Source organism: Rissa tridactyla, chromosome 1 (genome assembly GCF_028500815.1).
Source record: "Rissa tridactyla isolate bRisTri1 chromosome 1, bRisTri1.patW.cur.20221130, whole genome shotgun sequence".
NCBI lineage: Eukaryota > Metazoa > Chordata > Aves > Charadriiformes > Laridae > Rissa > Rissa tridactyla.
Window position 1 is genome coordinate 47,376,857 of NC_071466.1, and position 72,089 is coordinate 47,448,945.

General features: G+C 37.0%; 1 protein-coding gene across 1 annotated transcript; it reads left to right on the plus strand.

The window, feature by feature from the left end:
- Positions 1-984: 984 nt before the first annotated feature.
- Positions 985-55,177, plus strand: LOC128908284 (progesterone-induced-blocking factor 1-like). Its single transcript, XM_054198157.1, has 8 exons — positions 985-1,144; positions 4,467-4,617; positions 11,523-11,613; positions 16,464-16,566; positions 21,858-21,988; positions 30,738-30,822; positions 51,096-51,275; positions 53,564-55,177. Exons 1-8 carry the CDS (start codon positions 989-991, stop codon positions 53,618-53,620), a joined length of 954 nt encoding a protein of 317 aa, XP_054054132.1. The 5' UTR covers positions 985-988; the 3' UTR covers positions 53,621-55,177.
- The last annotated feature ends 16,912 nt before the right edge of the window (positions 55,178-72,089 follow it).

The following is a 72,089-nucleotide window of genomic DNA, read 5'->3' on the forward strand; positions in this document are numbered from 1 at the left end:
TTAAAACTGAGCTGAAGTTTTCATGGATATATCTAGTATAACCAAGATCTCTTTCATGAATGAAAACAGTCAGCTTGGAGGTCATCATTTTATGTATATGGTTAGGGTCATTTTTACCACCTGTGATTTACTTTGCATATATGTCCTTTGAATTTCATATGTTATTTAATGCTAAGATTCATGATGTTTTCTACTGTTCTTCACAACACCCTCATTTTCTACAGTCCAGTAATTTAGTATTCTATGAGCAAACTTTTTGTACCCCTCTTTTTTGAGATCGCCTGTTAAGTATAATGAGTAGAATGAATGAAGTCCACTTCTAAGTGGAATATTACGTATCTGTCACATATAATTACCTTATAGTGATATTCTCAAAAATATACTTCATTTCTACTTGTTGAGAAGGACCTATGGTTCTGAATGACTGTGGAAATTAATGTTTCTGATTAATGTTTCTTCATCTCCTTGGGTATGTGACAAAGCAGTGTAGCTGATATCCATGATATCCCAAAGGATGCGCCATTGATACCAGTGATGTCTAATACCACTTCTCCCTGTTGCATGTAACACATGGTGGTGAAGATGGGAGACAACATCTCCGTAGTGTCTCTCCCATGAAGAGATTTCAGTGCATATATTTGGGTACCAAGAAGGAGATTCACATTGATCTAACATTTTAAAAAAATAAGGTTTACTCTAAGATCATTGTCATTTGATAGTGCATTAATCACATATTCAGAAAAGTCATGGACTGAGGTTTTCACATACTGTGTTTTGTTGTTGTCATTATAGTATTGAATTTTCCTAATGATTTTCAAATACAGTTATAATAGTTACATAGATAACCATACTAATGCTTATTAAACTATTAAAAATACTGTATTAATTTCTGAATTTTATACCTGTAATGAACAGAACTAGCATGTATTCTAAGTTTTATTTTTGAATCATGCAAATTTATTTTTTTTTTTCTTTTAGGTATCGACAAATGCAGCTTGGCACAGAAAGCAAAGTAGCTGAACTTCTTCACCAAAGTAAGTTAAAGACATTTGAAAGTGAACATGTTCAACTCATGCAACAAGAAACAGCTAAGAATCTTTCACAGTGCCAAATGGAATGTGAGAAATACCAGAGGAAGCTGGAGGTATGTTACATAAAGAGACACTTTACAGGGCATTACATAGTTGTTTTCAATTAGAATGGAAAAGCTTGGGGAAAAAGTAGCAAAGAATATACATGGCTGAATTAGTATCTCCGTGAAATTCTGCTGAAGCAGAATCTAATGACACAGCTTATTAAGTTTGACCAGTTCAGTGGAAAACAAGACTTAGGGGAGAGGAAGAAGGCAAAACAATCTCTCATGGAGAGAGGTTAAAAACAGTACCACATTCACGTGAAGTATATATATGCTTGTATTACAAAGCTGTTTATGTCAGTCTATGTGATTATTGTAGGGAAAGATGACAGTTAATACCAGAACAGTTATGGTGAATTCAGTATCATTATTAAAAACTAGGATTTGTAATAACATTGTTACATCATAAAAATAATTTTTATTTTTACACAATTCTGTAACAAATTGTTACGACTAAAGAAGTCAAGGAGAGCATGGCATATACAGCGTTGAGAAGACCTAACATTGCTAATCCTATTGTGGTGGGTTGACCTTGGCCGTCTGCCTGACACCCACCCAGCCGCGCTCTCACTCTGCCTCCTCAAGAGGACAGGGCGGTAAATAAGCTGAAAAAGTTAACGGGTTGATACAAAGATATGGAGATCACTTACCAATTACCATCATGGGCAAAACAAACTTGACCTGGGGAAAATTAATTTCGCTTATTACCAATTGAAATAGATTTGGATAGTGAAAAACAAAGACAAAAGCTAAAGCATCTTTCCCCACCCCTTTCTCTTCTGGGTTTATCTTCCCTCCTTCGTTTCTGACTCCTCTACTTTCCCCTCTCCAAGCAGTGCAGGGAGAGATGGGGAATGGGGTTTGGGGTCAGTCCATAACGGCTCCTCTCTGCTGCTCCTTCCTCCTCACACTTTTACCCTGCTCCAGTGTGGATCCTCCGTGGGCTGCAGCTTCCTTCAGGAGAAAATCTGCTCCTACATGGGCTCCCCACAGGTTGCAGTTCCTTTAGGACATGTCCATCTGCTCCAGCATGGGGTCCTCTATGGTCTGCAGTGTGGGTATCTGCTCTAGCATGATCTTTCATGGTCTGCAGGAAGACAACTGCTTGACCATGGTTTTCTTCATGGGCTGCAAGGGAATCTCTGCTCTGGCACCTGGAGCACCTCCTCCGCTCCTCCTCTCACCTTGGTGTCTGCACCAAGGCTGTTTCTTACACTTTTTTTCCTCGCTCCTCACTGCCATGCAACACTTTTGCCCTTTCTTAAATATATTTTCCCCGAAACGCCACCATTTCAGCTGCAGGGCTGGGCCGTGCCCCGGCCTCTCCTCAGAGAGGCCGCCCTGCAGCCCCTATATTGCCAGCGCCTGGGCACCCGCACCCCATGCATCTATTTACACAGGGTTGAATGACTTGGACCTTTTTATCTCTACAAGCTTAGAATTGATTGTCTTTCAAACATGTACTTTCACAAATGTATCATATACTGTTCACCTATTTTAGTATTGGAAAGGTGTCCAGTATTCAGCAGAGCAAACTTACTTTAAAACAAAATTTCCTCACCTGTGCAAAGTTAGTCCCAAAATTATATCACTGAGTCCAATTTGTGAGATTTAAATGAGATTAGCAGTATATGTCTAAAACAAACTACAGGATACAAACTGGACAGGGCAGAAAAAAACCCCTTTTTTCCAAGTGCTAGCCTTCATTTTTTGGAGGAAGGATGCTGTTCTTCAAGGCCCCGCATTTCTAATGCTGACCCTGCCTAGGGTGGTTATGAAAAGGAACTATGGAGTGAAAACAGAATTGGAGAGTTTTAGATAAAATACGATTTCTTGTTTTTTCTGTACTGGGACATTGAGATCCTGGCTGATGAGGTTAGCTGTGGTCACGAGCACTGGGAGTGCCAGTTCTGCTAGACTTTGAGGTTGCTAAACAGATTTTTAATTGCACAGACGTGTCTAAACTTTCAGAAGACAGTTAAATTTGAGCTGTATTTCCACGGGTTTTTTTGTGGATATTTATTTGATCTGAATAACATCTTGAATATTTGGCATTCAATTCTACTAAAACTTTTGGCACTTCCTCTTCTCTTTAGAGAGACGCTTTGAAACCAGTGCTCTTTCATTAAGAAATGTTCTTGCAGAATTTAAATATTTGATGTCTGAAGCTTTTAGTGTTGTTCCTTTTGACTGAATTCTTAATGTTTTAATTTCCTTTCCTATATATAGTATCAATGTACTCAGGTTTTTTTCTTACCCTTCTTATAGGATATTAATTGTGTAGTCTCTAGTATCTTGTGGCTCAGCTACAGTTGCTTTGTGAACCAGCTTTTGTTTTTATTTGGATTTCAGCATACAGTAGTTTCTCTTTTTATGCACGCTAAAACTAGGAAACAGATGGTTTATATGTTCTTCTGTGACACTAGACCAGTCTTTTTATATTTGAGTGGCTTGTTTCTCTAAGTGTTGTGCATTCTTCAGAGTTTCTGACAGTGATTCTGGTATTACTGCTGTATACAGTATGCGTATATTTCTGTATCTGAATATCTATATTCAATTGTCATCTTGAATGTTTGGGATTTTTATTTGGGAAGTTAGTATTAAATTTAGCTACAGTACTAATTTGTTATTACTTTACTTTTTTGATGGGGTTTCTTTCTGCGAAGCATGTTGATTTACTGCTTTACTTACCAAGGACTTTTTATTCCAGTTGTTTTTATAATATTTATGTTGTCAACGTTGTTTTGTATTTTCAAGCACTATATTAAGCTTTAGTTCTTACACAGACCTTCGTAACTTTTATCTTTGAATATGTGTTTTTTTGTTTAAGCTTAGTGGATTAAGTATTTACATTAGTCCTGAATATTTATGGCACATTACCTTTCACTAATAAGTAAATAATAAGAATCTGGTATATCTTAAATACCAAACTTTGATATTCGTGCATTTACCATTCTGTAAAGGAACCTTCTTTTTTTAGATTGATAACTGAAATCTGAATCCAGCTAAAGCAACAAAATTAAATGCATTTACACTGTTTTGACTGTTGTGTATTAATTTTCGTAACTGGTGCCTTGCTTTTCCTAACTCTCCTTTGAAATTCTTGTGGCTTTTTCAGAGAGAGATTCTTAGAATTATGAAGGCCTTAGGAGCAAGATAATATAGTTGAAAAAAAGAACTGCTTTTTAAAGTATTTTAATTTTTCCTCTGCAAAAGCTACATCAAACATTTAGTATCATACTGTTAAGGATTTTACATGTACTATATTTTGTCTCTTTCATAAGTACCTGTAGCGCCAAATCCCTTATCTTTCCATTATTCATTCTCACAGGTGCTTACTAAGGAATTTTATAGTCTTCAGTCTTCTAGTGAAACACGCATTATTGAACTTCAAACACAGAATTCCGAGTTTCAAGCACGGCTAGATACTTACGAAAAACTTGAAAAAGAGCTTGATGAGATAATATTGCAGACAGCAGAAAGTAAGTTCTGCCACAAATTATATTGTATCCGTAGGTGTTTCTGGCATTCTGGCAAGATGTCTTGTTTCTCGTGGCACTTGGAAAGTGTTACAGTACCTGTCATTCTCCCTTCTTATGCCTGACAATTAAGATGCAGTAATTATTTTGGTAGAAGATCTTAGTGATGGGTTTCTAAAAGATTTTGTAAATATGTATCAAGTAAACGTGAACTTAGAAATATAAATATTAAAAATTATCTCAGTGTTTCTTTTTCCCTCATTTCTCTTTTCCTTATTCTAATTATCCATTGTAATAAGATACGGGGGTTTTAGGCTTATCCTATCTTTTAACTATATTTTGAATACCAGGAAGCCCTCTTTGTTGACAGACAATTATAGGTTTCATAATACAGTACAGTGATTAGTGTGAATTTTTAAATGAATTGAGGGGAGAAAAAGCTCTTCCTTGTGCTGAATTAATAATAATTAGACATTAAGTAGTTGCTTGTGACACATCAGTCTGTTCCAAGTACTTAAGCCTGGATTAAATTCAGGCCTGATTACCCTTGAAAATTTTTGTCTCTGTTTGGCAAAAATAACAATATCTGTTCTCAAACACACCAAAATTTCTGTGAAACGTGTGTTGATTTGATTTGCTGCCTAAATGAATCCAAAAAGCAAGTAATTTCTGTTTTGAAACTAAAGCTCTAATCTTGAAGTCTTTCAGCCTGCGTGTAGAGAGTAGGACATTTTAAGATTTCAAACTAATTCATGTCTTTCTTGTCCTTTTCTCTTTCTTTGCTCTTCCAAAAAATAATTACAATTTATAAATAATGTTTTCCAGGTAGAAGATCATTGCATAATCTTTATATATAAACAGTAGTGTAGAGCAAAGTTTGTATTAGCGCGGGACGCAGTGATGTCTGGGTATCTTTAGTAATTAGACTGTATGTTAATTTTATACACTACAGCTTGTACTTGTTAGAATGGTATGGCTACCCAAAGATTCCAGTCTGACCGTAAGCACGCTTGCTATATACATGCCTATGTTTTAGTCGGTAACATGTTTTTTGAAGTGTATATATATATAAACTTGTCTAAGGAATATTTATGTATTAATACAGAAGTTTTGGACCTTACCTTCATTTTTTCCAAGGAGAAGATGTTTTTTATTTACACTGACTTACATTTTCTTATGCATCTTGGGAGAGCAGTAAAATTTTTTACAGAACTCAATCATTCTTAACCTCTTCCTAAGTATGTATTTTAATTACAATTTTTATTCTATGCTACAGAATATGACTTAAAGAAATGAAAGTTTACAAATGGCCTGCTCTGTTAAAATATGACTTTATTTTCTGATTTTGTTGGAGAAAAAAGGGAGTTCAGTATTATTTCACTATACTTTCTATTTAATAACTAACATTGCTTTTTCTTACTATTATTACAGTGTATTTGAAAGTTAGGATTAATACTAATTAAGACTTGATTCCAGCACCAAGGTGAACTTCTGAGGAAAATCAGAAGAAATAAAAGCATTTATTTTTTAAAAACACTATAAAGTAGAACAGAGACGTACCTCCCCCTGTGTCTCAAATTATGTCCTGGTATTTACATGTCATAAATAGCTAAAGGTAGAAAAATAGTTAAAAGAAAGGAAGTAACATTACTTTTCAAATGTAGTGCATTCTGGAAATACTCCAGTCTATCTTTCAGAGAATATAATTTAGGCTGAAGCATTTTGTGGAAGACAGAATTTTTGATGGACTTCCGTGAGAATAAGATTTTACTCATCAGTCCTGTAGTCACTTCTTTACATTTCAATACCATGTAATATTTTTTTCTTCTCCTAGAGTTATGAAGCCTCTGCTGTTTTACAATATTCGGGGCTGCTGGTGGAGGTTGGGTTCTCTGGACTTTTTAATAAACCGTGTATTTGCACATGTGAGGTAGCTTTTGTCATATAATCATAAAAGCTTTTTATTTTTTCCTTTGGAGAATGTGCATGTGGAAGAGATCACTGAATTGTGACTGTTATTCCCTCATCATTATGCCTCACTTTATTAATATTGAAATAACATGAAACAGCCTATTCATGAAAATAGCAAGAATTTATGTAGCCACTCCTTTCAGCATCTGAGTGGTTTCCACATGAATAACAATAGTAGACTCTCTTGGCAGTTGTCTGTTCTTCCTTTTCAGGGTAAAATCTTCACTTTGTGGTATTTTTGTTGTAGACTAGTAGTTTGATTTTGTTGCTTCCATTGGTTATTATCTTTTTAAAAAAACAGGTTGAACCTATCTGATACCTCACAATGGCACTTTTTTGCGAAGTAGTGTAAAAAACTATCGTTAGTAAGTGTCCCCTAACTTGTAAAATATGTATTTTACACCACAAAGTCAGGTGAAGAGCCTGGAAAGACATAAAACAAGATAAGGGAAGCACACACTGATACAGAACATTACTTTGGCTTGATATCTACAACATTTCCAGGGTTGTTTTGTGTTTGTCTTCACGATCTGACATTTACATGGACACTACTGACAGATATAAATTTATAGGGCAGGATCTTACTGATGTTTTTCTGAGACATACAACACTGAATTTGTAACTAAAAAGAAAGGTTATGACAAATGCAGGTTAAATTATTTTTTCGGTTTTTCTGAACCAGAGGTATTTAAGGCACTGGGGAATTCCCCATCGTAACAAAGACAGCCTTGAAAATCTGAAGTTCTGGTGCCTTTGTACTGCCACATCAGTAAACTTTTTCTGTCACACTTACTGGAATTTCTGTATTGTTTTTTGTGTAACTAGATATGTGACTTTTCACAAGTGCTCTACTAGAGGCTCTTCTCTTTCTAAATGGGTTTTAAGAATCCTTGTTTAAAATAGCATTAAAAGGGTATTAGACAAGTGATGAAAGAAGCCATTGCTTTATGCAAGTTATTGAGAGAACATATTTCTGATTTTGAGGCACTTGAACATTGGCAAAGATGAGTCATATAGGACTGTCATGTCACTTCCTAAATTTGTTCCTCCTGTTCCCAACTACTCAATTCATCAAAGCTGTTGTGTGGTGTCTGGGTTCACTTGTGCTACCTCCCCCTTTCTCTTTGTCTCTCTTTACCCCTCCACTCTATCCCTCTCTCTCTGCCCCTGCCTACCTCCCATTTTATCTTACAGGAGAGAGGAAACCTGAGTTACTCAAGCTGAAATATTAAAATCTGTACAGTTTTAATCTTGCTGCTATAGGGATTTCTTTTCAAAGCAATTCCAATGTGTTTTAAATCCTTAGAAATACGTTTTCAGAAATCAGACATCTTAATTACCTGAATATTTTGACTTTGCATAAGCATAAGTATTTAGCTTACTTTTATCTTTATGTATTTACATTATACAATCTCAATTTGCTTAGAATTTATTGATAAATTAGATTTGCTTTTTTTCAGATGAGGTAATTACCAATAAATATTTAGGACTGTACATAGATGTTCAACTTAGAATACTTAATTATACTATAGCGTAATGTCTTATAAGCAAAGTCTACTTGTAGAGGAAAACTACTTTTTATTTGGTTATCACAAATGACATTAAAGAGGCCAATGGGTAATATTAATTAAGTGGTCAACTATTTTATTTGTATATTCATGAAGAGTTTCAGTTAATATCTGAGGTTTCCAGATTGTAGTAAATGTGGTGTTAGGGGTATGCAAGTAAGATAAGGTCATTGAGCCTTTGACAAACAGTGGCAAAAGTGGAAGCATCTCCACTTCTTTGAAGGTGTTTGTTTAAGCCCTGAGAGAAGCACCTCAGCACAGACAGTTGCTGTCTGATCAGGCATTCCTGGAAGCTGTGTTCAGCAGCAGTTTGCTGCCTCCAAACTACAAGCCTAGTTCAGGATGCGGGAACAGGAACATCGGTCTGAAGAGGTGGCAAAATATTTGGAGTCTCGTTCTAGGAGAGGGACTGGTATTGCAGCAGGGTGCAAGTTTTATACGTGGTAATGGGGAAGATTTAGGGAGTAATGGATCACTGACACAGTTTGCAACTTCCTGATACTACCGCTGAGGACAATATGCACAGCTATTTCCAGGTGTATTACCAAGCCAGTTAAGTTTAAGTCTTGGACTATATTATGAATACTAGAAGTGATAACAAGTTGAAAACTTTCAATCTAGGTTGTACAACAGGTCAGTGAAGTTATATTTCATAGACTACTTGTGCACTCCTATAATGAATTTAATGTTCAAGTAGTTGTATGTGTTGTGTTGGATTTATAATTAGAATTTTAAATTGTTTCATTTTTTTTCAGTTGAAGATTAATATATATTTAGCTAAAATAATTCTTGTTGCAACATATTGATATTTGTAAAATATCAGAATTGGTTTACTGTCTATATGGCAAATTCAGAAGAGAGTCAGCAAATCATAGAATCTTGGATGTCGGAAGAGGCCCCTGGAGGTCATCTAGGCCAACCCTCTGGTCAAAGCAGGTCCAGCAGGTTGCTTAGAAAACTTTTCCAGTCAAGTTTTAAATGTCTCCAAAGATGGAGATTCCACCACCTCTCCAAGCAACCTGTTCCAATATCTGACCACCCTCACAATAAAAGCATTTCTCCTTTTATCCAGTCAGAAATTTCTGTGTTCCAACTTAAGTTCATTGCTTCTTATCCTAATCATTGTACACTTCTTAGAAGAGCCCGTCTCTTGTTTTCATTGTACCCTCCCACTTGATAGTTGGAGACATCAATAATATCTCTCTCTCAGCTTCTCCTTATGTGTCATATGGTCTACCCCCCTCATTGCCTTGGTGATTCTCTGCTGGATTCCCTCCAGTATATCAATGCATTTTTTGCACTGGGGAGCCCAAAACTGAACATAGCACTCTGTATGTGGTCTCACAAGTACTGAATAGATGAGAAGGATCATTTTTCTTGACCAGCTGGCTGCACTCTTGCTAATATAGCCCAGGGTGCAGTTGGCCTTCTTTGCTACAAGTTGATTAGTGGTCAGCTTGTCCACCAGGATCCTCAGATCTTTTTCTGCAAGGCAGCTTTTTAGCCCATTGTCCCCCAGCCTGTACTAGTGCATGGGGTTATTCCATCCCAGATGCAGGGCTCTGCATTTGCTTTGCTTAACTTTGAGGGTCTTGTCAACCCATTTTTCAAGCCTGTTGAGGTCCCTCTGAATAGCAGCCCTTCACCCAGTCTACACTGCTGTCCTCCTACCCCAATCTGGTATCTTCCTCAACTTTGCTGGAGGTGCAAAATATCCCATCATCTGCATTGTTAGTAAAGATGTTGAATGGCATTAACTCCTAAGATATGGCAATAGTAAATTACTGTCAGTCAAACTTTGTATGACTAATTACCACTAATTGAACCCAGAGGTCCATCCAATTTTCCACATACCCACTGTCCGTTTATGCAGTCCATATCTTGCCAGTTTGGCTTTGAGGATACTATGAGAGACTGTGTCAAAGGCTTTATCTTGACACTAGTCAAGGTGTACAAATTAGAATCGTAGAATCATACAGTCTTCATGATTGGAAAGGACCTTTGAGATCATCAAGTCCAATCGTACACACACAAAAAAACCCCTACAATCTCTGCCACTAGAGCATGCCCTGAAGTCCAACATCTAGACGATTCTTAAACACCTCTAGGGATGGTGACTCAACCACCTCCCTGGGCAGGCTGTTCCAGTGCCTGACCACTCTTTCAGTAAAGTAATTCTTCCTAACATCTAATCTAAACCTCCCCTGCCGCAGCTTCAGACCATTTCCTCTGGTCCTGTCGTTACTCACTTGGGAGAAGAGGCCAACACCCACCTCTCTCCAACCTCCTTTCAGGTAGTTGTAGAGGGCAATGAGGTCTCCCCTCAGCCTCGTCTTCTCCAAGCTAAACATGCCCAGCTCCCTCAGCCTCTCCTCATATGACCTGGTCTCCAGACCCCTCCCCAGCCTGGTAGCTCTCCTCTGGACACGCTCCAGCATCTCATTGTCCCTCTTGTACAAGAGGGACATGTGCTGCTCCCTCTTACCAATACCACCAGTCACTTCACTTCAGAAGGCTATCACGTTAGTCAACATGATTTGTTTTTACTAGCTGTTCCTAACCACGTTTTTGTCCATGCTCCCACAGTTCAAGTGCAACTCGTAACAACTCCCGCTGATGGCCATGGCTTGAGCAGGAGCCGGGGGGGGGGAAAAGGGGAGAGCACACCACCACAGGGTGCTTTGCTTCTTAACTTTCCCAGAGACTGATGTGAGGCTGACTGGTTTGTCATTCCCAGAATCTCCTTCTTGCCCTTGTCTGAAGATGGGTATGGCATTTCTTTTCCTCAGGTTGTCAGACATTTCTGATCACCACAGTCTTTCAAAAATGCTAGTGAACAGCCTCACAGTGACATCAGCTCCCTCAGCAACCTCAGATGTGTCCTTTCTTGTCTCATGGGCCCGTTCATGTCCAGTCAGCTTAAGTACTTCCTAATTGTATCTCCTCTACTTCCTCATGTATGCACAGAAAATTAATTCTTTAGAAAAAAAACAAAGCAACCTAACCATGTACTGCCGAATTAAACTTATACTATGAATATGTATTTTGTGACTATACCAATAATATGAATATTCGAGGACACCGAACTCTTTTCCTTTACTTTCATATTGCATAAGTTTTATGTTAGTTATAAAAGTTAAAAGTGAAAAGCCTGCCAGTGTTGCAAGAAATTAATATATGGCACTGTACTAATGCTAATTGTGAAGAAAATTGTTCCGCTGAAGTACAGAACATTATATGAACTGAAAATCTAGCTTCTAGAACAATGTTTGTGCGTGTGTATAATTATAAATAGAATTGCTTAAAAGTTTGTAAGTTCTTGCACTGTAATTGTGTTCTTCAGTAGTACCTTTCTGGAATATTTTTCAGTGGAAAATGAAGTTGAAGCTGAAAGGGTTCTCTTCTCATATGGGTATGGTGCGAATGTTCCTACAACAGCCAAAAGACGACTAAAGCAAAGGTAAAAAAGTGTCTCCTGAATTTACTTGTTCAAGATAAAGAAAATGAAGATGTGTACATTATGCTTGGTCTTAGAATCCAGCCAGTTTGACTAACATAAAGAATTTTTTTTGAAGACTTAGGTATACAGAAATAGAATGAAGACTAGGACCTGCTAATGTGGTTGATGCATCTAAATGAGCATATACATATTTTTCTGGGCCATTTTAGGATCTTTTTTCCTTGTCTTTCAGAAAGATGAATTTTAATTGTATAAAACTAAACAGCTGTAAAAACATTGTTTACATTTATATAACAGGAAATAAGTTTTTAATACCCTAAAAATGATTGTATGTAATTGTAACAAAAACACATCTGCCAGGAAATTAAGGCAGCCAAGGTTTCAGAGCATCTCTATTTCATTTTTACAAATACAGCATCTGATTCCAGTTATATTTCTTCAGTTTGCTCTGATACCATTTGATCAATAGATAAAAATGCGTTGGTTGAATAACATATTTCTTGATCACAGTAATTTTTAAATAATAATTGCATGTTATGCAATGTCTTTAAGAAATAATAGTGACATTTGAATGGCTCATTGTGAGCATAAAGGATACAACTCTCTGTGAAGTATAGGGAATGTGGATTTATTTATAATATTTTTAGACTGTGACCACAGCAAAACTTATTTTGCTGTTCTTCAAAATATGTATAGATAGTATAAAAAGAAAACATAACCTAAGATTGGAATCATGGAATAGTGGGGTGATTTAGGTTGTAGGGAACATCTGGAGGTCAGCAGGGTCTGATACCATGCTCAGAGCAAATCCAATTGTTCAAAAGCTTGTCCAGCTAAGTTTTGATTTTCTTTATGCATAGAGATTCCACATCCTTCACAATATCAGGTCAGAGTAATGTGATTATTTTTGTACAGAGTCCCATCTCCAGCCTGGCAGAGGAGACACACAATTTAGAAGATGGTTCTCCCAGGATCAGACTCATTCCTTGCACTTTGAGTGTGCCTACAATTTGCTCAAATGCAGGAAGGTCAACTGCATCATTTGTGCCAGTGGTAGACTTTGACCTTGCTGTCTTATACCAAAATGAGAAACTCCACCATCATTGGTGGACACACAAAGAAGAGTACAAAGACAGGGCAAACATGTACTATAGCTTCACAGTGTACACTTCTGTCATTCGGGAGCTGGAAGTTCAGTTTTTATCATGTATAGCTGTTTTTTTTCTACAAGTATTAGTTTGTTTAGTTGGTTTTGTCCTCTTACTTCCCACCTTATCCATGATAAAGAATATTTAACATTGAAATTAAGGGATAAGAGAATTAAGGGCAATTCATGGTCTGTTCATGTTTGCACAAAGATTTATGGGCCACATACTATTTCTTCTGTCCTTTATATTTCTTTTTCAAGTGAGTGTTGTCAATACGATTGTCAATCAGATTAGACCTGTTGTGCACTGAGTTACATATTGCTGACAAAAATCATAAAGATTTTATGTAGTACTTAACTTTGGCATGGCTTAATTTGCTCTTTCATGTTTTGAAGACTCTTCAGATTGTAAGATTTCTTTTTATATTGGAAAAACCCAACTCTAACCATCCTATGGTTCTATGAAAATTCAAAAAGAAAAAAATAAAAAGAGGGGGGCAAAAAAACTCCATAACCCTATTGTATGTCTGTTTTAAGAGACTGTTGAGAGTTCTATAGCATCATTTCCTAAAACTTCAGTTCCTTCCTCCTCCGTCAATAGTTCAGGAACTTTTCTGAGTTTCAGCTTAGGTGCTTCTTTTTCCCCACCTTATTAGGTTCAGTTTAGATTATTTATGTATAAAAGAATTCTGCTAAATCACCTTTGAAGGGTGAGTCTGATGACCAATAAGCCAGGATTTCAGATGTGCCTGGAAGACACTTTTCTGAGCTTAGAAGGGTCTCTATCAGAATGCCTCATATACTCCCCTTTTGTTCCAAAAGGCATTGGCAGATAAGGCTGATTTAATCCTTAATAATGATATTGGAGACTTCATAGATTTTCTTTATCTTTTAAAATTAAGAAGATTAAAAAAGGCATAAAAGTCTGTGTATGGTTTACCTGCTGCTGTTCTGACTCAAGGAAAACTGCCATGCAGAAAATATTTGTGATGCCTTTGTCTCCCTAAGTTTTAAAGTCTGTTACACCAACTTCTGTGTTTAGCGCTATTGAAGAAACACAAAGAAGGTTTTTTTTGCTCTCCACGGTTGCTTAAGGAAAGAGAATCTATTACAAATGTGAATAATCTTCTTTCTGGAGTCCACTACCTGCTCTTTAATTCCAGACATACGGGATCCTAAATGAAGAGCTCTTACAAGTTCACAGCATGCGCTTCAGTCTCTGAAACTTTGTACAAAACCAACTATTCAAGTATAGTGCGTTGTGGGGTCTATACCTCTTTGCCTACTTGCCAGAAACAGCTATTTCATTACTTTGAACGTAGGCACCATATGCCCATACTACTAAATTAAACGTGCCTAGGAACATTCTGAAGCATCGAAACCAAATGGCACATAGTAGCCCACTTCCATAAACGAAACTTTCAGTGTAGGTTAGCTGCATGTGAACTACGTATTGGCAATGATTGCGTGCCCATGCTAACTCTTCAGTTATGCCTAGCAACTGCTTGGGAGAGTGTTAATGAATGAATGCCAGAATTCTACCAGAAACACTCTAGTGGTTTGCTAACAATAAATTATCACATTCTTGAGCACTACATAATTTTCTAGTATAGTTGGAATCGAAGTTTTCCGGATTAAGATGTCTTTGCAGATCAGTCCCTTTGTCCCTTTGCTTTGGACTAGTCAAAAAACATATTGACAAGCGTACTTGAAAGACCTACTTGTGTTTATCCTTAAATACTTGCAAATTCAGGTCCAGTTCACTTAATAGTTGTAGCTGGGAAAATTTTGATGGGCTGCATTCCCAAAGTTGGCATGGGAAGGTATCCATGTTTTCCCTTGCTCTCTATTAGCTAATGTATAAGATCCCTAAGTGGAGATATCAGAGAAGTGGTTCATTTCTCTTTTGTACTAGATGGGATCTTAACATCTTAACATCTCATATCTCCTAAATGAAAATCCAAATAACTAGTTTGGAGAATTAACGTATTTTTTTCTCAATTATTGTTTACAGTCAAACACTCCTTGTATGAGGAACTGAGAGAACCAACCTCTTAGTGAGCACTATTGAGAATTTCAGCTACTTCCTCTCATACAAGGCGAAAGTAAAAGATTGTCTGTGTGAAAGGGTAGGTTTATAACACAAGTGAAGAATATTAAGACTTCTGCCAAATTTAAAAGTGTATTCCCTTTTACTGAGGAGAAGGTGGGGGTTATGACTGGCCAAACTTTCAGGGAAAGTTTATACACTCATATATCTTTACACACTCTAAGCCTCAGCTTAAGGGTAAATATAATTTGCCTGTCAGTCTGTTTTAGACCACTTACACTCTTATAGATTCAGTATCATGGTCAAGAACCGGGTAACACTTTGCTGTCCATTATTTGGAGACTAAGTGTCTTACATTTTCAGTTTGTGGCTGGTAAGCATTTAGAGTCTAAGATCTGAACTGGAGTGACTTTTCCCTTTCTTCAATATACGAGTTTCTGAAAAACAGCACACATTTGACTGGAGGGCTAGATTGTTATGGAGAGCCATTAGTCCAGTGGTTAAGGCACACTAAAAAGGGCTATTAGCTCTGTATGTCTTCCTCATTTTTAGAGCTCTGAATTTCCCATGTCAATGTTGTGAAATAGATTGGTAACCAGAGTATCTAAACATGGACAGGTACAGTGATAAATCCTTTAGATACGATTTTGATAATAAGCCACCAAGCTGCTGAATCCTACCAAGATGGCAGGATTCATTACAGGATACATAAATTTAGACATCTAGTCATAGGTTTAACACAGAGACTTGGCATCTGACCTCCCATTGTAACCAATTCAATTCTAGTCAATACAGTCAATGGAGTTTGGAGTACATTTCAGTTCACCATCCGTGAGTCCATTTTAGTGGAATATAGTCAGGCTAGGCTCTACAGACTATATTGAATACAACTAAATGATAAATAACAGCTTCAAAGATTAGGTTAGATCTCTGGATGTAGGCTCGGCAATTGCATACTGAATCTTCCCGTTGCTACCTATGGAACTATGCTGTTGAACTGATGATAAGCTCTTTTGACTTTGGACATGAAACATGCAAGAGGTTGAAGATCTAATTTTTTAACTAGGGTGTTTAAATAACTCAATAATCATTTGTCTCCACTTCTGAGTTAATTTGTGGAACTGCATAAGAGTTTATTTAAAAAAAAAAAAGTGGTCATAACATTTAATTATTTAGCATATTAAATGTCAGGCAAAACGAATTTTGCCTCCGTTTTGAAAATGATAAAATACTACGTTTTCCAATGTTCTACTACAAAATGTATATTAATGTGCTTTTTTTTTAATATTTAAGGAGAAGCTAATTATGGCGATTCCCTAAAGTTGCTAAAAAATAAATACTCATAACTAGTTGAAACATTTTGATGTGATTACTGCAGTTGTGTAGTATTGTGCAAATTACGTAGGTAATTACTTTGTAAAAAATATTACAATGGCATAACTGGGAATGCTATTTCAGTGCTGTTAAATTTTGTAATATTTTCATTGTTTTTCTAACTTTGGGCATTCTGCATGTTTCACTATGAGTTCGTATATATTAGTATTTAAGAATTGGTGAAAAATTAAGGCAATCGAGTTCTGAAGTATAAATGTGAGAATTTCTTTTGCATATTTTGGAAAAAATTCAACTTGAGCTTGCTTTTTATTGGCACAGTGTTCACTTGGCAAGGAGATTACTGCAGCTAGAAAAGCAAAACTCGTTGCTTGTAAAAGATCTGGAACATCAGAAGGAACAAGTAACACAGATTTCACAAGAGGTAAATTACTGCTACAAAAAATCAAATCTGTAGAGGCTATAAACATTGCAGAACAGCTGTTCATAAAATGAAATATTTTCTAAACAGTGTTTATTATCTATTTGATGTCAAAAACTGGCCTCATAATTAACCAAAACTCTATGTTAAATGTTTTCAAAGAAGTTTATATTGTATTTTGAAATGAAGATCAGAAGAGGGATTACTTTACAGGCTAAACAAGAATGTAAGCCAGACAGACAACGTTCTGATTTCTGAACAGAAGACCAGCTAGCCAAACTAGTTTGTTCTGTTTGATAGCTAATTGTTCAATGAATACCGTGTTACTTTTTACACAGCTCTTCTCTTAATTTGACTTTTGAAGATATTTCTGTAAATCCTTTTCTACATTGTTCAGTTCTTGAATCTTTTGAATATACGAATCTGGGGAATGTTTAACATAAGCTGCTTTTTAAAAAAACTAATTATTTTTTTTTTACTTTGTCACAATGAGTTTAATTTCATAATCTTTTAAAATTCTGTACGTAATACTTGAAATCACATATTACATTGGCATGGGGAATAAACACTAAACAAAACTCAGCTTGAAATCTCACAGAATTAGAGCAAACTAATTTTTTGAAATATTTTTAAGGTTGTCTTCTAAGTTTGTGTTAGGAACCAAAGAACTTTGAGATTTACTGTTAGATATTGCCGCCATGTGGGATTTCTAAGCTGATTGTTTCAGGAATGTGGTTAACAATTTGATTTTTAAAACCATGGTAGTAATAAATTAGGATAACTACACCCACATACTTCATAGTGCAAATACTTGCGTTTTCTACATATTTTAAAATTACATGGTTTCATGCATTTTATATATGCATATGTATGACTATTTATATTATTTCAATGAAAGATACGTGAACAGTGAAGGTTTTGTCCAGTTGCTTTTAACAAATACTACAATTTATTATGGATTCTTCATAGATATATCCTAGTAATTCGTATTTGACTATAACATATCTTTCAAGTCTTCTTGACTTGAAGACATCAAGAGATTTGTAAATCCACTGTTATCCTTAGTCATTTTCTCTATCACTATTCTTTCACTATCATTAATAAAATCTGTGCTTTATTTCTCATTTAAATCTGTCTGGTTTCTACTTCAATACATTTCTTCTTATCTACAGTGGGTTTATCTTTGCTTCTAGATCATTGATGAAAGATTCAGTACCAGAGACTATAGTTCAAACTCTTGCAAAATTCCCCTAGAACATCTTCACCTCATTTTTATTCTTCCATGAGATGTCATGTAGCCCTTTCTTGATCTTTTATCACATAATTGTATAGTTTAAATCAAATGCCATCCAGTACAAAGTTAAATGTCTTGCAGATAACTAAGGCACAGCTACGAAACCTGTTAACATCAAACTCATAAAGTTAAATAAAACCTTTTAAGACCTGCTGTCTCTTAAACTCATGTCTGGCAGTCAGGTCTGAACGCTTTTTTTTTTTTTTTAATTTTGCATATGGTTCTAGGCCATTTTTTTTGATAACCATTACTTAAGCCATTCTGCTTGCCATCCTTCAATATGTGCATGAAGAGTTTACAGTTGTTATTAGTAAACTGGAAAACAGTTCATCATTCTAATGTTATACAAGCTGATCATCTGACTCTTTTTCGTGCAGAAAGCAAAAAATTTTAATGAAAACTTCCGTGTTTTCTTCAGCATTATATACAGTTTTACTGTATCTCTGCCATAATGGGTTGTACTGTTTATAGGATTTATTTGCTCCCATTTTTTTTGTTCTAAGAGTTCTATGCCTGCTAGTATCAACTTTCCCCTTGAAGTTGTAGCTCCTCCTGTAAATTGTCAGTATTTCATGTTTTATACTGATTGCTATCTGTTATCTTTATATAGTTTAAGTTCTTGAACTTCTGTTTGCTGTCTTTATTGCATCCCCTGGGCCAAGATAGATTTTTACTCCAAGCTATTGTCTGTCTTTTTTTTAGTATTTTTTTATTATTTTTTTTAAGAGGAAACCAGAGACCCTGTCTCTGGCTTACAGCATACTCAGGTAGCCCATTTTTATTCTTTTGGTTGACATTTTGTTCAGTCATCTAGATGAAATCGTGAACGTGGATTGACAGTTGATACCAAAGTGATTGGACCAACTTTTCTTTCGAATTTGGATTAAATACTGGTATTTCACCACAGTATTTATGATAGAACTTTTTTTAAGCTCTTTAAAGGAGGGAGGAAAATAAAAAGATTGCAATAACTACAATGGATGCCCTTTCTAAGATTCTTTTTTTGAACTGTCCTCAACCAATTGTTGAGTTCTGTAGAAAGGAATCATATTGATCTTCTGGGGAAGTCCAGCATTACCAAGAACAAAATACTGATTTCTCCATAATTTCGTTCATTTGATGGATGTCTGATATAATGTGCTTGCTTGAAAGTTGGAACCCTGTGAAAAAGCTCAGCTGCTGAAAAAACTGATCAGTCTTCAGTTAGTCCCATTATAGTTTGTCGGGCTTTATTTAACTGCAGGATCCTATCTATTTTCAGGTCTGTGATACAACGTTAGAAAAAAATTTTCCCTTAAAGTCCTCTTTTTGTTGCTTTCTATAGCACAGACCTGCGATGTTAAAGTAGGTATTGAGACTTATTTCATACTACAGAAGATTGTCTAGGCCATGTCTAGGACAAACAGAATAAAGGAATTCTTATGACCTGATCCAAGAAAGATCCTCAGGTAGTGATAATCAGTTTATTGCCTCTACATCTCACTTCATAATAATCTCAGTTGAAGTAAGTGGAAGGATATATATCAGCTTCTGCAAGTACTGCAATTACTACGTTTAGTGTCCAGTTTAAATTTTGGGATAAATTCACCTGGCAGAGGTTTTGCACAACAGTGCCAGAACTGATGGATTGACAGTCTCTTGTGTCTAGAAGGCTAATATGGTCTTTGGGTGACTTAAAAAGCAAATTCTGAGTCAGTACACAGTAAAAGTGATACCCTAAATAAAGAAATTTACTAAACTGATGTATTTGGCTTGCTGCTGAATGACTTTTTCGAGCCTTCATCATGACATTGTATTTGTGCTTTTTGTATGCCTTGATTGAAACATTTTTACTAAAAGCAGGTTGACATCTCTCTCTGAAAGACAGAGTATAGATCAAGCTGATCAATGATGAAATCCTTCAGCTTCATAAAGATGCCCATTCAAGGATAAATAATAAATGTCCAATTGCAAGGTAGTAGATTTATCACTTAAAAGAATTACACAGAAATACTTTCATAATTCTTGTATATTAAGATGGAAAGAAATCAAGGTTGCTTACAAAAAATAATGCCTTTGCTCAAGGATAATGCTTAATACGTTTGTTTATATTAATAAAATTGATCCATTAAATGCATTTAATGCTTAATTGGTTACTATTTAATGACAACCTCTTTTAAATTTATAGTATCAAACAGGCAGCAAAGCACCACCATGGAGAGGGAATGGATAGCCTTTTTGTTACCAGCAACATGCTTTTTAGCTGGTAAAGTTAGCAAATTAACAGATGATTTAGCAGCATCAGCCCAAGCTTACAATACCTCAGTTGTCCTTTCCCACTGAAGTATTTGCATTCTTATCAGTGAGAACAATGCGGAACTTCACACTGTGGTGACAGCATCCTTTGAAAGTTTTTAGGCTATCAAGAAAAGGATTCCAAACAAGATCGGTTGGATTAATCTTCTCCTATAATGTCGGCGTCGAGGTTTTATACTGCAATTTTTATACCATCCTAGATATTAGTACTCTATATCTTGGAATTACCTGTTTGTCATGTAAAGACTCTCTACGGTCTTCCTGAAAGGGACCTTTTTTGATAACTTGTACTTTTAGAAAAATAATAGGTTTTTTAATTGCTTATCAATTTATTGAAGATAATTAGTTTCTTCAAGAAGATGATTGCCTTTTTTTTATGAGTTCTCTACAATAAACTTGGGATTTCACTGTGAAATAGAATAGGTATTTCCTGAAGGAACGAATGTATTTAAATAATACTTAAGGATTTGCATTAATTTAGAGTATAGCAATGTTATTGTCTCTCATTTAACTTTTTAAAGTATGAGGTAAACTCCCCTTTTAGTAAGGCCAGTAAGGTGAGCAAGCAAAATTTTGTCTATATTCTGTTTTTTAATAAATGTGAACCATTACATTATAAGTTCTTTGCACATTTGACAGAGTATAGAGGGCAGAAGTAAAACTGCAATAAACATGTAATGGAATCAGAGAAAGGAAACAGTCTCATGTTTTGAAAATTGTGAGTAGAAAAATCTAATTTTAGGAAAGTCCTGAAATACTGTTTAAATAAGCTAGGTCTATAGGAAGGGTTAGTTTTTTCCCCCCCTGCTTCCTTGGAACAACACAAAATAGGACAACTGGCTTCTGAGTCTAATTTTGGCAAATGCAGATTGTTTAAACTATTCAGAAATTTTATAAACTAATTGGAAAGCTTAACCATTTTCCATTGAATTTATTCCATTAGACCTGTTTGTATCTAAACTTTAAAATAGTTTAATTTATATTTTAAAGAATCTAGTTGGTATTCTTGACTTGTAGGTACTCCAGCTGCTGAAACTGCTAAATATTGATGCGGGATCTTAATTCTGTACATATTTTAGTGAATGACATTGTTTTATTGCTCAAGATGCAAGCTATATCATGCAAGCTTTTTAGACCTAGTGATCCTAATTTGTTCAGGGAATATGGCTAGAAAGGTTTATTTCTTACTTATGGGTATGACAGTTATTTTATACTACTCTTGTAAACGTCCTGTTGGATTTCACTGTTCATATACAGTAATTGATTAGAGGAAAGGAGACTTTTCTTCCATTACTACCATGTTTGTGTTTAGATTTGTGTTTAAATTGTAATAATACACTGTTTTTAAAAAGTCACTTGTCACCAAACAGAGGCCTTGTCTATACTCATTTTTTATCGTCAGTGGAAGCTGTTACATTAAAACTCTTGAAAATGCAGATTAGGGAAGTGTAGAGAGCAGTATCATGATTGCAGTGAAAATACCATACAATTAGAACAGAAAATTTAGAGGATAATGTAGTAGATAGTAATTTGAGGGTCATTTGTTTCAGATTTGTTTGTGAAATAACAGTTTGGGGTTTTGTATTGTTATGCAATTGATAATAATCCATAATATACAATAAAAATTCAATCATAAACAAGTAATTGTGCTTCAGAAATTATAAAATCTATAACAGTAAACAGTAATACTTCTTTTTTTTTCCAGCTTGACAGAGCAAATTCTTTGTTGAGTCAAGTACAACAGCCATATAAATACCTCATTGAAACCGTGCAACAGAGAGATTCTCAAATAAGTCTACAGAAAGAACATATTGCACAACTTGAGAAAGATGTCAGGTAATTAAAATCACTGTTTCTTTATTTTAAACTGAAAGTACAATCATTTATGTGTTTTATCATTAGAAAGCCATATCATTATTGGCCAGTGTTGACAATCCGTCATTGACTAAGTCCAGTCTTTATGCTGGAACTCTAGCATCTGTCATTTCTCATACTGTCAGAAAAATAGGTTTTAGGTTTGGAAAAGGAGGAACGACAGTTGGGTTTAAAGTGAGTTTCGAGTTGAGAAGAGCTCTCATGAAGTAGAGGAAAGTTCAGAAGAGTAAAAGGAAAGAATGACACACCAGATGTACAAAAGTAAAAATAAAGAAATAAAGTCAGAGAAAAATAATACGACTAGTCCACCAGCAAAGGATATTTCGGGCAGAACTAGAGCAGACTTTCTCTAGTGGAGACTCTGATTTGCTGTTATATCCAGCTGTCAGAACTCGCAGACCACCGAGCAACTTCGAACCTGCATACTGTCTTACGTATGTATCTATTTTGATGGTATGGGATAGTATTTGTTACGCCTTGAGGAATACCTAAAATGCTTATTATCCAAGTAAATCTATACATAAATCAATACATTTATAAATAAACTGAAATATTAATTCATACTTTCTGACAAGATATCCTTCACTTGTCTTAACTTTGATTCAGTAAGAATAGACCTTTTCTTATTCCAGAACCAGGTGTTTTTAATATTTTCCTAACTTGATGTATTATAAGAAAAACTTCAAAGTTAAATTATATTTTTCCAGGAGATGAAAAATTATAACGTTCTCTATATAGACAGGATCTTACTTTCCAACTGTGAATAAAATTATCAAAGAATTGATCACTAGCAAATTAAATTTTCAGATTATGGTAACATGAAAATGTCTTCCATTATTCACATAGTTGTCCAAAAGTCTCTCAAAAGCAAGGAAAAAAAGGGAGTAGATAGGTGAGGTCATTTCTGAAAGTGTATCTTTCATGCCATTGAAATATATAAGAACTTAAATGCATTATTAACATTGATTCTCTTGAATTTTTATGGCTCATTACAAATAATCTGTATGCCCAGATATTCTTCCTAAATTTAGCCTACAATTTAAGGCACTTAAATTAGGAACTTAGTCATGTCAGCTTTCCTTAGTAGTTCATGGCGGAAGTGGCATCTCCAAAAAGCAATTCAGATTTTGGATGGAGTGAGTCATTTGCTGGAGATGCCTGTTACTCTCCATTAACTATAAAGGGAATTTTTGGCATCTTAAAGTGCCTGAGGTTAAGGAAGAAAAGGGATCTGCACCACAGTGCGAGCATTCATGGTAAACATACCAGCACTCTACTGTGGTGAGCGGGGGTGTGCTCACCACTAGTCCATGTTTCTGTAAATGAAAGTGTGGTCTGACAAAAAATATTTTTATCCTTAATGGTTTTGTAGCAAATAAGTAACGCTTACTTTGCACATCAAATGTTTTGGTAAGAAGTTTTTTCATGTAGTTTCCAATATTCCTTGTAAACTAAAAATAATTATTCCCTTATCACAAGTTTGCCTCAACTTTTCTACAGTTTCATAAACCAGTGAAATACTTGGAAACAGCCTGGTTTAGGGCTTTTGGTACTTACCAGTAGTCCCTAATTTCGCTATTCGTAACTCCACATTTAAAACAAATGTCCTAAATTGTTAGCTGATGTTCCCTGGAGCACAGGAGAAACCATAATCTGGTATAAAATTGATAATGTTGGTCCTTTGCTTTCCCATAAGTGAGAAGAAGGTTAGAGGAAGGGGTTTCTAACCAGAGAACCATTACATTCCAGCAATCTTTTGTCATGAGGATAGCCTTGTGGAATCTGCTGATGACGGTTTTAAATTAAAATATCCTTTAGGTGATTTCAGATTACTTTGTGGACCAGTCTAGCTCCCAGCTATTCCAGAACTGAATCAGAACGGGATTTAAGTAAATTAATGATAATCCCTACCAAATATATGCCAAGTAAAGCTCTGCAGGATCAAAAGATTTAGATCATTATTCCTAGCTGTCTGTCTTAGTTCATTAAACAGCATTTTGTTGGTTTGCGTGTGGAATATTTTTGAGAGGATGAGTAGAGAATTAGTGCTCCTGAAGGAGGGCCCTAAATTTCTGCAGATAATATTGGTGCTATTAGAAAAGTAATAGTGAAAACACTAAACATGGTTTATGAGGCTCAGTTTCTCTGTATCTCAGAGCTAAGGGAAAAAGTTAATATTTGTAAAGCCATTTAAAAATGAAATATTTTTTCAACCATTACCTATAATTAATAGCTAATACTGCAGCTCTGCAGTAGCCTTTTTAAATTGAGGTTTAATTTATGCTGCAGTTACACAAAGTACGTTATTATTCTTTAAAATTTTACATGCAATATATGCATTAGTTTTATTTCTAGAAAGCAATTTCACAAGTACCAGCTAATGGAAAAATAATGTTCAAACTCTTGTTTCCAGACAGACCTTTAAAAATGCTAGTGATTTTTTTGAATTTTTTTTTTTAAACCTTGTGTTTGAGTACCAGTTTGTAGACAATTTAACATAATGTTGATATGCCTGCACCACGACGATCAAGACTGAATACTTAGTTTTATCCTCACAGATACGTTATGCTTGATCATGCTTTTCCTTCCTTCGTGTTTAGTGCACAGAATCTATGGTGGAGGAGTGTTCTTTTCGTATTGGTTTTTTTACCTCATCTCATCAAGAGAGATGTTTCTGCATTGTATAAATCATCAATTCCCTAAGTAGAGCAGTTACATCTGTGTTATCAGTGCCAGCATTCTCTACCACCTCTCACTTAACTTGAGAGTGGAGGGATCAGTAAGGACTAATTTTCAAGTGAATTTACTTTTTTAAACTTAATCCTTAATTGCCTTCTGTCCACAGTGATGACAGCCAATATTCTTCTACGAACTTACTCCTAGGCTGGTTAGGTTCCAGCAGATTTCTCAGGATGAGTCAGTACTTTCTTGCAACCATATAATTCCTTTGCAGCAACCTCTGCAGTGCTTTGTATTTCCTTGTCTATTGAGAAGGCTGTTGGTTGCTGTTGGATGTGGTTTTGATTCTGTGATGAAATAGACAGTCTTGATGAAATCAGCACAAGAGGAAGGCAACTATGAGGAAGGCTGTCTGTGACAGCCATCTCCTTAGTTTGGGCTGTGGGTGTTCTTGTGCCATATTTTTACCGATTTTTTGCAAAATGGCCTAAAGTGACTTATAATGTGATCCCTTGACAGGCAACAGATATGTTCAGGATTCTCTGCACTGCATCATTGTCTGAAAGTGTCATTTCTAACAGCAGTTATTTCCACAAGATGAGTAGGACAGATTCAGGAAGATCATTTTGATACAATACTCTTGAGAAGTCCTGCAGATCCATCTAAGTTTCCTTCCAATGTGATCTTCAAAGTTCACTTTAACCAGAGCAGCTTACATGCCTTCATCCTTAAGCATTATACCTCTAGAGCTAAGTCTGTCTTTCAGACCCTCCCTATCAAAATGTCTTCCTTACTTGGAAGGACTATTCAAATAGTAATCAAGGTTGCTTGTATCAATAGCTGTCAAACTGAATCATAGAATCATAAGATGGTTTGGGTTGTAAGGGACCTTTAAAGACCATCTAGCTCCAACACCCTTGCCATGGGTAAGGATGTCTTCCACTAGATTAGCTTGCTGAAAGCCCCATCCAACCTCTCTTTGAAAGGAGAAGTAGTCAAAATAGGTACCAGACTGAATCAAGGCCTTAAAGTGGTATATTCCACGAGAGCTGGAGCTGCTTTGGTGGCTTGTTGAGAAGTGTGTTCTGAACACCTTTCACACAGATCTGGGGATCTTTAGCCATACCTTCACTAAGAGCTGCAAGAGCTATTGCAGTTGGAGTAAATGCTTAGCTGAGCAGCTGTCATTGCTGTTAGTTATTTGCATGAACAACTTGGGGACCCATCTCCAGGTTATTACAGGTGTGTAATGTTACTGCTTAGATTCAGTGTGAAGGCACAAGTGTATTACCACTCAAAGATAAAAGGAGAGGTTGTTTAGGGGTAATCAAAGCTCTACCAGATGTTGCCCACATGTATGTTCCCTACCAGTCTCCTTCCGATCCCCTAAGAATTCTCCCAGGCAGGCTGCAGGCTTTGCTGGCACTTGGCTGTGGAGAGAACCAAGCTGGCCCTGGGAGCAGAACACCTCGTGTGCTTGTGCACTGAGCCATGCATCTGCAGATAGGCTTCAGATACAAAACCTCTGGTCTTGAGTGATAGGGCATCTGCAGGGTGAATTTATAGGTGCTCCACATATCTCAAAATATTCTGTTAAGTAACCTGTCATTTATGTCAGTCCACATAGCACTCTCGTTAATAAAAGTAAATAGCGATGGTTAAGAGCAGCAGTGGTATGTATGAGGATGACTCCTTCCTACTATAAAGAAATCTCTCTAGCATACAGTTCTTTAACCAGAAAAGAAAACATCGCATTTAGCACTCCTTTTGGAAAGAAATGCCTTGTAACTATGTCATGCTGTGGGAAAACAAATCTCTGAATTTCATTCTTATGTATGTAGTGAAGTAATTGTAGTTTTACTACATAATTTTCTGCTAAAAACATCTAGGTTTATAAATAACTGGAGACATTAAACAGGACTTTATTCATAAAGAGCAGGTATTTATTTTAAATGTAGTTACTCAAATTTCTCAGTACCATGGTTGGTTTTAAAAGTGGTTCACTTACCCAAAAGCACTCAAAAGCCTAACTGTGCAGCAAATCTAGAAGCAGTACAAGGATTTTGCTCACTAAGAAGCTATGCACTGAAATGTTTCTTACCTAAACATTTTGGGTTCTCTAATTGCCATCCAAACATTATAAAGCTCAGCATACAGCGTTAGCTGAGTTTTTCCCTATCACAGAATGGGCAATGAGTTTTTTTATGAGAACGTTACCATTCTGTGAAGTATGCATCATCTATTCCAACACTAGTGCGTTTTACCTGAGAAATGGTCCATTAGTAGAAATATATTTTTTTTTTTCTACAAATGAATGTTTTCTGACCTGTCTTGCAACTTTTAAACACCTGTTTGGGGTTTTTTGGTTTTTGGGTTGTTTGTTTTTTTTTTTTTTTTTTACAATTTGAAAAAGTAATTTATTTTCAATTTGAACACTTCACAGATGAGTTTTTAAGTCACCTGAAGCACTCCAATTAAAATCATTAAGCAATGCCCTACTAAATGCCTTTAAAAATCTGATCTGTGGTTATTTAGCTGCACAATGAAAGATCACAAATTTTTCATGTATTCTCTCTTCTAAAGAACTTTTATTTGCAGATTTTTATACCTCCTTCTCTAACTACATGACTTAAAAAGAAAATTTGTGTAAGCATATTATCCAGAACATCTAATAATAGAAACTTCTGAACAGGATAGTAGCTAGTATATTTAGTCCAGAGATTTAAAAGATGGTTTAATTGCCCAAATTCAAAAGGCTTTAAGCGTCTGAGACCGGGAATTGTTAGTCTCCATTCTCCAGAAAAACCAAGTCACCTAAAAATGTCTTATTTATGATATCCAAGCTACCTTGGCTTTAGAACCTGGGTAAAGTGAAACAAAACAAGCCAGTGGTTGCTGTGAGCAATGTGTATGCATATGACAAGTGTATTCCGTGGTAAGTCCTGCATTCCTGGTACCTGGATTCATACCTGGCTAGGTTTTGAAAGCATGATGGAATGAAACTGAATCTCCTCCCAGATATTTTGGTTTCTTCTGGAAAGCCAGGCACACAGAAAGAGCAAGAGCTGCAGTGCTTTTCAGTTAATTCTCCAACCTGCACTTTTGGGACCATAGTTATATGATGTATCACAAAGGGCACCTTCTCCACACTCAGGACGGAGCAGTCTGAGACCAGGACTGTGGAGCAGAGCACAGTCTATACTTGCCCTTCAGTGTAAAAACAGTCATTTGTCTTGTTAAATAACTCCAGGGATATTAGATCATTTCAACGCAGTCCCTTTCTCACAAGCGTTCGCATGATTTCACCCCAGAACAAGTCATTGGCAGCTTTGTTTTAATGTTTAGTACTCTAGTACTTTAATACATGTCTATTATCATTAAAACTTAAACGTATGGTTAGTTAAAGACAGTCAAGAAGATCCTGTCACTTCAGATGAAAGTTACAACCCTTGAGCTCAGATGTGAGAAGCTGGTTTGTCTAGTCTCATAGATTGTGGTTTCAGAACCATAGTAAGACAGTTGAGGCACACAGTCACCAAATGGAGCAGTCTCATCCTTACCTTCAGCTGTGGGTTTCCACTGTACATGGTAAATCAAGTTGTTTTGGTGGTCCATGTGAAAAATAACCTTTAAAAAAAACTCCAGCTTCCATCCAGATCAGTGAAGTGGCCTACGCATATGCGTGTGGTCAGAAATTTTCTAGTACCAATGTAAAGAGCGGGTTACCAGTATGTGAGTAGGAAATGGTGATCTTTCAGAAACAGTTTTTGCTTGGGTCAGCTGAAGTGAACTGTAAAGCTGTCTGATTTGTTACACTGCCAGTTAAAACTGGATTAGTTTAAACTACTGTTTGATGGAAGTGCAGGTAGTTTAAGTCTAGAACCTCCTTAACTGCTGTTATCCGAGAAGCCTGTTCAGAATGTTTCCATAATAGGGGCTGAAATGGCCAGTCTTCCTCCAAAGATTGAACTTTTGAAGGAATTTCTGCTTTACTTGGTCATTACAGGTGTGAATTTATTAACATTATGTCTGGTAACGCTGCTTTCTCTCTCTGTTAAATGTATATATGCCTCTTTCGCAGTGTTCTTTCAGAAGTATGAATTATTTCCTTCTATCTGCAATGATGAAAAAGCATAACTATTGAAAAACTACTAAATCTGAAATCTGCATGTGCTTTGGTAATTGTATATTCGTATGGATGACAGAAAACACATCAAGTGCTACTGAATGACGTAGCGGTCTAATTCCTACATTTGACCACAAGCAAAGAAAATTAGAACTGCTCCACATGGATCAGTCATGTCATATTGTTTCAGAAGGCATAACTAGTATAACTTGAATAGATTCTGTCCTGTAGATGAAACTGAACCTTGAACGTGAACTTCTGGTTTAGTCATGAACACTGATGTTTATGCTTATTCAGTGCACTATTTAAGGCATAAAGGAACTTTTATTATTGTTTCTCTAATAAGTTTTTGAGTCATTCCCTAAAAGGATTGGTTTATGCTGTTAGGAAATACAGAAATGCAAGAAAGCCTGACATATCAGTAAGTTAAAACATATAAACCCAGAAGAAAAAAAAAAATTACAGCAAATTTCATCATGATTAAAATTGTCACAGGAAGAACTCTTGGAAATATTAAAATATCCGTGTAGTTTTTCATAAATGTTACTACTTTCCTTTTAAGTAACATAGACAACTAAGCAATTTGGCCAAAGCATACAATTTTTCTGAGAATTAATGAATGCCTAGAAGGAATTGACAGTCATAATTTACAGTACTGAGCTTGCAAAGAACTGCCAGAAAATCTCTGGGGCAAAGGATGACGTTGCTTATTTGAAACAAGCGGATGATACACAACCAAATAAAGAAAAGGTTGATTTATTTTGTTGATCATTTCTGGATTAAATTCTGGGAATATTAAATAATGTGTTTGCAACGTGTGTAATTGCTCCCTTCCATTTATAAAATTTTAATATATTTGCTTTTGAACTCCTGACCTGTATTCAGGACTACATATTTGCACTCCATATGCAGAACTGCATTTTGCATAGTTGTTAATTTATGTTATAGTTTATATTGTATAGCCTATTTACTTAAGTCGTGATAATAGCATATATAACATTGGTCTTCCAAGGAAATCTCTGTGGCTATTTTAATAAACTAGATTATATAGTGGCATTTATGTATGCGTTAGCCTGAAGTTTATTGTTGGAAACTGATGTTGGGACTAAATATGAAAATACATTTAATTATATTAAAATTGCTGCCTAGAATCAGAATGTGTAAGTTAAACATTTCAAATGTCCGTATTCTATAACTGAGAAAACATTTCTGTAACTAAGAAAACGAAGAACAATTGAAGTTAAACTTGACATTGTGCTATAAAAGCATGCCTTCGTGCTAAAACAGTTTTCATACTTGGTTCACAAGACAAATTTGATCCTATGCATTCTCCTGAAATATGAAATAAAAATGGCAAAAAATCATTTGCAATTTCTGCAGAAATTACACAGCTAAAAGGGGGAGCTGGATGTTTTTCTTCCTTGTATTTGTTGTTTTCTAAATACGGTAGTATCAAAAGAGGTGATACTGAGAGAACAGCATGTGCTGCTACTACTGATGCATACAACAAAGAAATACACATTTTGACATCAAAGTGTAGATATTAGGAGCCTTACTTTGCTTGTAAAATGAGTTCATTTTGCCTAGAAGAAACCAAGAGATAATAATAGAAAATTCTGATAATTTAAAGTACCCTTTAGAGAATCAAAACCCCCCCATATTTTATGAAGATTTTGAATAGTTTTTGTTTGACTAAAATAAGATTTTTATGTATCAGTCCATTCCAGCTCATTTATAAAAATTCCAGCGCTTGAACACAGTGAAGAATTATTTGATACAATTACTTGAGCACATTTTCATTGTTGCCAGTATTTAGCTTTAGAAAAATGCATGTTTCAGCCAGAATACAAGATTAAAAGAGATTATCTGTTGCTATTACTGCATTTCCTATCCTCTTTCTACCAGTCTTTTAAATAAAGAAAAGACAGCTTTGCTGCGTGTCAAGAATCAAATGGCAGCAGATCTGGAGAGACTTCTAAATCACCGTGAGGTAATCTTCCTGTTTTAGCATTACTACCATAAGTGCATTTTTTGTCTTCTTGGCCTTCAACGATGGGGAAAAAAATCGGTTTACTTGGGTTTGATTTGTTGGGGTTTTTTGTCTGTGTAGTTTTCGGAAACACAGGTGATTGTGTTTGTTGGGCACCCAGGAGGCTTTCAGGTGTACTCTCAGTTGCTAAATTCTCTCTGTTGACTTAGACTCACTGTTCTTTCTTTTCTTATGCATACAACAGGCACGCCCAGCAAACTGTTTAACGTTTTCAAGCATTTAACAAGTATTTAGATAAAGGTGATGAAGTCGCTACACATGTAACCTGCAAGGCCTGCAATGTGCCACAGTATGCCCCAGGATCTCTCCCTGCTCCCCAGTCACTGAGACCAAAAACCTGGACAAAGCATGGCACAATTCATTTCCAGTACACACATCTGAGATTCTTTTCAATTCTAAAATAGGATTTTGGAAGAGTAAACAGGAGGTATTCACACAGATTTCATCCAGACAAGAGTTTGGGTACTTCTCTATGTACTCATCTGAGTTTCCTCCAAGCAAGGGTGCTTCTGGAGTACGTTCTCAGATCTAAAAGTATGCAAACTTTTGCCATTTAGACATAAATCCGCTATATGGGGATACCTAAAAAGCTTTTGTCAAGATTTCTCGGTAGACAATCTTAAGAGACTAACATGTCATGGAGTACAAGTGAAAATCTTTCCGCAGATTAAATGTTTGAAAGAAAGGATAGAAATAAATGAAGTTTACCAAAGGAGCCCATACACAAATGATCTGAAAAAGGGTGAGTAGTAATATGGAAAATTTGCTGAAGCAACAGAATACTGAAAATATAAAACCAAAAGCTAAGCATGAGCAGCTCTTAAATGATCTTCCAGAGTTGCTGAGTGGTTTGGCAAGGGTTTGCAAAGAAAATACAACGTTAGTGAATAAAAAATTATGAATGTGAGGAAAAACAACGCAAGTTATATATACACAGTGACGGGACCTAAATAGCCAGTTACCTGTTTAGAAAAATCATCATAAGAGTCATTATATCAATAGTTCTCTGAAAAAAAACCTTTCAGTTCTCTGACTGGGAAGAGAGGAGATGGGCAGATTGCTTTCAAGGAATCTGCAACTCCCCTAAATTATCCAGTCCGACATTGCATCATCACTCATTCTAAAACCTTTATTCCTGTAGAAAACTGACTATTCAAGCACCTCTTGAAGTCCTCTCACTCCGCCTCCAAAACTGTTCTTCTGCATCTCTTCTTCTTGCTATTCTCCCAAATTCCATCAGTAGACCAAACCCCATGTTGTGAATTGGTCAAACCAGTTTGTCTCTGCTGACCAGTTACGAACCCTTTTTTTGTTAGAACTGAAGCAAAACAATTTCACTGACAGCTGAGTCTAAGTGGGCCTCAATTTAAGTGAAAACTGTACTAATTCTGTTCCTGAGTGCAGATGTCAAATACGAAACAATCACCTTAAATAAAACTAAAAAGAAAACAAGTTGTTTACTTCCTATGCTGAATCACACTGCATGTTTGTCTGATGCAGTTTCCTCCTAGAGTAGTTTTTGCATTTAATGCTCTGAATTGATTGTAGTGCTTGTGAAGCTCTATGCATGGAGATTGAAATAGTCTAATTACAGAAGAGAGTAATTGAACGTGCTCCCCTATAGTAACCTGCAGGTGTCATTGACCTGGCAGGATCATCTGTAGGTGCACCAGAAGTGGTAATTTGGTAGCTCTTATTTCTGATGTCTGTATCCACATTGTGTATTTAAATTTCAAATTCAAGACTGAGACTAAGGCAAATGTTTAGTTTGGGTTATATTTGGTTTTGCTTTTTTCTTTTTTAATGGTGATTTTTTTTTTTTTTGTTTATATGAAACCCACTGGACTCTATTAATGTAATGAAAAACACTTGAAGGATTTCTAGATAATTTATAAGCCTGATTATATTACTGCATTATCATATCATTGTATTAACAATATGAAGAATACTCTGAGGAAACATGACTAAATTGTATAAACATGTAGTGAATTTTCTGAATTTCTAATGTGACAGGCCTTTGGCAAGCTAATTTCAAATTACTTTCTTTCAAAATTTCCCGCTCCTACTCCTTCTCTCCCAAGTAGTGCTGCTCCCAAGTAGTTCTGTAGTTACACCTTGGACGCCCAGTTTTAGTACTGTCATTCCAGCCAACGCGCATTGCAGCTGATTACAATCAGTAGAAAGTGATAAATAAAGCCAAAATTTAACAATGTTTTGTAAGAAAACTATAATGTTTCTACTGCAAAGCTATGTGACATTGTTTACATCCAAACAACTTTAGCCTCTATGACTACCCCATAAACTATTCCTGATACGCAGCAGTTTGTTTCTTTGTGTCATTTCACGGCTTAAAACTTTCAGACTGTGGCCAACAATGCAAGCAAAGCCGCGTGAGGCAGACTTTAGAAAAAAGAAAGTAGATACTTGAATCTGAAACAGACTCCATCTTGAATGTTCCTCATACCCTAGGTGTTAAGAAATTGAGCAAATATTTCCAAAATTATTACCGTTTTGTCAAATTTCTTTTTATATCTTTTAAAAATAGACTGTATCAGTCATATTGTTTTACCTAACAACGATAATGTTTTTTTCAAGTCACCTATGCAAAAAAGGATATAAATACTGAAAAAGAAACATTAGAAGTTGCATGTTCAGGGAAAGAAAATTATTAACTGTCAGTACAAGGAACAAAAAAGCCCTAAGAAATAAAAAATAAGCTGGAGTTGTTTTAGGAAAATGTGTGAAAATAACAATGTGTGTGTGTGTATGTTTAACTTTTGTCATTTCTGTTGATTTCTAATGCAGCCTTTTATTTTTTCCTTTTAATGCAGACCTCTTCCAGTAGTTTCACAGTTTATGAATTTCTCTAAAGGAAATTATCTCATGTGTTGAAATCTTTCTACAGGTTAGGGCAACTTAGTCTACAGTGAATTAGTCTTCAACTACATTTTTTTTTTTGCCATCTTAATAAAAAAATTAAATATGCAGAACATCACAATTTCACAGTAAATATCCCTGCTGATAGAAAAAGACGTTCAAATTTTCTAATCTTGGGCTAATAAAGACTTGACTTCATTTAGATGAGGTATGTGTTTTGAAATAAAAGTAACATGCAATCCGTAAGACGGATATATGCAATTTGAAAAAAATATGAATTATGGTTTTATATGTTCTGTACACGCTATCAGGTACTATGATTAATATCAGTCTTGTTTAGTCATTGCACATACTAAACTGTCATGTCTTGTTAGGAATTACCTTCTTGCCCTCGTGTTTGCAAGTAAAAACATTGGAATTCTTCAATAGATAAATCCAAGATATTCATAGTTAACATAAATTGAAGTTTAGGTATGTTAAAAGTACAAGCAAAATGCCAAAAAAATGTTAATGCTGTCTTACAGCGACATGTTTCAGTGAGTATACAGTTTTGACTTAAGGTGTTCCAGCCTGTGTGGTCTCAGGCTGTATTATCTGTTTTTAATGAAACGTTAGAGTTTGAGGCGTTGGGGTTTTTATTTTTATCTGCTTGTGATATCAGCTGGATTCATAATGCTTGCTTTGGAGATAATTACAGCATTTTACACACTTTTTAAATAAAAAAAATATATTCATGCTTAATCTTTCTTCCCTTTTCATGTATTTTAATTTTGGAATAAAGAAGTCAAATATTAAATTCTTAATCTTGGAAGAATTCATATAGGGCTCTTACGTGAGCTCTTTTATTACAGGAAAAAAAATGACACTCGATATTCATGTAATAAAATAGTTCAGTATTTCAAATTATGTAGACTAGCCTAATTTGATGATGATTATTAAATTTTGCTGTGGGAAATTGAAGTGAAATTTGGTCATTTGACTATACATATTCTAAAAAGGTTGGGTGTGGCCGTACAGGAAAAAAATAGAAGTTTTATTTTCTTTAGACTATATTCTTGGCCAAAATTCTTGATCGTTTCTTGACCTTCTGTTTCATTTTTTTCTGAATTAATTAGTAAATAAACGTGGAAAACTTTTCAATCTAGCTTCTCATTTAGATCATTCAGAATCAACTGGTACGGTGAAATTTCTTATCTTCATATGGATAAATGCAGGCTTCACTATTTGACAGGGAGTTCAGTGGCATTATCATGAATGATCGGTATCCAGGCTCATGCTGAGATTACGTTCTTAGAGGTTCATAATAAAGCCTTCACAATGCTGCTGCCCTCTTTGAGCTGTCAGAAGGGACTGGGGTACGTGGTATTGTGATGCCATTTGTAAACCTCTCTATGCATGATAGCAAGTACAGTTAGTACAGCCAAATTTTTCAGCTGATTTCAGGCTAAGAAATTTTATATGTTTTGTCTAGATAACCAATAGGGTTTTTAATTGTTTTTCCAGATCCATCAGAAGAGCCTAAAACATTGTTTGGAGGAACAATGGGGTCTCCTGTTAATAATCTTCTAGTAAACAGTGTTTGTTTTTTTAAAAAAGGATATTTCAAATCCAGATTTTTTTTGCATTATTATTTGTAGTCTGTGTTCTCTTTTTAATTAGCTGAACTTTACACTTTTGACCCTATATCTTTAACATACAAAAAGAAAGACTTGTGGTCTTGATTCTTCCCACACTGACTTCAGCACTTACCTTTTACCCCCAAATGTGGACCCTTGTTGCCCTCGTGTCTTTGTATAGTCAGGGGAGCATGAGTAAGAAGCACGTTCCATCAAAGCGTAAATCAAGATTAAATTATACATTATGTCCAAGTTGACCCAATAGCTATAACTTTACCTCTTTGCTCGCAATTCTCCTTCTCTCTCCTCCTCCTGTTCTAATGCTGCACTGGGACCATTCAGGTCATTAAACGGAAACCTAACCTGACCAAAAAAAAGTGAAATTCACAAAAGTGAATTGCTTTCTGTTAGGTTAGCAGTTTGAATTGCCTTTGGAAACGTTCCAGCAAGGAAAAGCACAAGTAAAAATTTTTATATGTCAATATTACTTACTTGGGAAAATGAGGGCATTTTGTGTCCAAAACTGTGGAGTATTGCACACTAAGCTTCTGTGCCATCCTTTATCTGCATCCAAACTTCATCCTTTTGTGCATATAATGGGAATCTATCACTTAAAGGCACCAAAGTGCAGATCCCTGTTAAGTGCTAAAGTTAACTGGGATGAATCCACTACATCTTTTCAGCTGGAGCTCTTGATCCATGATTCCTTTTACCTGTTTCTGGTGGTTTTCTTTTTCCTTCCAACAGTCAGCCTTTAACTAAAAGAAATATTTACCGTGAGCTCTGTGATCTTGGCCATTCCATTGCCTTTCATGCTTGATGCAGTTGTTAGTGTTTTGGAACATCAGAGGTGCAATTTTAGACTTTATCCATTGGCTTGCAGACTTCAGATGAAAACTTGGAAGGGCAGTCTGTCAGCACTCAGATGTTTGGCAAGAAGTTTTAGTAATCATTTTCTGAGGTTACATTTAAGAGGTTATAAATTTGCTATGCTTTGATGTATGGCATTTTACTATTTCTTCAGATATTTAAGGTGCAGACATATCATAGTGAAGAAAACCAATAAAATGCAAAATTAAATCTATTTATTTTAGCTTTTCTGACTCAAAGTGCAGAGCGTAGAAGCTAATGACTAAAATCTTGAAAATTAAAAAACTTATTTATATTTTTATTGTAGAGTTCATAATAAGTTTTTTTGGGAGGGAACAGAGCAAGTATAACAAATGGAAGGGTTCTTTTTATGTTTTAAATAGAAGTACACCAGGAGGCATGAAAAGAAACAAAAGTGATATAGTGTTGTAAGAAACATAAATGGAAGGCTTTAAATAGGTATTCCTCTAAGTGCTAAGATCAGTTTCACTTTATATGAATATAAGGGAGTTAACTTAATTTATGCTACCTTTTTTAAACTGCTTGAAATCACCTGTGTGCAATGCACTCTGGCAGTACAGTAAATTTTAATCTATAAAAGTAAAACTGATATTGTGAAACTATTGTAGTAAGAAACAAAAGGGTAAAATTTATGACATAAATGGTGCAAATGACAGCTGTTTATAATTCTCATTAATTTCCTCTAAAGCAATTGCTTATGCAGACGTGATTAGTTATCAGCGCATGAATATTAGATACTGGTTAAAAAGATGTGAAAACCTGCTGATATTTAATCTCCTTTACACATCTGTGCGCTTGTGGTACATTAGCAGCTGTGCATACAAGTGATAGAATGTAAACTGGCTGAACTAGTCACTTGCCTTATTGACACATTCATGTGTTGCTGCGCCAAAGCTCTTCGGGTGCAGTTAGCAACCAGAAACCAGGCTGTGGCTATCTGCTATGGGACAAAGCAGAAAACGTGTAGTAGTAGTTTAAATAAACCTATTTGATATCAGTCAGTTAAATGGATACAAACACATGTAGTTTGATTGCTGTTTGTTTACTTGAATCAGGTGAGCTTATGTCAGTAAATTTTTGTGTCGCTCTAATTGAATTGAGTGATAAATCTGTCTAAATATGTGTACCTGAATTGGTATGAATCTTGACTAGGCTGGGTTAAAATTTACTTAGGTTAGCCATTGCAAGCTCCCATTGTTTTTAAAACATATTGAAGTATAAAAAATTCTTACTGAGCTGTTCTGCTGAGAATAGCCTACCATGTTAATATCAGCATGTTAATTGCCTAAGTGACTGTTATGTTGAACTTATTTTCCAATTGGCAGGTCAAAAGCTTTCCAAATCCGATGTATAACTCACCATTTATGAGTACAACTGTTTTTCTTTCACTACCATACATCTCTTCTCCTTTTCCAGGTTTTCAGGTTTTCTTAACAATATGTCAAAATAATCCTGTTTGTAACTCGTTATTTGGCTTTCACCACAGTAACTGAACATCTCACAAATATTATCCTCACAATTTAAAGCAGTAAAGTATCATTAACCCTGCTTTGCAGAAGCAACAACCGGAGTGAAAGAAATGGTGGTTTGCCCAAAACTCCCCAGAGTTTGTGGTAGAGGTTAAGAGTTCATATGTCCTAATACAATATCTTAATCACTGCCATTCTTCTTTCCTTACATGTTTCAGTTCAAAAGCCTGAAAAAAAAAAATCTCCTTAGTGTTTATTTTTCCTAACTAGACACAAATTAACTATATTCTCTGTCATCTTATCTATGACCTGATTGTAATTTGGCAGTAGTTTCACAAACAAATCATGTTTTCACTTTGTATCGTTCTGAGAATTTACATTCATTTTTTTAATCTGCATCTCCTGAAAAAGGCCATTTTCCGAAGTCCTGCGAGTCCTTAAAAATGAAATTTAGTGATTTTTTTTTTCTTATTTGAACTGTAGAATGGATATTTTATATTTTGTTTTCATAATCGATATGCATGCACCTGTATTTTTACATGCAGACTTTGGAATAACGGTTCTTAGTTTGGGTCTTTATTTTAGAAGTCATATGTGTCCTATTAAAGGCCAGGGACTTTTTCCTGTTCTTGGAACTTAGTGGCACAGCCAGATTGGTACCATAACCCTTGCGGCTATTGTGCTCCAGACCAGGCTAGCCGTGTCCACAACAATCTCCTCTAGGCCCATGTGATGGTTCTGTTGCACTAACACTGAGCTGTCACTTCTGTTGGATTTTTATGTTTTAATCCAAAGTATCCGAAATAAGGTAAGGTTTGAATATGACTTGAAGGCATGTGACATGCTTGAGTATGCAAAGCCAGCTGGGAGAGCATTGGGAAACTATGCAGAAGCGAAGGAGACAAATCTGGTTCAACTTCACCCATCCTTCTTTTTGAGAGCAGTCCGAGGAACGAACTGTGCCTAGAACCGTATCTAGGTGACAGCTAGTTGAAATCATCCAGAACAGAGCCAGGGAGCAAGGTAATGCTTATGCCGTATAGGTTGGCAGGGTTCAGTGCCCCAGCTCTGCTGGCACTCTTCTGCTCAGCAGTCCTGATACATCTAGATTGCGTGATGCTATCGTTGGCTACTTTTGCAGAATTCTAGTATTCTTTATTTTCAGCTAGTTCTTTAAAAAAAGTCTTCTTACAAAGTTCTTTCCTCTAGCCGAAAAATAAAAAAAAAATCACAGCAGGCTGGAGCTCTTACATGAGTGAGATTAAAAGCATAACTTGTTTTGTCCAGGCAAACAGAGGATCTGATGGGGTGCAAAAAAAGGTGATAAACATAAGGCAGCATTGTGTAGGTAGTAAGTAAGAATAGAGAAAAAGACAGAAGAAATGAGAGAGAAAGGTGAAGTTAAGAACAGAAAATAGTTATTTCATTATCTTTAAAATGTAGAAAATCTGAGTTTTATTCCTTTTTAATAAATGGTTGCCAAATACATTTTCCGAGCATGTGTAAGATTGGAGAAAGTCCACATGATCAAGCAGGAGGAACAGCTACTGATTAGTCCTATTAGGACATGCATAGTTTGTTAATGGCTTTAAGAGTTTTTCAGAGAGCTTCTATAAAAGATCAAGCTAAGGTTCCCAAAGATTTATATAAATCTAGATGAATGTTGGACGTTAAACATGGCCACGTGAATTATCAGAACTGTTTGTAATTCCATGACATTGTTCCAAAATGTTAATGTTTCCAGAGTCTGAGAATTTAGTAGTCTCTATGCTTGCAAATATTCATCTCATGCCAGTATCCTGCACAAAACCCTGTTACTTCTGAATAGTTATCCCATTATCTTGCCTGCAAAAGTGAAAGAAAATACAGGTGATTTTATTCTTCTTTTCCTCTTTTGAGGAGAATCAAGGTTTCCTAAAGTATTTCTGTTCTACCGTACTGTAACCAGTTACTCCTGTATTCTCGTGTTTGTCTTTCTTACTTTTGTATTCCCCATGGGGAATGCCCCTCACTGCTAAACTTTTTACTCCCTCAGTTTCATTCCATCTCAGCAACGACCTTGAGGATTCCAGATGAGTGTTCAGCATTTCGTTATTAGTCATACTTTAAAGTATGGCTAATACTATCCTTAGCTGTAATTAAGTTATGCTGAAGAAGACTGACGAGAAGTAACCTAGGACAGCAAGCCAATGTGTTGGATTTAGGAACCCGGAGAGTAGCAACAGCTGCCATCTGCAAAAAACAGAGGTAGAGAGAAGTTCAGAGGCTCATAAAAAGCTTTGGAGGCAGAAGTGGGAGGGCAGTACGTGTTTAATCAGAGATGGAAGCTTAGTGGATAAAAGGAGAAAAGTGCTTTGTTGGGAGAGAGGGGAAGGAAGGGGTATCTGCAGGGGTTGGGAAGACACGACTGAAAAGAAGTGATTGGTAACAGGTGCCTTCAAACAATCTTGAGTCTCTGCCTCTTTCCCCTCTTTTCTGTGTAAAAGATTGTACATGATAATGTCAAAATTATTTGTGTTTCTAAAGTGAATGACTTCCTGCTCATCTATGTGCTGCAACTTGTTTTATATAAAAAAAGTGCTGATGTACAATGCTTAGCTCTCTTTTTAAATGTTAAGCCACAGAGTAATTATCATTTTTCTTATGCTACGTTTATGTTCCAAGATTCTAGTTTCTATTAATGTTCTGCGTGTTTTCTAAGTAGATTACAGGGACATTTCTGCATCACAAGTAAGCCCTGGAGCTATTCTCAGCTTAAAGCTTGGAGAAACAAAGTGACATTTACATTGCTAAATGAGCGTAGAGAAGTTTCTGGTTCATTTTTTACAAGGGAAAATATGCTCCTAAGCAGTATTTCTCCTTTTTGTTATCTATTCTGATGCTGTCAAGCTTTACTAAAACTTGAATTCCAAATAGTACTGAATTTAGGAAGAGGAAGGACTTAACAGCTGGGTACATTCATTCTTTTCTTGGAGCTGTATTATTCAGAATAGTTTTCATATATATTCTTTAAAAAATTATTTTTCCATCCACAGTGGCATACAATAAACAATTGTGTACTAAATGGTGATCTGTACTCAAAATTTTTATTTTTTTTTTTACAGAATCTTAGAAACCATGATAATAACACAGGGTTTAGTAATATCAATTAATAGAAGTCAAATACAAATACCTTTTTTTTTTTTTTAATAGAAAGTTTCATAGACAAAATGCAACTTGTTTATGGAACATGGGATGGAATTGGCATGTGTATTTCAAATTATGTATTTTTGAGAGAGCCAGAATCAGTTAAAGTGATAAACATTTAAACAACAAATTGTTGGCTGTTGAACAATCTGAAATTGTTCAGATTTTTTTGAGCATTTAACCAATTTTTTATTATATCAGTTTTTCTTGTATTGGCTGTGAGTATTTCCATCACATTCTGCTGCTTACACAGCTGTGTAAAATTTTTACTTTCATTTACTTTGTGGTAGCATTTGAATACTACCAAGTGGAAAGTGAATTTAAATACTCTGCAGGGAATACCAAAGACAGGGAGAATCAAACTAAAATGTTACCCTCTCAGAAAATATAGGAACTTCTACATAATCATTTATGCAAATAAAGCTGTTCTGACATATTAGCATTTCTAGCATCTCTTTCCTGTAAGTAGAACTTACTCAAAAAAAGCATACTTTTTATTAAACTTGAATTTGAGTAAATGAATGTCACAATGGCTCAGATTAACCAGGACTAAACCCCCAAATATTTTTTAAAATTGCAAATATATTTCTGATCTTCAATACAAAAAGTGAAAAAAAAAAAGTCAGAATTTGACATGCAAGTTCTGAATTCTGAGGCAAATTATTTCCTATTTATCTTAAGAAGTTAGGAAAATTTAACTGTTAAGAAGGAAATTCAAGATACAGCTGAAATAGGCAGAGGTTTTTATGTCTAAAAAGACAGAAGCTGTTCACTGCAACAACTGGGCCATTTTATTGCTGTCGCAGTTCTAACGCATTCACCTTATAAAACTGGAAGTAGTTTGTAGATCCATACAGTCACAGATCCGTCAGTTCGTTTTAAGGTTGTATATGCACTAGGATAGAGAGAACTCCCGAATTAAGTGTAGTGCAGAGAAGCTGTCAACATCCTGCATATGGTCTGGCATCTTTCCACCACCCAGTTATCAGGTTCATTTGTTTGATCAGGACATTTCATACTGTCTTCCAGTTTCCAGCTTTACAATGTGTATCCGTGTGCCGAAGATGACCATATGTGCAAACCTCATACCAGAATTCTTGCTGACTTCTGATATTTCCAGTACAACTGCAGTTTACGATGCAACTACGTCAAATACACTCTGCATTACATGAAGGATTAAACCATGACTTGTGATGTTTTCTTAATTGCATAGGTCATTGTTAAAATCTTCTTTGAGCTCTGTTATGCATGTAGGTTCTACTCCTGATAAGCACAAGCCCAGAGCATTCCACTGAAGCTGAATTTGCACCATTCGTGCCACTGCATCCTATCCATCTACAGTCATAAATAGTGAAATGGACTGACTTACCAGTTGCTTCATTTTGCTGTCATGTCAAAACAGAGCTTCTGTAGTGTCTTTCTACTATTTCGCACTTGGTCATCATTAATATTAATGTACGGTGTTAATTCTGTGCTAATAGTGTTCGTCTTTTTTCCGCTATCAGACAAACAAGGGAGACAAATAGTTCATTCCAGGTTATAGGCTAGAGCCCTTCTGCACTGTGTCTCTAGCTGTTCGGCAGAAATAAAACCCGTGAAGAACAGTTCTAAAATAATTCTTTGTGTGAATTGTCAGTACTTCTAAAGAGGAGACATTCAAGGTACTACTTTTGCTTGAGAATCTCAGTCCTTGATAATGACACATATATGTCTCCTTTCTCTAAGTACACTCCGAAGTTAGAGTCCCATGCTCAGACTTTTTCTTCCAAGTGCAAGTCATTGCATATGTTGAAAGGTGGAATGAGGTTATATTTCAGTCCTCTGGTCTGTTGTTCTCCAGAAATATGTCAGTGGCTTGATATTCTCTGCCAGGAAGCTGTACAGAAGGCTCTGTTCGTTTACCTCCATTTTAACTGGTGAACTCCAATGATATTAAAGAGTATTACCAGTTTAACGATGATCTGAAAAGTCATTTGTCAAGTCAAGTGACAAAGAAGCAGACAATGAGCTTGCCTAATTTTAAAAATCTGTTGTGTCGATGTCTACATTTGAAAATCGTCTAGGAATTTGTAGTCAGAAAAGAAAAAAAAAGCACTATTATGGTGTGATTTACCATATCCTCATCTAAAATCAGTAAAATTAATTGTAGAATCACGGAATAGTTTGGGTTGGAGGGGACCGTTAAAGGTCATCTAGTCCAACCCCCCTGCAATAAGCAGCGAAGTTTCCAACTAGACCATGTTGCTGAGTACCCCATCCAACCTGACCTTGAATGTTTCCAGGGATGGGACATCTACCACCTCTCTGGGCAACCTGTGCCAGTGTTTCACCACCCTCAGTGTAAAAAATTTCTTCCTTATATCTAGTCTATATCTATCCTCTTTTAATTAAAAAACATTATCCCTTGTCCTATTGCAGCAGGCCCTGCTAAAAAGTTTGTCCCCATCTTTCTTATAAGCCCCCTTTAAGTACTGAAAGACCACAGTAAGGTCTCCCCAAAGCCTTCTCTTCCCCAGGCTGAACAACCCCAACTCTCTCAGCCTGTCTTCACAGGAGAGGTGTTCCATCCCTCTAATCATTTTTGTAGTCCTCCTCTGGTCTCAGTCCAGTGGGTCAATGTCTTTCCTGTGCTGAGGGCTCCAGAGCTGGACACAGTATTCCAGGTGGGGTCTCACCAAAACAGAGCAGAGGAGCAGAATCACCTCCCTCGACCTGCTGGCCACGCTTCTTCTGATGCAGCCCAGGATATGGTTGGCCTTCTGGGCTGTGAGCGCACATTGTTGGCTCATGTCCAGCTTTTCATCCACCAGTACCCCCCAGTCCTTCTTCGCAGAGCTGCTCTCAATCCCTTCATCCCCAGCCTGTATTGATACCGAGGGTTGCCCTGACCCAAGTGCAAGACCCTTCACTTGGCCTCGTTGAACCTCATGAGATTCATGCAGGCCCACTTAATAAGTGCTTGTAAGAGCTTGTAAGCTATGAATTTCTCACTAACAGCTATATAGAGGAATCAGACAAGCTGTTTGCCTAGGTTTAAATATTATTACTGAAGATATCTAAAGGTCAATGTGAGGCTCTCCAACCAAGTATCCAGTCACATGTTCCAAAGCTGTCCTGCAACCAGAGTTCTCACAAAGATCTCTCTCCATCTTAGTATCAGCTGTTAAATGATACAGCTTTATTTTGACTCAGCTTTACTTTCACAGAAAATCACGGTAGGAATATAAGAAGGATCCAAGTAAGAAAATGCACAGACTTCGTAGAGGACAATATCCTTAGTATTTTCTCAACCATCACCTTAAATGCCCATCAAGCTTGACCCTGCTGAATGCCCTTAGACAGACAACTGTGAAGACAGTTCCTTCTGAACCACCCTGCCCTACCTTTCCCAGATTGAGATCATTTTTTCTCAAGATGGAGTTATAGGAAGTATAAAATTATTAAATTTTTTTCTGAGTCCTCCCAAGAACATTTGGATAGGAACATGAACATATCTCGACGTTCTTGAGAGACTGAGAAATCATTTCTGAAATACACTCTTTACAGAACACTACTAAATAGATACAGCATTCTTAAATGCTGGTTTAAGTTTCTCAAATCAGGATTCTTTAACATACCCATAACCTCATTTTCTGAACTCTGCTTTTCCCTGTGCTGACTTGTTTGAAGGCCACAATAGCTGCCTAAACGGGAGGATACGTGCATGTGAAGACAGATTGCATTGACTTAGCACAAACATGTTTTTCATCACAGTACAGCTGTGTTCCCTCACTTGCGTGGTCTATTATAGCTATTGTATTTATTGTTGTTGTTATTTTAGAAGTTATGATAGTCAGAATAGTCACCAAACTGCTAAACTCAAACCTGCTATTTGGCTCCCACATTGAAAAGAGTCCAGTCTCTGGACTCAAGGTGTAGCGCCCTGTCTCTCGTGAAGCGGTTTTTTGTCTGGGCCCTTCTGTGAAAGGGTGGCTGTACAGTCCACTGTTCTTGGACCTAAAGACAGTGCTGTAACCTCTCAAATTTCTCCAGACTGGATACGTATTTTTATTTTAAGTTATAATTTAACCACATGGGGACCATATGGCAGTTAAAGCAAGGAATACAAGCTATCCAAAGGAGGTTCTGAACGTACGTGCTTTACTCGTAACAGTACAGAAGACTTACGGACTGGGGGTGGGGACACACATCTAAAATCATCGTCTTAGTGCTTGACTCTCAAATTCTGAGAGACCTTAAGTTTTGATCAGCATCTTTGAGGCAGACAAACCTCTGTTTTTATCCCTCCTTCAGCCAATTTTTCTAGTTTTGCCAGTGAAATTGGTTTTCTTGTTTAAGGATGATAGTTTTTAGCACCTTTTCTGTGTTTCTATTTTACTGTGAATTTAATGCTGTTTTCTTCTCTGGAAACACTTGACAGTCATCAAAATTCAGTGGTTCTGCAAGAACCTGATACATTTTCTATGGCAGAAATTTCTTGTTCAGCTTCCACAATACAAGTTCTCTGTTTCAAAATGGAGTTCTAATCCAAGGTGAAGTTTGCAATCGTGAAGTCTATATGTAAAGCTAAAAGGAGAATGCCATTTGTCATGGTAAAGGTGCAGTTAACTGTACGTGCTATTGTTAGGGTCACTTTTGCTTTAGAGGGTATTTATTTGAATGCAGTAACCATGGGCTTTACTGCAAGAGGAAGGAGACAGATGGACCTGACACCCATTGGGTTCTTCTGTGATGATTTTAGTGATATGAAAAAACATTAAATTTACCATCAGAATGAATTATCTTCAGGCTAGAAAGGTAGGTGCCTCTTCCTACTGAGCGTTTCCAACTGTTCAGTTTGCTCTGTGTAAAGTTTCTTTTTAAGATCATTGTATGGAGATTATTTGAAGGTGCAAGACATCCCTGCCACAAGAACATAAGAATTGACATTCACGTAATTGATTCCTGTAAGCTTTTTCTTGAGACTGTTATTTTGCATCTGCTTCCAGAGCATGATATATAAATATATATCATTTTAACTGCTTGTATAAATTTACATATTTATTATATTTATAGACACACATATATAATGTTAAGTAAGCTTTTGAGTGCACAGAGAGGATTCTTTCTTGCTTTGATTATAATTGCATGACAGAGACAGTAAGAAACATAATTTATACTTGTTGACAATCCACTGAAAAGAAATGGAATTACTATCTTGATAAATATCTATTGTCCTTAACGTAGGCAATTTTTTCCTATACTTCATCAATTATTTACTTGATAAAACAGCATTCCTTTTTATGCCTCAGTCATTTTCCATAGGCAATTTCCATCAGGCAATTCTTTTTAATTTTCTTTTGATTAAGTTATGATTTTGTTATACTATTTAATATTATAGTAATTTTGAATTTTTGTAGTACTGAGTTAGGAAAATGTAAGATGCTTTTCTGGTGCATTTATGTTTGAGCATGTATCAAGGACAACAGAAACAATGTTAATGGAGAACCCCTTATAGTGTCTGTAACAAAATACATTTATATTGCTGTATGCCTTATTTTTGCATTTTCTCGTCTCTGTCTTCTAGTTGCATTGCTAGTTGAAGGAATCAAATTTTATCCTTCATATTCCCAAACGGATCCATTTTTCTAGGAGCTATTTAAATTATCCATAATAAACAGACAAAAGTAATTTTACATAAACTTATAATAAGTTATATAATAATAAATAAACTTATTTTTACTTGTTTCAAGATCAAACATCGTCATAAGTATCTCATATTCTTCTGAAATACGAGTAACATGACCAGATAGCGTGCAACTATTCTGCTTTTTTTACTTTACCTTTTAAAAAGGATTGGCGCTTCTTTCCTTTGGTTCCTTTAACACTGTTTTAAAGCTTGATGATTTTAATACGATACGCAGTTTTTGCAGACTGTAAGAGTTCCACAACAACAGCACTGATGGCATTCAGCCTAATAAATCAACATGGTAGAATTCAGGAAAAATCACAAACCAGAAAACATTTTAATTAGTGAAAATCATGGAAAAGATTGGTGCCTATCCTTTGTCTGTACCTAAATATCTCCTTCTCTGTTTGTGTATTGGCACACAAAATTGCATTTGCTATTTTTAACTAAGGTTGTTGGATATCACAGTACCAAAAATAAATGGAAATAAGCAAGCAAGTTCTTCTGATACTATTTACAATGCAATACATGTTACCTTACCTCACCTCACCTCCTGCTACATTGCTCCCATTGTTCTCAGTCCATTCATTCTAACCACTTATTTTGAATTCCAGCTATTTTCTGATTATGTATGCAAAAGTTTCGATGATTCACTTTAAATGTGAATAAATGTGCATAAGAAAGTGGAATACAGGATGCTGGATTGTTCTAAAGCGTGACCCTATGTATGTTTAGGAAAAGTTACATGAGAAGACGAATTGTGATGTGAATTCCTGTTCTAAAAATGCAGTTCTTTTTAACACAGCAATTCGATACTTCAAATACATGCAAGGGGAATTATGATTGCACATTGGCTATTGAGGATGAAAGTTGTTTTAGGTGAAGTCTGAGAAAAGTAAATGATGAGGTGAGTGAGGTGAGAAATGATTCAGCTTATTACAACTAAATTTAGATATCCAAATGGAGGTGTCCGCAGTGAGGTAAGCATCTTACTTTGCTTTATAGTCAATCGCCACCTAGTCAATATGGCTAGTGTTGTTACAAAATTATTTCAGCCAACACACCAGTAAGTGTCCACTTCTGAAGGAGTTGAATCACTTTCCAAGCTACAGTGTCTGTAATGGAAAATTAGATTCTTACCTCATGTGTAGATACTTAAGTTTAGACACATAAATTTAGGTGTTATAAGCTTGAGTTAAATCCCTTTTAATGCGTCACACGGCTCATTACTTTGTTTTTTGGCATTTGTGCTGGTAGGCAGAGCAGGTTAGCATCCTTAACAAAAATTCATCAGGTTTCTGTGGACAGACTTTCAACATAGAGGGTAGCCCTAATACTTGTTTGTGTGGGTGACACTCATTGTACATAAACAGTGTTTTTGTGCTGTCTGTGTACTTTAATTTTTATCTTACTTCATCTTAACCCACCTTTTCTTGTTAACTGCGTCGTTTTCCATGTATCTGTGCTGCCACATCCCACAGAATATTGTATAAGCCGGGAGGGGGTGCTTGTCTTTGCAAAGTTTGGGACAGTGAGACCAAAGCTGTAAAGCCAGTGCGGAGAAGAGCTGGGTGAATCCACTCAGAGGTGTTAGTACTCCTAGTCCTCCCGAGAAGGATGGCTGTCTGGCTCTCCAAAGCCAAACCCCTCAGACCTGGCAGCCTCGGCACAGTTACTCACAGCTTGCGTAGCGTGGCTTGCTTATACGTCCAGGAGCCAGCGTGGCAAGGACCAAATACCTCCACGGAGAAACTGGGACATGCAGAGCTTTAGCAACACTGTTTCTGCAGTGCACTGAGTAACACAAGTGAATACCGTACGTAAACAATTTACACAGCTCTGCCTGGACACAGGACCGTGGACTTGACACAGTAGAAATGTATAAAAAATTTAACCATCCATTTCTCTTCACATCTTCCTTTACATAGCCTATCCTGAAACTCATACATGGCCTTCTACAAAAAAAGATTCTTCCCTTCCATTTTGAACCCTATACCTACTCTCCCCTTTTTTCTCAAGGTCCTGTTCACAGTGGAACAAGTTCACATATTTCTGCTAAGTGCAATCTGCTTTTTCCTTGCTAACCTTCTAGACCAACTTGGCAATTTTTGGGATTGGAAAATATTATTGAATCATGGTGGCATGCTCATAGTAGCAGGTAGTGCTAATGACTCTGTTTATAATTTAAAAGTGAAGCTGAGAATTGTGTTCGGCAGCAGAGAAATCTAAACAGATGGGTAAAATTATGGCAGTTCAAGACAGAACTTTGTTTTCAGTATTTCTTTGGTTGAAAACAGCAAATCTCTTGCAAATGTGTTGGGCCAATTTCCTTTTCTTGTTTAGCAGTACACATACCAATGATTCTACTGGATTCAGTGTTTCCTGTGCTATTTTGCCAAGTTTGCTGAGGTCTTTCTCACTAAATGTGGAAGGATTTTAGAACAAATATTAAGGCAATTTTAGCTAAATTCTCATGATAAATTTGGCTGTGATGCCAAAATAATTTATTCGGTTTGGGCCAATTTGTCATCCCCACTCCCCGTCATTCCTTCCCATAGCTTCACATTAGAGAATTCTCCTGTCACAGGGGAATCTCGCCTGAGAGCTGACGCTCCAGAGCCTATTCCAAGTCTGAAAACAGACAGGGCTGTCAAGTACAGGACAGATTCTGTGAAGTAGAGGAGACCTTAGACTGCCAAGTGGATCTTGACACAAGAGAATTTGACCCTACACATACAGGTTTCAACTCTGTTTCTGAAATAAATCTGCGTGACAGTTTTTGGGTTTTGCCTTGTTGAAACGTGCAGCTATTTGGTCAGCAGAATAACGCAGTTTAAGTATAGGAACAGCACTTGTTAATGTCAAAACATTGGTTATGTACTATTTAATCTCCTGTGATGGTGTATTTATTTGCTGTATACTTGCTTGAGTTATTTTCATCAAGAAATTCTGTCTATGTGTCGCTTTGGCAACATCTTTGCAGAGTTCACAACTTTGAAAAACATGTTGGCATCAACTATGCAGTCCTTTTAAACAGCTGCTCTGCAGTCATGCTGTTTCAACATGCCACCACACATGGCTGAATTATGCAAATAGTTAATATTAAATGACTGAGATACAAGAACAATTTGTACACTCGATAAAGCTGGGCTGTGGAGTGTAACCTCCATTCATGTAACTGAGTTAATGTGGGACAATTTAAAGGCAACAACATGATTCTTTTGACTTTGTATCTCGTATTAAAGGCAACAGTGGACAGAGAGAAGGTATATGGCAGGAATATTTTAAAAGGCTGAGGGTTTTTTTAACTCGTTACTAATAATGCAATGAAAATAGAACGTGCATCAATGTCATTTTCTGCCAAGTATTAAGAAATAGGTAAGATATAACGAATGTTTGTCATTCAGCTATAAATATGAGTTACCCTGTTCTGGTTGAGAGATAAGATAGAATGTTAATTATACAGAATGCTAATACATTAACAGTATTGCTTATTGAAGACAACAGCATTTGTAAAAAGCAAGCAAACAACAACACTAACCGTTGAAAAAATGTAAAATTGCCTTAAAATTTACTTTGAAAGGCTTTTCTACTGACCTTGTTCTTCTAGTTCTGCAATAACGAATGCTATGAATAATAATAGTACAATAAATGATAATAATAAATAATGCTTTAAATTCTGTAACTTATTTTATAGTCATTACATCCATTACATGTGAGGGGAGAGAATGTTAGGCACTAGGTGATGCAAGATGCCAAAAGAAGATGTCTGGTTAAAGTCACAAAATATGATGTTTTTTCCTTTCTCACTGTACTGTACCTTTTGAATAATCTGTTTTTTTCAGCTAAGTAGTAAGAAAAGGTTACTTTTTTAATTAATCCAAATTTTTTACAAAGCAAATTATTAGAACATCCAAAAAAGTCTGCATTTCTATACACTCTTGGTTTTCTTTTCCCGTGTTGGAACTTTCATTTTTCACAAAATTCCTTTTGCACTCTGATCCCATTTTTGCTGTGGGTCCTCTTAGGGTTTTTCATTGATTTTTCTTTTCTGGTCTGGATGTAAAGACACATCTGTGTTTCTAGTAATTTATTTATAAGACTCCTGTGCAAGACTTAACGCTCAAAAGTACAATTTGTCACAGACATTCAAATTAGATTTCTAAACTCCCTTGGCCTGACAAAACAAATCCAAAAGAATTTGTAATTTTAAATTAAATGGAAGCTTAAGTTAAAGGAGATGGTGGGTTCCTTATTACACAGTAAATGTCCTCTTTTACAGCAAAATTTGAGTTGCATAAATCCTGTTTATTTTCTTACTTTTACTAGTGTCCAAGTAGTAATCTTATTAATTATGGCAAGTATATGTTCATGCTTGTTAGATTTACTGATCCACTTACACGTGTAGTTTGGTGAATATAAATTTATTATTAACAAATAAATATTTAATAGGTTCAAATGCAATTTTACTGAATAACTTAGTATTGTTCTTTTGTGGTTTTATAGGAACTAGCCACAATGAAGCAGATTCTAATTAGTCTACATGGTAAACGCTATGAACAAAATTTACCTCCATCTCATATTGATGTAAAAAGTGCGACTGCAAAAAACAAATCAAACCCTTTAGTAAAAGTGCTGCCAGAGCAAGAAGAAGAAAATGTATTTACACCTAAGCCAACGTTATTTGTAAGTACTATGACAAGAGTAAGTGCCATAAGCTTTTTTGATCTTTTTCCTCACTTTTTAAAAGCAAAAATGTAGGTCGTACTTCAAGGAGATATAGAATTAATTCAGCTGAATACTTACAGCTCTTCATGGGAATGGTCAATGCTGAGGAGATAAATTACAGTTTATGATGTTATTTAGCTATTTGGTAGTTTCTGCATCTTAAGTTCACAGCAAACTAGTTGGGTTTTTTTAAATGCCATTATAATATTACAATATCAAGAGTGGTTAGCAAAATTGTAATAGCGGAAGAGATCCACAGACTATGTATACAATTTTAAATCTACCCTGATCATGTATGAGTTTATATATAATGTGTATATTGAGGAGCAGGAGTGAGGAAATAGGTGTATTTGTGTATTTATGTATATTAATATTTGTGTATATATCTAAATATATATTTAAAAAATACATGCCCAGTTTTGATATCTCTTCTGTTACTAAGGATACCTGATATTATAAAACCCTGTTTTGTTCCTTTAGAAAGTAAATACTTGGATTTAAATCAAGTGGCCTCCTTCAGATTTAGTGCCTCTAGTATTTGAAAGCTTCATGAAAATGGTTTAGAAGTTTCTGACGATGAGTGTGTCTGAATTGATAAATTTAAGAGAGCAATTAAGTTGCAATGCTGAATCACAAAACAAAGCGTGACTCCTATTTAAACTTCTTGAGGCTACCTTTCTCTAGGGTAGATTGATTGTATCCACGCTGCATAGCACATGTGCTACTTTGGTCCAAATATACGTCTATATAATCTTTTTTTCTTTTCTTTTTTTTTTTTTTTTTTTGTGGTGGAGACTTTAAAACTTACTGTCTTAAACAATACGAGGTTTGTATTGCAGCACCTCAGATACTGTTTTTCTAATACAAAATGTAGGAAATGGTTGCAACTCTGGGACATGATGTGAGGGCATTTGGGGATTTTGGGGGTTCAAAATTTGCTTGGATAGTGTTATGAGACTAAACACAAGCATACTCAGCGTTGTCTCATCCACGATCCTTTCGGTAGTGATAAATCATACTGCCCAAACTTTGTTTTTGACGGAGCTGTTCAGTGATCCAAAACAGAGACAAAATGTGAGCTAACAGTTAGGTTGTGTAGATGATCCAGGGTTTCAGCATTTAATCTGTCCTGTTTCATTTAGGGATATAGAAATGGTGTAGTAATCTAGAAAAAATGCTTTTACATTTAGAAATTGTGACCAGTTTCTCTTTGAAAAATTCTAGTCTTTTCAGACTTTGGAGTAGGGAACTGAAAATGGGCAGATGGCAGGGTTTCTTCTTAGATGTGGAAATAAGTTAGTAGTCCTGTCAAAATCCTGCCAATTTAGGTCAATTTCTAGAATTTTAAAAGCTTGCACAAATAGAGCACATTTATTTTTGTAGCTGAAACTTCAAAATGAGAGAAAGATGGAGATTAAAATGTGATGAGAACCCCCACCACAAGGCCAGCTGAATAAAGTCGATTTTTAAATTGAATGGTTGTTAAGTCCCGGAGGAAAGAATTAATAGAGAGCAGACAGCAAACAGAACTAGAAAGGGATGAGTTCAGGGACAGTGGACAAAAGAGGCAGTACTCACTAACGCAGGAGATGATTACACCCAACGCTGAAAGCAGAATAGTCCTTACCTTGTTCCACCTTCACTTCTTTAGTTTTATTTCTCTATACAAACAACCACTGAATTTGCCACAAGAATGTTACACAATCCTGACCGTGTAGCAGTAGCCCATGGGATTATGAAGGCAAGGACAAGTTGCTCACAGATAATTCTCTGTGATTAAAATACTTTCTACACTGTCAGAAAACGGCTGAATTCTTTTATTTTTAATTATAATTTTTAAGAACTATATTTCTGCATCAATGATTGGTCGGTTATGGCACACCTAAGATCATTTTTCTAAGTTCCATTCCCTTCTCAAATGGGAAAGTCAGATGATGCTGTTTCCAATGAAACCTATTTATGGCACAGTTGGTGCATGCTTTCATTGTGATAGATATTTTAAAACAAATCATTTCCTTCTTACTGTATAATCTGCTTTTTATAACCTAGAAATAGGGATATTTTTATACAGCTATGTCATAATAATAAACTTAAATGCATAGTCTTGTTTTTAATTTATTTGCATTTAAGCAAAAAACTTAGTTATCACTGTGAACTACATAGAAAGGAAAGAGACTTTAGTGTAGATTGCATGTTTTTCTTTTGGTTTTCACTGTCTCACAAGTAAAACATTCTTTATTTTACAGACAAATAAAGAGGCACCTGTATGGTACAAGAAACTGCAGAAGAAAACATCACCATAGCATTTTTCCAAAATTATTCAAAGTAATCCTTTGGGGACCTTTCCTTTGAAGAAAGTTATTTTCACCATAACGATGCCCTTTTTACCCTAAAAGCAAACAACTGTTTTGGTTTTAACTGTTCCTTTATACCTGTCAAATGATCTTATGCTTCGTAAAATAATTTTTAGATCTGCTATGTGAATAAAATGTGTGGAAATACGACATGCAATGATTTTACTAACATACATTTGAATTTTAAAAGATAAATAAACACTAGCATATTGTACATATTCATAATCGGGGCAGTTAAAAGACGTGTTATTCAGAGTGTTCAAATTAATGCATGTCTCGGCTTTTTTATATTGTTTTTCTTGGGCCCTGTGTTTCATGCCACATTCCTTGCAACTATTCTGGCTCATAGAAATCTGAAAAATATACATGAGTTAACACCAGACTATATCCTACTTTCTATGAAGGAAATTCATGTCAGGTGGAAAAAAAACCCCTCTTATCGGCCTTGATTTGTATGGTTTGTCGTTTGATGTCATTTGTTCTACCAAACAGTTATTTAAAATGTTCTGAAGAAAAGCAATAAAATACATCTTAATTATCAGCACTGATACTTAATAGGCTAGACACACTTGCTCTAGCGTAGTACATCAGTGTCATAATAAAAATAGAGCCGCGATGTGTGAGTACTGTACCATGTAATGGTGAAATGGATAACTTGCCATATTTAATTGTATGAAAATAAGCCCCATCTTACAAGAACACAGTCAACTTATTTATTCCACTCCACCACCTATTTAGACTGTAGAAAAGGTCTGTAATACTTTAAAGCACTTTTGACTGCGTATGGTATGTCTCTCTTTATAACATAAATATAGATTATATTGTTTAAGTGACTGTATACTGAAAATATTGCTCAGATTTCATTTAAGAGGAAGCTCCTTTTTCTTACCTCCCTTTTCCTTAAGAATATCCCTTCAACTGATTCATTGTTCCTACCTGGCCATGAACAATAATTATTTACTATGTAATGCTGAGCAACATCAAGCTTATGATTCCTAGATACACTTCTTTTCATTTTCCAAACAGTAGTTTGAAGCACAGGAATACTTCCTCTGCTCCAGGTAAGTTCAGTTTCTTTATTATTATTTTTTTATAATTCAGAGAGTGAGGTAAAAATGCTACCAATTGCGCATCACAGGATTAAAATTCTCATTCTGTGAGTGAGGGAGGCCAAGCATGTAGACAGAGGTAATATCTTTTATTAGGCTAACCGATGTTCACTGGGGAAAAAAATACACAAACCTTTGGGCTTACAAGCCTATCTGTACAGACATTCCTGAATAAACTGTGGTTTCCTGAAGTCTAGGGTTTTATCTAACTTGTATTTTTATGTGAAAAGAATCATTAACCTGTCTTTCATGTGAAATATCTCCCATATGCAGATACTAATTTTGTAGTTTGTAATAGATATTTTATATGATTCACAGTCCCTAGTTTAACTTCCCAGACTATCCTGTTTGTCTGTTATCACCAAATACTTAATAAATTGTGTTACCTAGAAGGACTGTGAGCTATTTTAGACAAGATACTAGTTGGAATCTTAAGTATTCACAATTTTTTCTCCTGTAGTATCTTATAGACAAATTGGTGAGATGTGGACTATAAGGTGGGTGGAAAATTGGCTGACACGGCAAGCTCAAAGAAATGTGATCAGCTATGCAAAGTCCAGCTGCCAGCCAGCAAATAGCAGCATCCCTCGGCAAGTTCACAGGCATTACCAAATTTGGGGGAGTGGTCTGTGCACTGGAGGGCAGGGTCTCGGAGGGACCTCAACAGGCTGGAAATCGGCTTATGACAAGAAGCTTATGAAATTTAAGAAAAGCAAATGCAGTCCCACATCTGGGATGGAATAACCCCATATGGCAGTGCTGGCTGGAAAGCAGCTTTGGCAGAAACGGACCTCAAGGTCCTAGTGGACAACAAATGGAACATGAGTCAGCGATGTGCCAGCCAGCCGCATCTTGGGTGGTATTAACAACGGGATGGCCAGCAGATGGAGGGAAGTGATCCTTCTCTTCTCTTTGGCACATGAGAGACCACATCTGGAGCGTTGCATCCAGTTTTGGGCTTGTTCAATTGAGACATTGACATACTGAAGTGAACGCAGCAGAGATTCACCAAGATGATCAGGGGCTGGAGCACCTGATGTAGAAGGGAAGGCTGAAAGAACTGGACTTGGTCAGCCTTAAGAATAGAGGGCTTTGGGGGGAACTTGTTGCAGTCTCCAACTACCTAATGGGATGGTACAGAGGCAACAGAGCCAGGCCCCTCTCAGAGGCGCACAGCGACAGAATTAAGAGGCATTGGACACAAGACGAAGCACTAGAAAACTCAGCTATTATGAAAAATGCTTTTACTGTGAAAGTAATGGTCAAATACTGAAACAGGTTGCCCTGAAAGGTGGTGTTATCTTCATCCTTGGAGATACTCGGGACTCAACTGGACAAAGTCCTGAGCAACCTGGTATAATTGGACCCGACTTTGAGGTGGACTAGATGGCTGATTTTCAGAATTCCTGTCTAACCTAAATTACTCTATAGTAGTATTTCTAAATATACTAATATAAGATAGTGACATTAATTAACTTCTTACCATCCGAAAGACACAAAGTGTTTAGTTCTTCCGTGGAAATACAATATACAAGAACATTTTGATGCTTCCAGAATGAACTGGGCATTGTAAATGTCTGTGTCATCCAGGCAGCCTGATTTTCTAGGAAGGCTGAAAGAAAATTCGGCTGATTTGTGGTGAAATTTTATTGACATTTAAACAGTTCTTCAGATGACAAGTGACATATCTGGCAAAGTTTTGGCGTTTTTTTTAGGCCCATCTTTAAGTTTGCAAAAATAAAAGTAATTTGTTAGCATATACTGATAACACATAATGCTGTTGGTAAAATCTTGTAATCCATGTAGTCCCTATGTAAATCTCAGTATGTAATTTTTTTTCCAGTTGAAGACTGTGTATTTTTCCTGTCTCCTCACTAGACTCCAAGGCTAGAATTAATTGTCTAGGAGGAGACCTTCGAAGCTTTTCATGTGAAAGCTAGAATGTCACTTAAATATAACTATTCAAATGTGAAATGCCCCATAGCAAAAATTAATGAACCTTTTTGCTCTTTAAGTAATGAAAAGGTTCAGTTGCGTTACCTGTACAGCATTTTTACTGATGTTAGTTCCCACAAACATAGTTGTCAAATGAATTATTCCAAAATTCTTCTTCATGAAATGGTCTTTGCAGTTTCCCATTGTAGCAGGCCTTGTGTCAGTGATGTGTGAGTCAAAAATAATGAAGTAAAGAGAACTTTCTAAGGGTAGTCATGCATATAAGCAACTTGTGACTGCAGTGCCCAACCCACATAATCATCCCCAGTTCCTCTTTTTCAAACCAGAAGGAGCAGAGAAAAATCTCTACCCAGTATCACATTTCTTGGTACATTAAGTTGGTGTTACTTAAGTGGTGAGTTTCGTAAGTACATGGGCTGAACAGGAAAGAAGTGAAGGACAGTTGGTTTAGAGCAGGTTAAGATTTATTTTTTTTAACAGCATAATTGCTTTCTCACCTTTCTGTCCCTTGCTAGAAGCAAAGAAGCTCGAAAGCATCAAGGAAATCTCTTGGTTGAGGAAAAACTTGAAAACATGAAATAGCTTTTTTTAAATAAGGACCTAAACTTTTACGGCTTGTTGCTGAATCCTGTGATCGTGCTTCACTGGCGTTGTAATTTCTAAATATCTTCTGTGTAAAGAAACGGTATGTCATTGAGACTTGTAGCCTTCCTCCCCTTCAGGAGTTCCTGTGCAGAACAGTGATGAAACCTTGTAAAAGAGGAACAACGTTAAATTCAAATATTATTTGTCTGAGTATTTCTCAGTATCTCTGGGATGCAATTTGCTACCTCTTACACGTCAGCTGTTGTTTGCTGTTTCAGTTATCCTTTTGTGTGATACCTCCTTCCAGCAAACACTAACTCTACTGAACCTCTGACATCTGCAAGATGGTCTGGTAGAATTCTTTTGCTCCTGGTGTGCATTCATCAGCTTCTGGGCCTTTGGAAAACGTGACTCGGAGACCATGACTTTCTAGAAACAAATTTTTACTTTTTGAAGAAGTGTTTATATACATGCCTCAATCAGCTGTCAACTCTGGTGCACATTTGCATGAAAACAGATTTATACGCAACCATTTGAGGCTGTAACAGCCTGTCATCTCTCAGGGTTACTCTCATTAGGGAGCTCTACTGAGGAAAGAATTTATCTCCCTGTTAACATTAGATCTAATAGAACATATGTTAGACTTTTTACTGAGTCAAAGAAATGTATCCCTGGTATTTTCTTATACCAAAGAATATCGAGAATCTGTATTCATTCTCAACCTTTGCAAATGAAACAAGTATCTCTGGAAGATCAAGCTTTGCTTAGTGTCTTTGGGCAATATTATCCCCTTCTTAAATTCCTAGGATTGGTTGGGAACTCTTGACCTTTAAAACGCATACTTCTGTAGCTTAATTAAGGCAGTCACACTTGGGGTATTTCAGACTGAAGCTGGGCAGCAATCAGCAGCAGTACAAGGTGCTAACTCTCGGGGGACGGCTTCGCTACCAGAAATGGACAGCAGCTGGGAATTATGGAAGAGCGAGCGGCGGGTTTTGCAGAAGCTTTTAGCAGTGGGAGAAATGGGTACGGCTCCGCAGATGTGAGACCCTCTGCAGCTCTTTAAGCCCTCTGCTGACAGCACAAGAACCACCAAGTTCATTCCAGAGAGTTCACTTTGCAGAGTTCCCTGGGTGTCTTTCCTCACCGATAAGTTTTCCATAATAGTAAATTTTTATTTTCTTTTTTCTGAGAGAGAGAGAGGAGGAGATACTCCTTTCTCTCAGGACATTGGAACTGGGTTCAAAAAAATGGTGAAGTTTAAGCAGCTTGCCCTTTAAAGGATGAAGGGGACAAAAAAAAACCAAAAAAACCCCAGCAAATTTCATCTCCATGAAAGCAGGAAACGACAAAAGTATTAAATGCAAAAAGTTAGGATTGATCATGGAAATAGCTTTTACTCAGAAACTTACATGTTTTCATAGACTCTGTGCCCTTTTTGAAGATACTACAGAAATAACCACTGTAAAAGAGAATGCTGCTTTGATTGAAGCAATAGAATCAACTTTGTTTGACCATGAATAATTGAAGTCTTTGTGTTAATGCTTCTTTTAAGGAGTAGTGGATCAGTAAATGTAACTTAATTGCAGGAAAAGCCTTATGGATGGAATTTATGACTGTATTTCAATGAAAGTCTTTTCATTTTTCCTTTTGGTTGAATAGAAGAAGGATTACTGAGATTATTCAGTGTTGCAGCTGAAATTGTTAGCAATTGCCCGTGCTCCTTTTTATCGTGACTGTAGAGATACATAGTGCAGCATGCAAGACTTTCTCTTTTGCTTTCTCGTTCAGTTCTTTCGACGAACTCGTTTCTTTGTGCATTATTGTAAGGTAGAGCCTGGCAATGCAGCGCTTTACGAGGGAGCTGTCGTCTAGAATTTATATGTGGATTTTAAACAGGATTGTTACCTAAAGTGCAGTGGCCCTTTCTAAAAGAAAGAGTTGGAAACATTCCTACCGAGTTCCCTCTGAGACCTCGAGAGGGGGGGGTCGCTTCTGTGCCCAAACTTTCTTGTGCTCCCCATCGCTGGTAGAGTGCCACACATGCAGGAGACTTGTCACTCGACGTTTCACAGCCCCGTGGTTTCCCCGCACACAGCTCCCAGTGCCAGTGGAGCCGCGTAAACACAGATTCACAAGTTGTCATCCGGAGCTAATGGGTAAGACGTTCGCACAAAAATTAGGATCACGCATCTCCTCTGTGATACTGTGGGAAGTAAGCAAGGAGAAAATACAATATTTTTGGTGCGGTCTATTCACTTGCCATCTTTTCCTTCTCGAAAGTTTAATTATTTTAAGCATGTAAATGAAATTCTAGTGAGTCTTCACTCTTGGACATCGGAAAGGGAACGTGCTGCAAGTCCTGCAAGGACGGCTAAATCCTTTTTTTCAGATACTTCATCAGAGATCTTCTGTGTTCAGGTCTCGGGTACTGACCAGACAACTCCTAAGAGATCACCTGGCACCACTTCTTACACATTAATCTTTATTTTATGAATTTATTACTTAAATCCTAAGTCCCCAAAATCCACTCAGTATTTATGAGTAAAGGAGTACGTGCCTGAAAGTAACAACGAGCAGTAAAGGGACTAATATGTCAATGACTTGAGCCTTACTGAATTAGCACATTCCTTGTCATTTTGTGTCATTTCTTTCATTATTGCAGTAATTAACTTTGCAGAATGGCATTGGTTCCATTCGGCCGGGAATGGAGAACAATAACGGTGTTTACCAACAGCAGGAGGGAGCTTACCTTTCTTTCTCAACCCCGTAAAATCTCTGCCGGCTAATCTCGATGCGCAGCCGGGGTGCCCTCCCACACAATGGAGACGGTCTGAAACCTCCCTTAGGGAAACCTAAGGGGCCTGATTAGAGCCGCTGTCGGTGAAAACCAAATACCCAATCCTATGAAATGTAGCGGGTTTTCATTCTGACGTGCCATTTCAGACCTGTAGAGGCTGAAGCCTTTGTCAAATAGTTTTACACCGTGATAGTAATTCCGAGACAGCTGAATAACTTAAAAATAGAGGGGTTTTGATCCATTAAACTCTGTGAAATTACGAAGAAACAAACTATGTAAAGTTCTTATGTTTCCAGCTGCAGTAACATCAAGGATCTTTGATAATTCACTGTTATTCTTTTGTAGTTGTAAACTGAAATATTATATACACATTTTTAACATAAATGTAAGTTAAATTTTTTGGGTTTAATTATATTTAATTTTAATACAAAGCGAAGTATTTTCCTGTGAACAGTCCGTGTTCAAGATGCTTTTAGCTATGAATGAAATGCCAATAAAGCATCTTGAAATTAGTTTTATTTAAAAATGTAGAGGTTACTATACTGCATCGTCTTCATGGACTTGTCTGACCTACCGTCCTGTCTCCAAGAATTGTCAGGTTCATGACAGAAAGGTGCAGACTCCCCATGGGACAACAGTGAAGAGCACCACGTTTCCTGATTTTAATGACAGCCCTAGTTTTCATAAAAATATACAGTATCTTTAATATGCAAGCTTTCGCATTCACTGGATGTTTCTGGAAACAGGAATACCTGATCCACCTTCTTTGTTGTTTTTTCATGTAAGAGATTTTCTGTGTTCTTTATTCTCATCACTTCTGTCTAACTTCTGAAAACATAAAAGATGTAACTGTAAGGTTCCTAAAACTCTGCTTTGGTCCTACGCGGCCATGGAGGTAACCAAAAGTACAGATAACGCCGGCAGCCTCAGTGACCACCTAGACCTGTCCTAGTTGTGGCAACGCCAAGTCCTACTGCTACATAGGGAGATGACAGTACTAAGAGGTGCTTTACTCTGTATGCAATACCAATCGTTGGGTTTGGTAATAAGAGCAGGTGTGATCCTCAACACGTATTTATTGGACCAGAAACTGGAACCCTGTCTGAACAGAACTGGCAAGGCTGTTGGCTTCACAGTGCTCCATAGTCGTTATACTGCCTCCATAGGAAACGGAGTATGTTTTCCTCAGGTGGTGAATAGGATTGAATCTGATCATCCCTGTTAAGTGTTCACAGAAGTTAACTTTGGGCAAGATAGTGATGGGACCATTTCTGAAGAAAGGAGCAACCTTCAGCTTTGGAAAGAAATGGCCAAGACAAAATTCAGAGCTTCTAGCTTGAAGCACCTTCTACAGACTACATAAAGCTCCTAAGTATTGACAGGGTACTGAATTTAATATATGCCTTTCCCTTCTTTGTTTTCTGGTGTCTACTTTAAAAATAGCAGTTTTCTAGTTTTTATTTACCCCATCCTTAAGCACCTAACTTCATGAAATAGTAAGGAACCTTGGACGAATCTCATGGATACAATGACCACTTCACCACTCAACTTCGCAAAGGTTACCGCTTGCTTTGAAGTTTTAGGTTGCCAGTAAGAGTAGATTTAATCCAATAAAGCAAATTATGGGGCCATAGCATTTGATGGAGAGCGTGGATATTTAAAAATATAGTGCATTAATGTTTAACAAATTATTTGAGGAGGGGAATTCCTTAAGTTGCATGATTCAGTGTGGACAGGCAACTTCTTTGGCTCTCTGGCTATTAGCTCTCCGTGAGCGCTGTTTTCACTCCTGCATGCAGGTAGAGGGAAGCAGGCTCTGCATCACACTACCTCTCGGTGTGATATTTTTTTTGAAAGAAACACTGACACGAGACTAGTTTAACAGTACCACAATGTCCTTGGGATAAAGAACATAGGGCTTTTTTGTTGTTGTTCTTCCTAAATTAGATACCAGGAAAGCTTATTGCCGCTGCTTCATACTATAAATAATGCCACCTGGACTGGAAGTGCTGCAACGGATCATTGCAAAATTCTTCTGCTGATAGAACACAGTGGACCGAGCTGGTCTAACCCACTGTGACTAATATCTATCTCAGAGGTGAATTTCACTATCTTCAAATAATTGTTTTATTGTAAGATTTAAAATAACAGGGACAGATGCAGACGCGGTATTGATGAAAGGCAGTTTGTGCAATTGCAACCTGCACTATTCACATGATCTGGCAACGCTGACATGAATCAAAAGGAAAAGAATTAACATCCTCTTTGTCCCTTCCACTTCTTTCCCTTTTCAGTGAAGTCGCATCTGAATACAAAAACTTAAAATTTGAAAAAAACTGCAGCGCTGTGTGGTGAAACGCTTTAAAATCTGTAAAGCAAGATACGATTTTTATGCTGGTCCTGCCAAAATATATGCTTTAATATTAGTTTGCTTCTCCAGTGCAACAAAATACCCATTTTTTTTTTTTCCCCACAGGCTACATGCAGTTATGTAGTACCTTATGGCAATTTGTACCCAAGACCATGTGCCAGATTTACGAATCGTTAGGCCTTACTCTTGAATTGCACAGAAGCAAGATTTTCTAATCACTTAAAAAAAAACTTTGTATTTTGTTACTCTACAAAGCTATCAATATGCAATCTAGGGAGAAAGAAGCCTTGTTTTCTTAAGAGATCGAATCAACTTTTCCTCTCCTTTATCTTATTGATATCTTTCAAGCAGCACAGGGATTAAGACGTTGTTAAAGTCTTGCCTCATCCAACTTGCCACATTACTTACAAGTTCATACGTAAGCGGGCTCCGGAGCTTAACTAAGCATGTTGTGAACCGGTCAGGTCAACGCATTTGAAACGGGCTATACGGTCATGAACTGTAGTTTTCCACAGCATAACACAATAAGACATAGACCAAGCTTTCATTAAGTCATCCAGCAACAATACTTGTTGTCAGTCAACAAGTGTGGTCAAATGTGAACATTCTAATACGTAAATATTTTTACCTAGAGCTGCTCTGGTAAAAAACATCTGAACAAAAATACCATTAAAATGGAGAAAGGTTTTTTTTTTCATCTGGTGGCTTGTTTTGAAAGTAAACATTTCTTTTTACTTATTTTCTTTTTTAGTTTTTCAAAAGGAAATTACGAAAAAATGAACTTTTAAAAAAAAATGATTAGTATATTACAAGTGGAAACTAGCTAAGCTGGTTGTAACAGATGATTGCAATTTAAATCTCTCTTTTTGGCAAATAGTATCCTTAATTACCTGAATAAATGAATATCTTTAAAATAAACGTAGAATAAAGCTGGACTGAATATTTTAGTGAGTATTGTGTTGCATGTGTTTCCAGCATATTTTGTAGAAAATAACGTGAGTAACACTTGAAGCTGCAAGTGCCGATATGTTAACAAAGTGCTTCATATTTTTCTCACTGAAAAATTATTTACTTCCGTTGATCAGGCTCTAAATATTTTCAGAAAGGCAGAAAATAATGAGGGAAAAAAAGCAACCCTGTGTTAATTAACTGTTTAAGTATGTTGTACATTATTTAACATAATCTCCGACTTAAAGTATGTCTGAGAACTGAAATTAAAACCATTCTAAAGGACTTTGAAATTGAATGCATCTGCAGCTCATGGGAATAATACAGTTAGCTAAACTAAGGTGAGATCTGTAATACTGTCCCATGTCATTAGACATTTCACCTTCTATAATGTTTGATTTGCCCTTTTTTTTTTTTTAATGGACATCTTGCTTATGTTACACGTTTGAGAAGAGGGACATTTCTGTGTCCACGCATTTGGATAGATGTGTGTCATTTCTAAAGCCCTATTGTGAACAGACGTCTGAGTCATCACGGATAACCACTGTCACTTTTCCCCTATTATCTTATTTCTAGATTGTTGCAGTGTTGGCAAATTGGTAATTTTCTGACTATGCCTCACCTAAGTAAATGAAACTAGACAAACTGCGTGGAGGCAGTTGCTTCCTTGATGGGAGGAGTTCACCATGAGGCAAATAGAAACCATGAGGGGGGATGCAGCTGTGCCTTTTCATTACAGTCCACGATTAGAAATACAGAAATTTCCCCATCCAGCAAGATGAGTATTGTCACCAACTCTGTAAGCCCCCAAGGGAACAGGAGACAGGACTTGTCTGCAGCCATATTTTATCCAGGCTGATCAGGTTTCTCATAGTGAAGGACTGGAGTCTCTGAGGTTGGTAGCTTTTGGTTCATTCATCTTTCTTATCGGTCATCTAAGACCTCGTGATGGCCACTAAATGCAGCAGACGTTCTGGTGAGTTTTTAGCTTCACTGGTGAGCCCGGATACATTCTCTTACTTCTGGAGTTTTGACTAAGATCAGGATTTTAAACATTCTCATCACAAAATGACATTCCTCTTCTATGGTGTGATTGGGATGCAAAATGGAGTACGCCTTCAGAAGCTTTCATGGGAGGCTCCTCTCAAACTCCTGACTCACCCTTCTGCTGCAGCCTGAGGTAGGTCTTCGTAATCTCTACTTTGCTGTTATCCGTCCGGACAAGTGACATCCAGTTTTTCAGCTCACTACTGAAAGATGTTTAATGTGTCTTCACTGGAGGTCAAACTTCACTTACTTTTGAGGCAGATGCATGGAAAATCAGTACTTTGCATTGACATTTTTTGAAATGACTTGCTTGTTCCTAAACTTCCTCTTGTTTTCAAAAAATGTCAATCGAGCTACCAGGATATGTTGAAAAATGTAATGGTCATCTAAGTTACTACCCTTATCATTAAGCAAGAGAGAACCTTGTCGTAATTTTAATATCCTCTGACTGAAAATCCTCCTTTTGCTGCTGCTACGGCCGTTTCTGATGATAGCAGAAGGGCTGGTTCCTTCTGACTGTTTTTCTCCCCAGGGACATACTGTTTAGACAGACAGGAGATACTACCTAATTCTTTGTGCTCCTTTGAGTTGGGGTGGCTCCTCTGAGCAGATCATGGAACTGGGGTGCACAACAGCAAAAATGAAGCAACAAAAACACATTACCAGTTTACTTAAATCAGGATTTCCTGAGCTACGATGTGCGTGCTATTTTAGTGCTCTTTAAGCTGTTTCAGAGTGATTCTCAAAAACTAACAAAAAAGATCCATCGGAACATAAACCGTGATACTCCAGCAACTTCACTTTGTGAGACTGATCAAGATTGAAATTGTCTAGGTTTAACTCCAGCCATTCAACCTCCAACCTTGGTGGATCTTTATCTGATAGCTCAGAGAACGCGTTCTCACCGTTTTTCCTCTGTTTAGGCATTTATATTGCATGTAGCTTTTAAGTGCGTACTGAAAAGGTCCTTCTAAAGAGTCTGTGAGCTTGTGCTCATGAACTACTAGGGCTCCTCAAGAGGTAACTAAGGAAAGCAAGCCTATTTGCAATAAGTTTAATTTAATTATACAAGCTTTTTTTATTTCTAATGAGAAAAGAAAAAGGTGGGGGGGAACGGGACCGTAAGTAGGAAAGACTAAAAACCTTGTTCTTAAAATGAGCTCCCCAGTTTACTGTGTGGTCAATACAGAATTAAGGTCTTCAGAGGGAAGTAGTGCCTGCCTCCATATGGCTCTCCGCTGGCTAAACACCGACTATTTCAGTAGGCACTACAAGTGGGTGCAGGCTCAACAGCTAAGTGTGAGAGAGTGGATGTCATCCCCTCTTGAACCGTGGATGCTCAAAAAGATTCAGCATTTCAGTAAAATATCCTCATTGGTGCCAGTTACAGTACAACTGTACAGCTCTACATGAGATTCACCTGTTTAGGGATCTAAGAGTTACATCCTTCTTGGCCACCTTGAGGAATCATCTTGAGCTCACTAGCCATTATTAAGCCAAGAATCTTTCCATGTCTTCATATGTATCTATACTGGAAGATGTATAGTTTAGAAGCATCCAATGCACCAAGGAATCTAGGGATTTGTTGTTTCAGTAGACAGATTTCCCACGTTCATTATTTATTTCTCCCTCGTGCTTAACCTCCTCAACAAAATTCATCAATTATTATGGTTTCTTTTAAACAAGGTAAATAGCTTATGGTTAAAAACCAATCCCTGTAAGACCGTATACACCAACCCGGCAATATTCCATTTGACAAAAAGTTGAGACTTGTCAATTCGGAATTTTAGTCAAAAATGTTGAGCTGAATCAAGTCATATACTTCACAAAAATGTGTTTTGCATAAACGCTGTTATCTTTTGTGACCAACTTTATTCAAAGGTAGTTCAACAAGGTCTTGTTTTTTCATAAGCATATACTGAGCGGCATAAATTGTATTATCTTTCTATTTTAATAAATCCCCACATTGACTATTCACATTAAGCTGCTCAAATTAATGTCACAATGCAAATTTATAATTGCCTGCATCATTTCATTTACGTTTTCTTTTAAGTATTGGTTCTAACTCTAGCTTTCTTAACAGTCTTCTGGAACATGTCTAATATTCTAACAATTACTGAATATTAATCCTGAAAGCTCACTTACCAGCTCTTTTAAAATTCTTGGTGTGAAGTTATCCAGACATACTCCTCTAAGACCATTAATAGTAGCTGTTTTAATATGCTCTTGAATTACTGTTGAAATGGAAAATATTTTGTCATTATCATATAATACAAATACATTACCTACTCTTTTCCCAAACACAGCACAAGAATATTTAGCATGTTTTCTCTCCTTGCTGATCAACAGTTCTGCATCTTTTATCTAAAACCAGACAATTGTTAGAGTTCTTAATACATTTCATGGACTTTTTTTAGATGTTCTTTTCAGTGCGGGTCATTGACTTCTTAGGCATCTTTCTTCCTCCATGTTATTTTTCCACAATCACTGCCGTCAGTTATATTTGCCGTTACTAGTTCTTTTCCCAGCTGTTGAGTATCTATAATTATAACTGCTTTACAAAATGCCCTCTTAAGAGGCAGGAGGAAAGAAGTCGTTCTTTTGAGGAAGGGGTGTTTTGTTTTGACTACCTTCTGTGGGATTGTAGACTTTGAAGGTCTGTACTCAGCTCACTCAGACTCCGCCTAATTACTCGCTGGTCGCTACTTAAGCCTACTATTTATTTCAGCTTTGTCAAATTAACCCTTTCAAATCACCAAGTCGATATCTTTTTGTTTCTGTCCTTTCTGCTGATTACAGACAGTATGATTAAATAATCACTTTGGGATGTCCACCAAAAGTTTCCCCTTTTTGGGGGGGGGGGGCCAGTTGTCAGATCTGATGATTATAAACTTGCCTAGTGCACAATTCTCCTAGGCCAGATGCAAGATTGCTTGAGTACAGGGACTACCACTTAATTTTAGAAATCCTGAAGACGTTAACGCCAGCAGCATGAGCTCTCCTGCTTCACCGCTAAAGGCACAGCTACGCGACACACTGAAATTTCGGTTCCTACCCTTGCTCTGGATAAGGCAGTTCAGGTGCCACAGGGTCATAATCTTCTCCGGACAGCCACAGTGCCCTGCCAGGGTCTCTGCAATGCTCCCAGTACCACAGTAAGCAGAACGCTGTGCCCTGCAGGTACCGTGCCCTGAGGTCCCCAGGATCTCCTTTCTGCACATCGTAGGCAGTTGATGAAGGCGCTCACCCTTTCTTCCCCTGCTTGAAAGAACGCAGCATGAGAGGTGAAGGAATTTTTTCTGACTACATCCCTTAATTATTTTTGCTCTCAACATCAGGATTTAGTTCCCAATGACCATTCGCTGCCCTACCTCGTTATGCTCCTAGGGATCGTTAAACGAGCAGCATGTCATTGCTTTAATGCCCTCCTGGCTTGTCCAGCCAGGCCACCCCCTCTGCCATGTCCAAGCCTGTAAAAGGCTCCATCTCCCAGCTGGCAGACCAGTATTTCACAAAACCCACAAAACCCACTCTACGTTATTTCTCTAATCAGGAGATTTCAGCCAAAACATGCAAGTATGGCAGTATGACACTTAGCGTTTGTTAACAAATTTTCAGTGTAAACGCTCTGGAGCCAAAAATGCTTTCTTTAGTAGTAAAGAACGTGGGTTCATCTCATGTATTCGAGCAGACGAACTTCAGCGCAGGACCACCCATCGCTAACAAATGTCACCAACAGCATTTGGTTTTGTGAAGCGGGCAGCCTCCGCATTGCACGAGGAGGTGGAAGAAAAGACCGGTGGTGGCTCCCGCCACACTTCCAAGGCACAGGCAAGCCACCTTTCCAAAAATCGTGCGTGTTATTTTCTAAGTATGCATTTTAATTAACCTTGCGTAATCACCCCCGTGTACAGATTTCCATCTGCGCTAATAGTACATAAATAATTAAATGACATGCTTAAGGAGCAGGCTGTTGTAGTTTCTGGCCCTACCGTGCAACAAGTCAGAGCCGAGCAGCTGAATGACAACGGATGAAAATACAGGAAACACTCGTCTCTTAGAGCTGAGTCAGTGACCTGTTGCTCTCAAAACGGCCTGTTGTAATACACAGCCTCCAGTTCAGATACACGTTAAACCTACAGAGGTCAAAAAATGAGACTGGGGACAATAAAAGATTTTTCCGCACTTCCTCTTCGCAGGCGGGCTGAAAATGTCTGAAATGTACCTGAAACCAAGAAATACGGGGCTGTTACATAAAGTCATTAAGACTCCTGAAAATCCGAGGAAAGATTGGGTTCGGCTACTAAGATGTCTTGTTTCCTCCAGACAGGTTGATGATTCTTAATCCAAGAATTCAAGTAATGAGCAGTTGAAGTTTCCATCTTGAAGCATCTGTTCCGCCAAGTCAGCACTGGCCTTGATAAATAGCAAATCAGACTGATGCATGCCAGTGTATACACACATGCTCGAGTTAAACTGGAGGGAAAATGCTCGAACAGACCTCTGCATAGGCAGATTTATATAATTAATCTGTAATTAGGCTTTATACAGCGCAGACTGACTCAGTCAGGTCAAAACACAGAAAATGCAGACATGGTAGGATCTTTAACCTGTTGCTGCAGAAATTTTTTTCAAAGGTTATTTGTGGGTAAGTTTACATACCGTCATTTAGTTGTCACAAACCTTCACTGCTATTCCAACTTACTCATCTTACAGTGCAAGAAAAATATGTTTAGCTAAAGGATAAAAACAAACCGCAAGTCCAACTGCATCTGGGTGCTTTTAGGAACTTCAGCAACCTCCAAACATAACTTTAAAAGTTTTGCCTCATTTTTAACTGTGCAAAAGAGAAGCCTGCGTACACCACACATTTTATAAAGTCTGCACCAAGCTTTGCAACGGTGACTCTCCCTCGGCCTGTAGAACAGAGGAATCGGTTGTTTTACAGGTTTTACATCTTTAATTTCTAAAAGACTGTCCAATCTAGTTCTCTGATGCTGGAGTCACTCTATTGAGGGCGATTCTACCTGACGTGCCGTGCCGATTCAATCCCAGTGACAAGAAATGCCGCACTGCCTCGGGAAGGTACGCTCTTCACTCCTGACAGCGCGGCAAAGAAATCCTGAGGATTTCGAGACAAATCCCGTTCTGCTGGGAACGGGAAGTTTTTACACAGCTGTCCTCGGCTATACAGGGGAGTTGGCAAAACGAAAATTCACTTTCTGCACGTGCTTCACAACAAAGCCTCGTCCAAGAGGAACTAGGGGTATCGTCCTGACAGTATGACTTTGCATGCCAGAGCTAAAAGGTGGAACTGGATGACTACTGAAATGTTAAGAGGGGAAAGAAGTCAAGCTGAAGTGTATTTCTACTCAAAAGGCCAGGCTGAATTAATTAGGGAGTGCTGTTTGTTATTTCAGGAAGAGTATTCTTTCCTCCATAGGGTCTATCATGAGATTTTTTGGTAAAGCGAAATGAAAAGTGGGAGCCGAGCTGGCCTTTGCGTAAGCAAAGGCAACGCCTCTGTAAGCAAATCCTGAAATGGCAACGGGTAAAGGTACACAGCAATAGACTATCGTTTCATGATTTTCCACATTCACTTTAACAGAAAGTCACCCTGCTACATTCCTCGTTGTGGTGGTGCTGTGTTATATAGTGCGAGTGGCATTTGCAAAGCCTGTCATGAGTTAAGATGGTACCTCGTGGCGAGCGCAATCCTGTTTTCGGTGGAAAGTTAGAATGGGAAAAATAATTACTTTCTTGAGGTAAAAGGATTGTACTACTGGCTCTCTCTTGAAAGACAGAAGTAAGAAGAGAAACCATTTCTTCCCTTGGGGAGATGGTGTCTAATGGGTGGCCGAAAGTACAGACAACTACTTGTTTTGCAAGAAGAAAATTTATTTCCCCTTCTCTAGCAAGTTTACATGAAAAAATGGGTATTTGCTGACTCAGAACAGGCCTCTGAATGTGCTAAAAGCTCTTGGAATTATTATCAGACATCTTCCTAGGGCTTCAGGTCTGGCTCAGCTCAGCTGTGGCCCTCAGGTTTCCCTCACCTCATCATTATGAAACAGCTTGTCCACGTCTTTCCGCCCCTTGCCTCCTCTTCCAAACGACGCACGTGAACCTCCCCATCAACCCTGGCCCCTCTCCTCCCCACCAGGACAGTGGAACGCAAGTACCTTCCCAAGAGGTATGTCTGGTGGAGACGATGAGTTTAGGAAAGCAGGGAGCCCGTCTCCATCCATCCCGTCCCCACTCCCACCCACCCTGAACTCCTTCGCTCCCAGCCCCTCTCCCACCGGGCAGAGCTGGGCTCCACCACTGCCAAGCTCCCGACCGCCCACCTGGGACTTGACATTTGTTCTTGTTTTCTCCTGTCTCCCCTAATGGGTATAGCACTACTAAGCGAAGAGGAATGCACCGAACAAGAGAGTTCAAAGTAATTGAGTCTACATTCACCCAGAAAGCCTGGATCCTTGCCCGCTCAGAACCTGCAGCATTTACATAGTTTCAGAAAGTTTAACCCTTTTCAACAGAACCTGGTAACGCTCTTCCGAGCACAGGGCGTCGCGCTGCTCTCGTCACTGGCCAAAGGCGCTGGAAGGTGTCCTGCACCTACTCAGCTCTAGGTGCTTTAACAGAACAAACTCCACATTTTGTTTCTCCTCCTTGCTCTGCGGTTCAGTAACGTTAAGACCTTGAGTTGTCATATTTATAATAAGATACTTAAACTTACTAACTGCGTTGCGGAGGAATGATCACTTACCATAACTCCCGAACGCTTCTGCCGAACGTCTTACACAAACAGAAGTGTGCTGGGTTTAAAAGGGCTTACTCGTTTTTTTCTGCTGCAAATCTGTCCGTTAAGGTGTAAACTCGCTTTCTAACTCCTCACTGCAAAATCAGCAAAGAAACAGAACCATTCCAAAATGATTATAGCCGTAAGCTCGTCATTTTTTTTCTGATGATTAATTCTGAACAAACTCTCATTTCCATTTAATTTAGGAGATGGTGTTAGTTGGCAGCTTATTACTGACTTTAAATTGGTAAACAAAAATTATTTGTTCAAAGAAGTATAAAATCTAATAACAATGGAAACAATCTTAAAACAGGTTAGCAAATAACTTCTTTTTGTGTGTATCTAAGCATTCATTTAGACTATCTACAAGCTAAAAAGCGCAGCATGTGTAGGTCAGATGAGCAGCGAACCCGAGCAGGAACAAGAGTCGATCTGACTTGCCTGTTTAATTGCTAGTGACAGTAGAAATGCCAAAATAAAAAAAAAAAAATCACACTTTAGAAATCATATACTCTTTAGTAATCTTCCACTGACTGTCACTTGACAAAAGACTGTAGGACCAGTCCCGTCATTAGCAGAAAAACACGGCGGTGGGATTGGATTTGTTTACCTGCAGTTCAGTCCTAATTATATCCTTAAAAAAAAATTAAAACACATTCAGAGCAGCTTCTGAAAATGTTTAAGTATACACAGAGCTTTACTCAGCGATACCGTTCTAATTAACCCGCCAAAGCATTTGCCAGAGCAGGCCCTTTATAAATGCACATATATAAAACAAAGCAAAACAAAAAAACAATTCT

What these genes read in the sequence shown, in the direction of transcription:
- LOC128908284 (XM_054198157.1), top strand. Translation starts at nt 989, where the DNA reads ATGCAGCTTGGCACAGAAAGCAAAGTAGCTGAACTTCTTCACCAAAGT. An exon ending in TAACACAGATTTCACAAGAG is followed by an intron (nt 16,567 to 21,857) that starts GTAAATTACTGC and finishes TTTTTTTTCCAG; the next exon opens with CTTGACAGAGCAAATTCTTT. An exon ending in GACTTCTAAATCACCGTGAG is followed by an intron (nt 30,823 to 51,095) that starts GTAATCTTCCTG and finishes GTGGTTTTATAG; the next exon opens with GAACTAGCCACAATGAAGCA.